The 60,948-nt window shown below is 42.9% G+C and overlaps 5 protein-coding genes across 15 annotated transcripts; 2 read left to right on the forward strand and 3 right to left on the reverse strand.

Moving 5' to 3' along the window:
• The first annotated feature begins 8,997 nt into the window (after nucleotides 1-8,997).
• Nucleotides 8,998-28,485, forward strand: erich3 (glutamate-rich 3). Of its 2 annotated transcripts, XM_048251577.1 has the most exons (15): nucleotides 8,998-9,207; nucleotides 10,140-10,233; nucleotides 10,884-11,009; nucleotides 11,317-11,388; nucleotides 11,575-11,703; nucleotides 18,358-18,513; nucleotides 18,671-18,874; nucleotides 19,574-19,751; nucleotides 20,278-20,464; nucleotides 20,705-20,934; nucleotides 21,090-21,272; nucleotides 21,601-22,023; nucleotides 23,215-23,349; nucleotides 23,640-27,400; nucleotides 27,560-28,485. In XM_048251577.1, the coding sequence occupies exons 1-14, from the start codon at nucleotides 9,188-9,190 to the stop codon at nucleotides 27,371-27,373; spliced, it is 5,871 nt and encodes a 1,956-aa protein (XP_048107534.1). In that variant the 5' UTR covers nucleotides 8,998-9,187; the 3' UTR covers nucleotides 27,374-27,400; nucleotides 27,560-28,485. The 2 variants fall into 2 exon arrangements, with proteins under 2 accessions (XP_048107534.1, XP_048107535.1); XM_048251578.1 differs by lacking the exon at nucleotides 11,317-11,388.
• A 650-nt stretch (nucleotides 28,486-29,135) lies between these two features.
• tnni3k (TNNI3 interacting kinase) lies at nucleotides 29,136-44,313 on the reverse strand. 2 transcript variants are annotated; one of them, XM_048251579.1, is made up of 25 exons: nucleotides 44,199-44,313; nucleotides 43,836-43,944; nucleotides 43,581-43,666; nucleotides 43,363-43,460; nucleotides 42,882-42,992; nucleotides 41,964-42,062; nucleotides 41,502-41,640; nucleotides 40,998-41,142; nucleotides 40,642-40,746; nucleotides 40,438-40,532; nucleotides 40,190-40,339; nucleotides 39,382-39,468; nucleotides 39,061-39,117; nucleotides 38,293-38,385; nucleotides 38,143-38,200; nucleotides 37,273-37,467; nucleotides 36,950-37,054; nucleotides 36,482-36,534; nucleotides 36,334-36,386; nucleotides 36,006-36,138; nucleotides 35,376-35,485; nucleotides 34,081-34,140; nucleotides 33,261-33,430; nucleotides 29,796-29,878; nucleotides 29,136-29,587 (listed from the first exon to the last, which is right to left on the reverse strand). In XM_048251579.1, the coding sequence occupies exons 1-25, from the start codon at nucleotides 44,236-44,238 to the stop codon at nucleotides 29,511-29,513; spliced, it is 2,511 nt and encodes an 836-aa protein (XP_048107536.1). In that variant the 5' UTR covers nucleotides 44,239-44,313; the 3' UTR covers nucleotides 29,136-29,510. The 2 variants fall into 2 exon arrangements, with proteins under 2 accessions (XP_048107536.1, XP_048107537.1); XM_048251580.1 differs by lacking the exons at nucleotides 35,376-35,485; nucleotides 36,006-36,138.
• An 810-nt stretch (nucleotides 44,314-45,123) lies between these two features.
• On the reverse strand, nucleotides 45,124-48,635 carry fpgt (fucose-1-phosphate guanylyltransferase). 5 transcript variants are annotated; one of them, XM_048251592.1, is made up of 5 exons: nucleotides 48,509-48,635; nucleotides 48,307-48,402; nucleotides 47,759-47,926; nucleotides 47,587-47,679; nucleotides 45,124-46,935 (listed from the first exon to the last, which is right to left on the reverse strand). In XM_048251592.1, the coding sequence occupies exons 2-5, from the start codon at nucleotides 48,377-48,379 to the stop codon at nucleotides 45,530-45,532; spliced, it is 1,740 nt and encodes a 579-aa protein (XP_048107549.1). In that variant the 5' UTR covers nucleotides 48,380-48,402; nucleotides 48,509-48,635; the 3' UTR covers nucleotides 45,124-45,529. The 5 variants fall into 5 exon arrangements, with proteins under 5 accessions (XP_048107549.1, XP_048107548.1, XP_048107546.1 ...); XM_048251591.1 differs by having other exon boundaries at nucleotides 45,125-46,935; nucleotides 48,307-48,407; XM_048251589.1 differs by having other exon boundaries at nucleotides 45,125-46,935; nucleotides 48,494-48,635.
• lrriq3 (leucine rich repeats and IQ motif containing 3) lies at nucleotides 48,595-52,098 on the forward strand. Of its 4 annotated transcripts, none has more exons than XM_048251581.1 (9): nucleotides 48,595-48,813; nucleotides 49,096-49,381; nucleotides 49,498-49,821; nucleotides 49,951-50,081; nucleotides 50,433-50,562; nucleotides 50,711-50,773; nucleotides 50,854-50,956; nucleotides 51,039-51,771; nucleotides 51,866-52,098. In XM_048251581.1, exons 2-9 carry the CDS (start codon nucleotides 49,115-49,117, stop codon nucleotides 52,083-52,085), a joined length of 1,971 nt encoding a protein of 656 aa, XP_048107538.1. In that variant the 5' UTR covers nucleotides 48,595-48,813; nucleotides 49,096-49,114; the 3' UTR covers nucleotides 52,086-52,098. The 4 variants fall into 4 exon arrangements, with proteins under 4 accessions (XP_048107538.1, XP_048107539.1, XP_048107540.1 ...); XM_048251582.1 differs by having other exon boundaries at nucleotides 48,636-48,749; XM_048251583.1 differs by having other exon boundaries at nucleotides 48,748-48,808.
• Nucleotides 52,099-52,518: 420 nt separating this feature from the next.
• acot11b (acyl-CoA thioesterase 11b) lies at nucleotides 52,519-60,704 on the reverse strand. Of its 2 annotated transcripts, none has more exons than XM_048251594.1 (16): nucleotides 60,477-60,704; nucleotides 58,369-58,583; nucleotides 57,538-57,607; nucleotides 57,379-57,439; nucleotides 57,152-57,253; nucleotides 56,727-56,856; nucleotides 55,568-55,724; nucleotides 55,317-55,436; nucleotides 55,051-55,189; nucleotides 54,795-54,850; nucleotides 54,582-54,648; nucleotides 54,399-54,482; nucleotides 54,177-54,310; nucleotides 53,964-54,095; nucleotides 53,672-53,798; nucleotides 52,519-53,572 (listed from the first exon to the last, which is right to left on the reverse strand). In XM_048251594.1, exons 2-16 carry the CDS (start codon nucleotides 58,556-58,558, stop codon nucleotides 53,423-53,425), a joined length of 1,719 nt encoding a protein of 572 aa, XP_048107551.1. In that variant the 5' UTR covers nucleotides 58,559-58,583; nucleotides 60,477-60,704; the 3' UTR covers nucleotides 52,519-53,422. The 2 variants fall into 2 exon arrangements, with proteins under 2 accessions (XP_048107551.1, XP_048107550.1); XM_048251593.1 differs by having other exon boundaries at nucleotides 56,727-56,862; nucleotides 60,477-60,703.
• Between the last annotated feature and the right edge of the window lie 244 nt (nucleotides 60,705-60,948).

The following is a 60,948-nucleotide window of genomic DNA, read 5'->3' on the forward strand; positions in this document are numbered from 1 at the left end:
AAGTTTCTGCTAAGACTGAAATGTCAAATATGAAAACAATAAACAGAAGACCGTAGAATTGAAGAGGTTATTGTCCAAATATAGTCTGTAAAGACAACAGATTTAAAACGGAAAAGTAACAGTTGAACTTAAATAAAAGATAGGGGGAAAGAAAAAAATAGTAGCCTATTCAGTCAAAACATGGCTTCAGTTTGTTAGATCTAATCTAAGTTTCGAACGGTTTGAAGCAAAGCCTCAGTTGCACACATAAAGCCTATAGAAGAAGTCAGAATAGGCAAAACATAGTGGTTCAAACATTGTAGCCTATTGAAATTAATACTATTCAAAATAAGCAATTCTAGTTAAAAGATGAAATCCTGTTGTAGTAGTTGTACAAAATATATTTTACAAAAATCCAAAGATGCGATTGTTTAAAGTGGTTTGCTAATTACAACAACAAAAAAAACTCTAGGCTATTATTGCCTTTTGGTTGGTAACAGTGAAGTTGCTTGGATAGTATTTTTACGTCTATGAAATTATCTTCGACATCCAAGGGACTTCGAAATCCAACACCTCAAGTCTCCTGTGCCATAGGCTACTTAAAAGGAGACCAGAAAACGCCCTGGGGCACAAGAGCTTTGATAGCAGCCCACGGCTACGGCCAAACGAAATTGTTCGGTCAATTCGAATTAGAGCTGCTTCTTAAATCAATACCTGACTTAATGATCTCTGGTCAAGGTTTAGCTACTCTTTTGTTCGTTTCAGAACTGACATCATTTAATAAAAGCATGCAATTTAGAGCTTATGACATCACTCTTTCTTCGTTTTTGCCCAATTTTATGCCATTTAAATGCCACTACAGCATGGGAAAATGGGGGCATCCATATTCATCATTATATCAATACTTTTAAAGCACCTAAACTACTCCTAACAGTGAATTTCCGGCTGTGTGTTTATACTTACCTGCAAAAGTAAACATATATTCAGTTTAGTGATTCTTTTAGTGGTCCTTTTTTCTATTAAAATCTAAGGCTGACATAATGTAGATAAACTTAATTGTGCTATCCTTTATATCTTTGTAGGAATGCATGGGAAGCAGATCTCTGTATGTTGTCTTCCTGTTTATCTTTCTATCTATCTATCTATCTATCTATCTATCATGCATTTACAACCATTTAGATTTTTCATAACTTGGTATTCAGAATAAACACGGAATAACATATTTGTGCTTTAAAGTTACTGCTGGAGTTTGGTTTCCCAGGAGAACACCGATGAAACTTCTGCTCTCCAGCTTTGGTCAGTGGAAGATGATCATCTGCATTTCCCATAAAGAATCACTGTTTGTGCAACCATCATTAAAAGAGTGCTTGAGGCCCTCTCTGTGAGGTACTTCCCACTCTTCAGACACAACCTCAGTTAAGAGTTAACATGATGGGTGACAGCGTTGGTAGCGTAATAGCTAAGGAGCTGGGTTGGCATGCAGTAGCCAAAAAGGTTGTTTAATTTGTGTCCTTGAGCAAGGCACTTAACCCCAAGTTGCTTTGGGGGGACTGGCCCTCCAATACATGGTAAATGGCACCTTGGATAGCAGGGTCAGCCAAATGAGAAGGTTAAAAAAGATTATAGATGCGGTCAGTGATTGTGCATGACGCTGCATTTGTTTATGTTTACATTTACATTTCTAAGCTGATGCTTTTTTCCAAAACATCATACATTCTATTTTAACCAAGGACCAAACAAACACATCAGATAGGTAGCCCTATAGGTGGGGGGCTACCTATCTGCCAACCCAGCTCCTTAACCATTACGCTACCAACGCTGTCACCCATCATGTTAACTGAGGTTGTGTCTGAAGAGTGGGAAGTACCTCACAGAGAGGGCCTCTTTTAATGATGGTTGCACAAACAGTGATTCTTTATGGGAAATGCAGATGATCATCTTCCACTGACCAAAGCTGGAGAGCAGAAGTTTGTCGGTGTTCATCGGTGTTCTCCTGAGAAACCAAACTCAGCAGTAACTTTAAAGCACAAATATGTTATTCCGTGTTTATTCAGCTGGGGGACATGCAATTCCAGGTGAAAATCTAGGGGATATCTGGCCTTAGACAAGATCTTTGTGATTGAAAAGGGGTTACACAAATGAGTTAAACATGATTTGTTAAAAGGGAAAAGATCATTTATAGTATTTATTTGGTTAGTTTGAATTATAATGGGACATAATTGCCTGTCATGTGGTAAATCTGATCCCATCTAACAAGGCTTCAGATTAAGAAGTTGTTTCATGATTTTCTCCACTAGCTGGTCAACATGGTGTGTTCTGCCATGGTATATCTCAGTCCTGGTATAGCTCACTTTTCACTGTATTGAGAATTTCTTACATTCTCGGTGAACAATGCAGCAATTTCTTTCTCTCTCTCTCTCTCTCTCTCTCTCTCTCACACACACACACACACACACACACACACACACACACACACACACACACACACACACAGAAAACACACACACACACACACACCACATAAATCACACATTTTCCTGCTCCTTCTTCCTCTTATGAATAGACATTAAAATGTAGGCTACAATATACTGCATTTAAACTGACATTACCATAAATTATTTATGTTGATTATTGTTTAACTCAAAAGAAATGTATGATTATCTAGTAGATAAAATGAAAATGTAGAAGCCTAAAAACGGTCGCAATACCTTTTCAGAATATTTAGCTAGCTGGTTTTCCTTGAGTAGAAAGGGGACAGAAAATGACAGACTTACAAAGATGTGCAGCTGTGTTAACCAATCAAGACAAATATGGACCTCCCTGCCTGCAAGTGCATTATTTTTCTACTTTGTATAGAGGAAATAGGATGGGCAACTACGGCACATGTATGGAAATTAAAGAAATCCTATCACTGGTTACAGCATCTTTAGGACAGTATATCTTCCTAGTCCCTAGTCATCCCTGTGTGAAAATTGCATCAAGCATCCTCTCACAAAGCTGTGATGTGATGTCACAGTTTTTGACTGTCTGGCATGGATAATTGTTCAGTTCTAAAAATGGCACTGGCTCATTCCTTTTGTTAATCATCTTTTTTGGTGACCACATCTCAGCATCTAACATCAAGACAGCACAGATGAACAACTGCACCACTGTTACTTTGTCACAATGCATCATCTGCTGACATGTTCTAACAGGTTCAGCACTGTATCTACCATATATCTTTGCTTGTCTTGCTCTACAATACTCTTTAGATGCAGAGATACATGGACCACTTCTTGCTGGTACTGGTAGCTAAATTCATACAGAGCAAGCTGGGCCAGATGAGGGTTGCAGTGGGGGTGTACCCCCATGTTAAACAAATCAAATTTTAGGGAGGAGAAATGACTGAAGTAGTCAGTAGTGGGTTTAAATCAGATTAGGGACACCAGCTGAGACAGAAATTGCTCCTAGTACTGCTGCTGGTTACTTAACCACAGTTATGCATATCGGACATGATCGGCTAAATTACTTTTAGGGAGCTGATTCAGATTCTCTGTTTTTGTAATCCCACAACTCACAGTGAGGACTGAGGATTAGACAATGATGTGACTAGAACAATGCAATGGATTCTGGACAAAGGACTTTACATGCTTGATCACAAGTTACATCTGTCACAATACAATGTTACCAAATGCAACTAATTTTAGGCACATCTCCCTGTAGTACATTCATCTTGGTATGGTAGCAGTTGTGTCAGCATATAGGATGCTGCTCCAATTACAATCTAAATTTGTTCCCTGAAGTCCATTCATCATTTTCATTGGATTACATTATCACATTATCATGAATCCAGTAAAATTATTCCATGGGTCCATCTTTATGAATTCTCTCACACACACTGAAAAAATATTGTCACTTCCCAAAGAATATTGGCTGCTATAGGCCATAAATATCCACTTATGAAAGTATTAAATTCTCTTCTAATATATCAGTGAAGGAAAGAATGAACGATCGAACAAATGAATAAATGAATAGATATGCGCCAAGTGCAGAGCAAAGGCAGTGGTTCAGTTGTAGTGTACTCTTGTAAATCCGACCCTTCCACCCAAATTTTGACCTCTGCTTCCCTTAGCCAAGAACTGCTCATTTGTTTTAATAAAATGGGGCATTATAATTGACTGGTTTACAATTGACATGTCAAGCAGGGATTTTATTCCTCCTCCCTTTTTTCCCTCTTTCTTTCAGCGTAACCTTTTCTGTCCGCAGTGAATAGTCTCTTGTCCCGGTTCCCTTTGAGCACGTCTGAAGGATGCCTGGTGGCGGTGGTTGGGGGCCGATGAGGGATTCAGGCCGAGTGTGTGTGGCGCAAAATGGCAGTGTGAGAAGCCTGTGATTGCCACGCGCCGGCAGGCAGGCCGGTAGGCTGGCAGGACAGGGCCATGGCGCGCATGCAGCCCCAATCAGAGAGCCATGGAAAAAGGGGCCCTAATCAGCGAGTAATGGCCCACTCGACAATCACACACGCACAAAACTGCACCATTTAACACTGATTGCAGTAGCTGTGCAACCCCCACCCCACACACACACCCCACCCCCACCACCCACCACTCCAACCCCCAGCCAGCCTCCCAAACCCCCCTCCCCTTCTCTACACACACACACACACACACACACACCTCCCCTCTGCCCTCTCCCAAACTCCAAGACTCCTCCAGATCTCCCTGCTGATCCCCCCCACCCCCACACACACACACACACGCACACACACACCACACACACACACACACACACACACACACACACACACACACACACACACACACACACACACACACACACACACACACACATCCCCACCACCCCCAGAACAACACCAAGACTTTCTCCTGAACGAAATTCATAATCACCAGATGTCTATTTGAAGGCTAATTGTTATTTTAAGATATGAAGCTTTTATTCAGGCAAAAATCGTGCTTGATTGCAATAGTTAATAAAGGCTTTGAAGGCATTTTACAGCCTGCATATAATTATTTGACCTTGTGCTTAGAAGTCTAGGAAACATTATTTCATTCTCAAAAAAGAATTGTGAGAGAAACAATAGAATCCTAACTTATACAAATGATACATGGCAACCCACAATGAAAACAAAGGGTGTTCCATCATTCACATGCATGCCATTATCATGCATTTACAAATCACTGCGTGTACAATTAAAATATTGGAAGTATCTAGTCTGTGTAAAGTAAGAGAACCTACCTCTACAGTTTGTTGTTCAGTTAATCGCCTAATTAATTAAAAGAGTTAGAGCAAAATTGGTGTCCTAGGGGAAAATTGGGCAATGCGCAACATTTCAATATTAAGCAAATGTGTCAACAAGTCCCACCAACTGCAAAGACAGCTATTAATGATGTGTGCACAACTGTGAAAACAAACATCCAATTATGAGCATGGTTTACCATCTCGCTGCCACAAACAAAACCGCAGTTTCCTCTGCGCTTACCTCCTCTCAAGATGTTGTTTTTCAAAGGGCCTTTAAACATGATGTCTGACGCTGTAGTCATCTTTATAATGTTTTATTATTGCCACAATTTCCATGGCAATTGATCAAACGCGTCTCATTGACAAACCAGGCTATTTAAGAATCCATGTCCACCACAGGTAGGTGTGCAATGATATAAGAGAAATGGCAGCTTAGTTTTTAATCATTCCTTATATGAATTTAATGATAGCTTTTATATATCGTTTAGTGTTTAGCAACTATAGAGGTCTAGTCCGCCACATACACTTTATCTCCCAGAGATGTGGTGTAATAAAGGATCTGTGATATCAAATCTGTAAAACAAAAACACTAATTTCAATAGCTAAATAAATTGTTCTGCAAAAGGGGTCTTAAGCCCAGAATGTGAAAAGTTTACCAGTTTTGAACATCAACAATTCCTGAATCAACAAAAAATAAATATTTAAAATAAAATATTATGTTTATGTCAACAAATAAATGGGATATTAAATATCTTAATCTTTCTAATCCTAAATTAGAATATATACTTCTCTACCGGGAGTACAGATGATGCATACCTTCAGATTTTATGATAAATTATGTCTGGTAATATATATGACTGTAATACATTAGCGACAAAACTCTTACATGAACAAATGAGACATATTACTTGTCTCATTACTTGTCTCACTCTGGTCTTTAGGCAGTAAAGTGGTCCAGTGATGGCATAACCTACAAACACACACTATAACATTCTGTCAATTACAGTCGTATCGTGGCTGCCCGAAAATCATATAGCCTGTAACTCCACTATTTGTAGATATTTTTTATATATCTATCAGGCATCACATACCTGCTTCACCTTTCGATGTCCTACAAAAAGCTATTTCTCTGCTTTGACTAAAGAGTACAGATATTGCCATAATTCACTTTCTAGTCATTTGGTATGTCCTTGCTGTGTAAAATGAAAAATATAAATATATAGTATATACCAGATCCATGTGAGGGCAGTGGTTGACCTAAATAGGAAGCTGGGTAAAGTCACACAGTCTCTGCTGTATCGTTTACAACATGCAAACTGCAAAATATTGTATCTGTGTTTTCATGCTGAACACCTTGAAGTGTTGTTTTTAGTAAGGCACCATATTTGCAATGTGTTGTTACTGTTCCAACCCTTTGCATTGTAAAAAGCGGAGCATGAATGGGTTAACTAGCTATATTTTAGTTTGGTATAGGCCAATAATGGATTTTTAAGGGGGGGGGGGGCATATTTATTATTTATTTTATTTTATGCATTTTAAGTATTTTATTGTGTGTTGTGTGTTTGTGTATACTTTGGTACTCTGTTGAAAGGTGATGGTGTGAGAGAGAGAGAGAGAGAATAAAAGAGATAGAGAGACAGAATGTGTGGTATTCATCATCGCTCCTTACAGGCATTGGTTGTTGTTGCATGCTGCAGATGTCCGAAAGGAGGACAAAGGACCAGGGAGGAGGGAACTAAACAGCAGGTGGACAGTGAGACTTTTCCATCCTTTATGAGTAGTCACTCTAAAACTTAGTGATTGTTGTAAAGTTAAACCACTAAACTGAGTTTAAGTATTCAATCCAATATCTGGCACTATATCTATAATCAGTCGGAAAGATTCAAATTAAATAATTTTCAGGGGGATTCCATGAAATTGTTTGATTGCTTGGTGCCTACTTCTGACAAGAACCTGTGGTAATAATGTGGGATGTGATGCAGGGAAGATATTAGAAAGAGAAAAAAACATTATAAAGACACCTCTAGAATATGTTAGATGAATATTGTCCTTGGTTATGTCCAGTAAAACACTTGTCATAATCTTACACCATCATAGTTATGGCACATATGGCAATAAGAAAGACCTCTTCTTATAAACACATGGTTTCTGTGGCCTGCTAGGTAACAGTATCCAAGATTTTACTTTTGTAAAAGAACTGTAAACATCGTCTGTGTGTGCTTCCCCTGCAAATGTGTGGGAGGGTGGGAGGGGATTGGATCACTTATGATATGCACACACAAATACTCACTGACAGCCCAAAACCACAAGTTCTAGATACAACTTTAAACCACCTGCTGTAACAGAGGTGTCATAAGCTGCACAAACAACAAAATACCAATCCAAGCCAAGATAATTTAATTTAATAAATGTGCGGTCAAATTAATGTTCAAACACCAAAAAGTTGCTTTTGAAAATGTAATTGTGGAAACAAGAAGGCTTCATGAGGACACACAATGGACAAAATGGGATAAGAATGTTGGGGGATATCTCGCCCCCTGCTGCATACTTTGCGGAAGTGTAGGACCTCCTGGGCCTACAGCTTGATTGTATCATTAAACTACCTCCGAGTTCCTGCAAAATTCCCACAATTGCTGCTGAAGGAAATCCAGCTCCTGTAGGGTCCTGCTCATCACTGAGAGCTATCAGTCCTAACATCTTCCAACAGACTGTAGTTAGGATCTCTCCTCACTCAGAATAAAAACGGCAAGAAACATTTTGATTAGGATGTAATTTCCTTTGAATTCCTTTAATGACAATATCCTTGTACATTTGTGCATGCATCTTAGTATGTTGTGATGCATCCCATCACAATTTCAGAATGATGCGCAAACCAGAACGGATTGAGGAGTATGTAGGCCTATGTTGTGCAATATTTCGAGAGATAAAATACTTGAAAGTCACAGACAACACACAAACATATAGAAATTATGACCTAGGCTACCGGGTTAAAATTTAGGCTACAAGGTAACGGAGTCTGTTTCCGTCTGACAACCTTCGGCTACCATCGGTCAGTACATCGGTCAGAGGTTCCTGTCTATGAATCTTCAGTGATATTTCTTGTTCGATGGCGCCCTCAAACGCTGAGATGCATTAGTGCATTTAACAATCCAATAACAACCTCCATTATGGCCAGTAGGGGGTGGTAACACACAGTTTAACGCACTTCTGGTGCGCCAAGCTCCATAAGCAGATTTGAGGAGGGTTCAATCATAGCGAAATTTGTTGGATGCTTACCAACTACAGTTTGATCTCGTTAAAAGAAACAGCCGATTTCATGCCATATCAATTAAGTTCGGCCAGGCTGTAAGCTTTTTCTTACTATGTGCAAATTGAGACTATTTAATAAAATATTTTAGTAGGCCTAACCTACTGGTTCACTTCATTTATGTAGCATAGGTCTATGTAGGTCTACATTTAAAAAGAAAAGAAAACAAAAAAACATTAGCTTAGCCTGTTACACATATCAACATTTTCATGGTTTATTAGACCATGTGTCTCAGGATATCCAGTTAAAAAAAGAAGAATGCGTTAAACTTGTATTTAATGTTTAGTAATTTGTACTCTTTAGATGTTAAGCAACTATTTGAACAGTTGTTTTAATGTGCATTACTGAAATACATTTTTGTACAGTCATAAGCATTAGGAGTTAATGCCTGCTCGCTTAACCAATCTCTGGCATGGCATCATCACGTGACGCTCCATAGCAACGCTGGCTGTCATCAACTGGTTCGGGCGCAATGAAAAGTGCAGGATGGAGACAGTTCTAACAAGGTGTGAACTATGGGTGTGAAGAAGCAACTGAAGAAGTGAAGAAGTAACTGCGCGCCGATTGGGCTAATAATGTGTCGGGAGCTCTATGTGAAGAAGTAGTGTCCCAGATTATTCAAAACATTCCAGCGAGTTCAAAGGGTAACTGCGGGTCTCAATCATGAGTTATCTCAGTCCAGGGTATGTATCTGCCTTATGCACTGTCTTTTTCGTTTTCTGGATGATTTTGAATGAAACAGGCCTACTGATGATGATATGTTGGGATAGTGTGCACAATGACAACTCGTGCGACTGACAGTGAGTGACGAATAATTTAACTTTATCAAGGGAACAAAATAGTATAGCCTACCCTTGTTGGCTTGTTTTGTAGCCTGTTACTTTGAGGATATTATAGATTAACTTAGGCTAATTGTGCATAGAAACTCCAGTTGTTTTCATAAGAATACCAATTGTAATGTACTTTGAATATAGGAGTAGGCTATGTACAATAGCGTTAAAAGCTTATACATATTTGGTTAGGAAAGAGTTACCTGGACACAAAGGAAGTCTTGCCTTTAACATTTAACGACATCATCCACTGTTAAATATTAGACTGTCATCTTCTCCCACTGTCAGATGTAGCCAATTGTCATTCTCTTAGACAGAGAGAAATGAACACAAAAGGGGTATGGGTTAAGTGTGCTATCCATTCTATTCCCAAAAGTAATGAGACACCTGTAATGGTATACTTGACCTGATAGTTGTAGAGATCCTGTTGTCTTCCTTACAAATGCTTGAGGAAATCAAACCTGTGTTGGAAAAAGCTAGCTATCAACAGCAAAGCATTTCCTAAGGTACAGTTGACACTAGTGTAATCACTCAATTACCTTGTGACAGTTGCCCCTGAAAACATCATGTGATTTATTTTCAGGGTATGGATGCTGATGCCTGTAACTTATATTAACCAAAAACTGTTTGGACGATTCCACAATATATCACATACATGTTGTGTATGTGTGACAATTATGCAAAACTTTTTTTAAAGAAAACTTAAATGAGTCAAATAAGGACTAACCTATTTATGGATTTTACTGTAAACAAACTGCAGTGTTGGTCATTTTGCTCCACTTTAGACTCCTCGAGGCCTACAACAGTCTCACAGACAGGCACCTGATTGGATATTTTAACAACACAAGAATACGAAGGCATCTCCGGAGAGCTGGACTGGTATGGAGGGTTGGCTTTTGTTATACCTTATTTTGGGTCTGAATACATAGACCACTCACTGTATACATAGTTCTAGTTTAACTGCTTTGCTATGGTAAATGATAGGCTGTCATCTTATAATACAAATGCATCATGCTCATTTTCACACATAGCAGTTTTGACTATATAGTCATGTGTGTCTGTAATTGATGCCATTATTGATAATGCCAAATTGGCATCTAATAATATCAGCAATGCAGATAAAAAAATGACCTTTCATCAACCCTTTTTTCACATGCAGTATGTTTGGCTATGTTTCATCAATTCTTTTTTATATATAACATACTGTATACTTAGAATAGCCTGGGCAAACCCAGTCGAACTTCAGCAAATTTGGATTAGCTCTGGAGGTCTGTCTGGAAAGGATCCCAATGGCGCATGTTTCCAAACTTTACGACTTCCAGGAGCGTGATCAGCGTGAAACTTAAATTAGTGCATTAAACTCTTACCAAATCATTGCAGATTCTTTCATCATCAGAAGTGCAGCAAACACATCTTTCTTGTAAACAAATGTTTTAATTGCATTTGTTTTCCAAAGAAAATACATGTCTTGAGTTTTTGGTGATTCGGAAACGTCAGTGGACTCCTTACATACAGTTTCATGTGCTTAGATCACCAGAAGTGGCCGGATCGTCCCTGAGAAGGAGTACCGACAGAAGGTCATCCACAGAGCCCACCAGAGACATGTGCGAGAATGCCTAGCCCAGGCCATATTCCACAAGGTGCTTGACATGGAGGTTAGTCATAGTTTTTATCCTGTCCAGAAAAGTCCAATATTCAGTTAGATTATAAGTAACAAAATGTAGAGTATAAAAAATATTGACATATGATATTCAGAGAGGTAGTGTATTTGAGGGGTAGGTATCTTTTGTTCTTCAAAAAGTTCCATATACCGGTAAATAAAAAAGGGTAATATAGAAAGTGCCTGAAATACACAACATTTGAGTCAGAAACATGAATCCATATAATATGTAAACATTGCATTAGCAATATCATTATCATGGTATTCATTGTGTATTTCTTTTCTTACCCAACTCAATTCAGCGAACACACCAGACAGAAATCAAAAAAAGGCTTGAGGAATTTGCTAGGAGAGAGCGCGTGTACAAAATCAAGGTATAGTGCATTTTGAAACTGCATTTCAAGCATAAACAAGCATAAACAAATAAATTAGATACATTTTTCTGGCGTCTGTAAACATCATATTAATTACTGCTGTATTGTCTGAATTGTCCATTTGCACAAATTAACAGTTATTTTTGGAACATTCCTCGGTCTCAATCTTTTCAATCCGTTTTCTAGGTGGAACGCTCCAAGAGACATGATGAAGATTTCATCCCCATGCTGTCTCCACGACCTCCGACCGGCCCGAGGGGGAACCACACACAGCAGTCTGGGCCAGACGGGGAGATGTCCGAGTCCTCCGAATCTGTGAGTAACTTATGTGTTCTTCCAGAAGAGTTGTGATGCAGGCCCACCTCCTCAATTCAATTATATTCAATTCAATTCAGTTTTATTTCTATAGTGGCAGAACAATTTAGATTGTCTGGAGGCATTTTACAGAGCCAGAGCCAGAGCTCGGACCCCCTAAGTCGACTAAGGCCAGCCAAAGAAGGCAGTCCCTTTTAACAGAAAAAAAAACCTTGATCAAAACCTAAGCTCTATGTATAATGTACTTTAACACCCTTTAACAATATTCTTCAACCTGTAGCCCTACTCCTAATGTTGGAGAAATTATAAAGGATTTGTTTTATTTTGCCACATTTCTTTTTTCCGACTAATAAATGCCATTGTTACAATTTCTATGTGACATTCTAGCTGTATTACAATATTGCTGTGATGAGCAAATATATTACACATTTGACTTATTATAACTGTAAGATGTTCACTTGTATTTTTCAATAATTTCCTTAACATGAGAACTGTCAGTAGGCAAGAAAGTTTAAGAACTCCTGTGCCAAACTGTGCTGCAATACAGCACACCAGCTACATGTTGTACCCATCATAAAGTCACTTGTTACACACACCTATTGTCTTGGGTACTCCAGTCTCCTGGAGCTGACAGACCTAGCGGTGCCGTTAGCTCATTTGGTTTGCACTGGCAGATAGTTGCCAGGCATATGTCCGTGTTTACTGGAGCAGCGCGTTAGGCTGTTTGCTCCCTCTTGGACCCATTATGCTTGAGTTACACATCAGCTCAAGTGGGACGATTATCAGCCGTTCAAATAATCTCTGTTTTAACACAGGTGTAGTCATAGTTGAACTGTTCAAATATACTGCTGACAGAAGGAGGCTTTGTATAGGCCTTTTATTTGTGCCATCTAGGCTCCTCTCCACTGCTCCAAGTCCTTTTTCGCAAACTGTGCAAACAAGCTCAGCGTGCCGTGACTTGCTCAGTGTGCCATTTGTGCTGTCGTGGCAATCATGGCATGGTAGATGGCAGATTTCAATATTGTTAATTGCTCATTTTTTCTTATGCGGTAGACCCTTTGGGAAATCTACTCAACATATTCACACAGCAATGATATGTAATCAAACCTAACCATACAGAAGATTTTTTCTTATGATATTGTCAGACACGTGTGGACTGAAAAGCAAGGCTTTATATACAGGGCATGATGAGTGGTGAATGCAGTGCAGTTGGTAGGTAACGAGGGTGAGGCAGAGCAGAGCAGAGCAGGAACAGGTGGAGGTCAGACTTCAATCAGTGTGTGTTACCAGGCAGAGAGAGAGCTCATGACAGAACCCCCTAAGGGACGGCCCCAGAAGTCCCCAAGAGTGACACCACGCCGGGAGGGCGGAGGGGAGCGGTGGAGGGGCTAGAATTCCTCCGAGCCGTCGGTCAGTGAACATCCTCATCCTCGGGAGGGAGCTGGAGGGTCGTGGACAGAAGACGGGACAGGTACCGAGACAGGGTCAGGGTCAGGCACAGGACAGGAAGCCGGGCGGGCAGGGACGGTTAGGGGACCCCTCTGGGGCGGCCCCTACGGATTGCAGGTTGATCAGGATGCAGACGGTGGAAGTCGGCGATGAGTGTCCGGTCCACAATCCGACTGGCTGGCACCCAGGTTCTCTCCTCAGGTCCATAGCCCTCCCAGTCGGCCCGAGATACTGGAGGCCCCTACCTCGCCCGTCTGGACGAAGCAGGCGCCGAGCGGTGTACACCAGCCCACCGCCAACGAGGGCGAGGAGGAGGAGGAGGAGGAAGCGCACGGGACCAGCGGGCTTTCATCGCCGGCTTGACTTAAAAACATGGAAAGTAGGGTGCACCCTCATGGAGGTTGGCAACTGGAGCCGGACTGCGGTTGGGCTGATGACCCTCTGGATAGGGAACGGGCCGAGAATCGAGGTGCCAGTTTCGCCGATTCCACCCGCAGTGGGAGATCCTTGGCTGACAGCCACACCTTCTGGCCAACACGGTAGGCGGGTGCCGGGCGATCTTCGGCGGTTAGCCCCAGTGGCATAGCTGACAGCTGACTTGAGTAGCGTGGCACGAGCTTGTGACCAGGTAATGACGGCAACGGGCGAGGCATAGGGCGAGGGCAGGCGGGCAGGACACATCTCCTTCCTGGCTGGGGAACAGGGGGCTGGTAGCCATACACACACTGGAAAGGTGACATACCAGTGGCAGAGCAGGTGAGGGAGTTGTGAGCATACTCTTTCCACATCAGTTGTTGTGCCCAAGCCTGGGGTTTGGCGAGAAACCATGCACCGCAGCCTTCTCCAGCTCCTGGTTTGCCCGCCGGATTGACCATTGGACTGGGGTGGAACCCAGAGGTGAGACTCACTGTGGCCCCTAGAAGACGGCAGAACTCCTTCCAGAATGTAGAGGTGAATGCGGGCCTGGGTCAGAGACAACATCCCTGGGCAGCCCGTGTAGACGGAAGACATGATCAAGAACAGCCTGGGCAGTCTCTCTGGCAGATGGCAGTTTAGGGAGGGGAATGAAGTGTGCCATCTTGCTGAACCGGTCAACCACAGTGAGAATGACCGTCATCCCACCTGATGGTGGGAGGCCAGTTACAAAGTCCAAGGAGACGTGGGACCAGGGTCGTGGTGGGCACAGGCAAGGGCTGGAGTAAACCAGCGGGGGCCGAAAGTGGAGGACTTGTTCTGATTGCAGGTGGGGCAGGCACGACCCGAATTCAGGACATCCCTTCTCAAAGAAGACCACCAGAAGCTGGGCAAGGAGATGGCAGGTGCAGGCGGAGCCCGGTGGCAGGCAAGGCGGGAGTTGTGTCCCCACTGTATGACCGGGGACCTCAAATTCTCTGGGGACGAAGAGGCGACCGCCTGGGCATGCACTGGGACTGGGATGGTCACGGAGGGCCTCTTGAATTCCCTCCCTCGATATCCCAGGTCAGGGCAGCTACGACTTCCAGGGATCGGGCAGGATTGATGCAGGTTCCTGGGAAGGGGCGCCATCCTTATGAAACTGACGGGAGAGAGCGTCCGGCTTGGTGTTCGAGAACCTGGGCGGTATGACAGGGTGAAGTTGAATCTGGTGAAAAACAAGGCCCAGCGGGACTGTCTGGGGTTAAGACGTTTGGCATTGCGGATGTATTCGAGGTTTTTGTGATCGGTCCAGACCAGGAACGGAACTGTGGACCCCTCCAGCCAGTGACGCCACTCCTCCAGGGCAAGCTTGACAGCCAACAGCTCACGGTTTCCAACATCATAATTGCGCTCTGCAGGTGAAAGCCGGCGAGAGAAAAATGCACAGGGGTGCAACTTGTTGTCCTCCTCTGCCCGTTGAGAGAGTATGGCCCCGACTCCCACGTCTGAGGCATCCACCTCGACAACGTAACTGCCGGGTCTGAATCCGGCATCTGGAGGATGGGGGCAGTGGTGAACCGGGCCTTGAGGGTATGAAAGGCTGTGTTGGCCTCTGGGGTCCAGAAAAAGGGGTGTTTGATGCTGGTCAGAGCTGTGAGGGGAGCGGCGACGGAGCTGTAGTTCCGGATGAATTTCCGGTAGAAATTGGCAAAACCGAGGAATTGCTGCAACTTCTTCCTATTCCCCGAACTGGCCAGGAGGTAACTGCCGGTGACCTTTGGGGGGTCCATCTGGATATTGCCTTCAGCGATGATGTATCCCAGGAATGACACAGTCTGAGCATGGAACTTCGCATTTCTCGGCTTTGACATAGAGAGAGTTCTCCAGGAGCCGCCAAGAACCAGCTGGACATGACGGGTGTGTTCGACAGAGTTCTGGAGAAAATTAAGATGTCGCCCAGGTACACGCGAAGGCAATTTATTCAGCATGTCCCGCAGCACATCATTCACCAGCGCCTGGAATACCGGGGGGCGTTGGTGAGGCCAAATGGCATTACCAGGTACTCATAATGGCCGGTGTGGGTGTTGAATGCAGTCTTCCACTGGTCACCCTCCCTTACCGCACTAGGTGGTAAGCATTTCTAAGGTCCAGTTTGGTGAAAATAGTGGATCCCTGGAGCAACTCAAAAGCAGAGGTGAGTAAAAGGCAGAGGGTACCGGTTCTTCACTGTGACATCATTCAGACCTCGATAATCAATGCAGGGGCGAAGAGAACCATATTTCTTTCCCACAAAGAAGAACCACCAGCAGGAGAGGGAAGACGGGCGGATGAGTCCAGCTGCCAGGGAGTCCCTGATGTAATCCTCCATAGTTTTTCTTTCAGGAGGGATAGTGAGTAGAGGTGACCTTTGGGTGGAGCAGTCCCAGGGAGGAGATCAATGGCACAGTCGTGACGGACGGTGTGGGGGCAGAGATGTGGCTTTGGTCTTGTTGAACACCTCTCGGAGGCCATGGTAACATTCAGGGACATTAGAAATGTCGGGGGGGCAGTGCTGGGGGTACTGAGCCGGGAGGCAGCGAGGCAGCACGCAAACAGGTCAGGTGGCAGGCATTTCCCCACTCTTTCACAGTTCCGAGGCCCAAGGAGGTGAGGATTGTGGAGACGGAGCCAAGGGTAGCCCAGGATTAGGGGTTGGCCTGGAGAGCTGAGCAGGTGGAAGCGGATGTCTCTCTGTGGTTTCCCTGACACCATCATTGAGATGGGGGCTGTGATGCTGGTAACTGTGCCATTACGTGACCGGCCCAGGGCCCGGGCTGGAACAGGAGTGGACAAGCGATGGCTTTCCAAGCCCAGCTGGACGAGCAAGTCCTGTTTCAATAATGTTTGCTTCTGCGCCAGAGTCCACCAGGGCTGCCAGGGTGTGAGTGGAATCAGACAGGTGAAGACAGACTTGGATGAGGGGTTTACGGCTGATGGAGGGCTGAATGTTCATTGAGCTCATCCGATTCCTCCTACATCTGGTGAGCTCCGGCTTTTTGCTGGACAGGTGGCGACTGATGACCATCACCACCACGGTACAGGCACAAGTTGGGTGTGATGCGTCGCTGGCGCTCTGCAGGGGTTAGGGGAGGCCTGACGATCTCCATCGGGTTCAGACTGGTCCGGCTGGCTAGATGGTGTGGCAGGTGCGACAGAAGGGCAGTTGGGACAGTCCGCGGTGCTGGTGGATGGACTCTGGTGCCCTCTCTCACGGACGGGCGGGCCTGGATCCTGGCGGTCGATGCGGACAGCCAGAGCAATGGCTTCATCAAGAGTGGGGGGTTGATCATGGGAAACCAGCTCGTCCTTTATGTAGTCCGCCAGGCTGTGGAGGAAGGCATCCACCAATGCGTCCATGTTCCAGGAGCTCCGACTTGCCACAGTTCGAAAGTCAATGGAGTAATCCGCAACAGTCCTTCTGCCTTGGCGAATACTCATCAGGGTCCGAGATGCCTCGGCTGTTGCGGATTCCAAATCGAATACCTTGAGCATCTCCTCTGCGAATAGGTTGAAGGTTGCACATGCTGGGGTCTGGCGCCTAACTCCGCCCGTTCCCCAGAGTCGAAGCTCGCCCGCCAGGTGAGTGATCACGAATCGACCCTCGCCCTTCAGTGGCAAAAGTCCTGGGTTGCAGGGTAAACTGGACACGGCAGCTCGTCAGGAACGCCTCATTACCTGGGTTGGGTCGCCGCTGAACCGCTCTGGATTGCCGATCCTGGGTTCTGGGGCTCCGGCAGCCACGGCAGCAGTGGACTGGGCAGGAGACTCGGGTGCTGGGCCGGTGAGCAGGCTGGCTGGGGCTGGGCCGGTGGGAGCAGGCAGAGGAGAAAGGTTGGTGAGAAGTTGAATGATCATTGCAAGTTGTTGCTGCTGGAACTGCTGACGCTGTTGGTAGCCCGGCTTGAAGTAGGGAGGCAATGTCAGCAGTGTTGCGGTTTACCCTCTCTCTGTCTCTTCCAGGCGCTGCATGGCGGTGGGTGGTTCTGGTTCGCCGGTTTCCATGCTGGTTCGACCGCGGCGCTGGGTCCATGTTTGGTCAGATCGTACTGTCAGACACCAAACAGGACGAGGACCACAAAAGCCGCCACGCTCAAAAAGTTTATTTAAGGGTTGGGGGTTAAGGGGTTTCAGGGTTCCGGGGTACAGGAGTTCCAAGAGTCTGCGCGTGTGTGTTCCCCAGCAGCCTAACAGCGATGGCAGGAGCTGGATGATCCGGGAAGTCCTGGGGAAAAAAAACACACACAACAGCAATTGAAACGAAGCAGCAGTACAGTCAAGGACTAGGGCGGTATTCGTGAGAAGAGGGACGGAAGGCAGGCCAAGATTACCGGGCTGGAGAACACAGAAGTAGTCGGCGGGTCCGGGATCACAGGCAAAGAGTCAGAGGCGTTTTTCCAAAACAGGCAGGTAACTGGTGCTGGTTGCAGACGATCTGACAAGTGTGGACTGAAAAGCAAGGCTTTATATACAGGGCATGATGAGTGGTGAATGCAGTGCAGTTGGTAGGTAACGAGGGTGAGGCAGAGCAGAGCAGAGCAGGAACAGGTGGAGGTCAGACTTCAATCAGTGTGTGTTACCAGGCAGAGAGAGAGCTCATGACAGATATAGTCATATCTTACATTAAAAGCAGTTTGTAATTATACCTATTTGTTAACCCTCACCATGATATTATTTGTGGGGTAATATTACTGATAGTGGAGAAACATATGGCTTATAATGCATACCTGAAATAAGATCCATTATGGAATAAATGCATGCGTTTCCCTGCAGCCTGGCTCCTCGCGTCCCAACACGGCCCCTGGGAAGATGCAGAGGCCAGTACGACTCAAGCCCATTGACAGGAACAGCACCACAACCTCCGTAAAGAAGACCCCTCCAAGCTCCAGGAACCAGGACTCCTCAAACGACACTGACCAGCCGCTCAGTGTAAAAAGACTGACATACAGTTTCAAACGTTAAATATAGTTCTCCTGGTGGCAATCTCAATAACTGGTTTGACAGTTGCTTTGTATATGTCTGAAAGTAAAAGTGTGTGTGTGTGTGTGTGTGTGCGCGTGCGCGTGTGCGTGCATATCTTAAACAGCTGGACAGGGACATGAGGCAGTGGACCACGCGAGAGCACCACAGCACTGTGTCCCCATACCGGCTCCCTGTAATCAACAACTATGTGACGCCAGTGCCACCCCTGACCAAGAGGAGAGACAGGGGCATGAAAGGCCCTCTCAACGGGACAAGGGGACGACGACTACGGCCCACAACAGCCCCAAGTGTCCCTGCCAACAAAGAGGTCTCGCTTTTCTCCTCTTCTTATGCAGAAACATTTATGCATTAACAATACTATCCTCCACTTTAAATTTATTCTAACTATCTAACTTTTTATAGATTTGTATATACTTCTTTTAACCTATTTATCTTCTGGTGTGCTTTCCTACTGCTATATATACCATAGTGGTACTGAGCAACTTGGAAGTTTGAATTTCCCTTTGGGATCTATTTACAGTATCTATCTATCTATCTATCTATCTATCCTCTCTAAAGGGGGGCAAAATAATTCAGTTCAATTCAATTAATTACTTTCTTATATCGTGCCAAAGCATTCAACTCAGTTTTTCCAAATAAAAACAGGTAACTTGATCATGTCGTTATGACCATAACCAGGAACCTGAAGAAATGTAAACCCAGAATGAATCCAGTCATTAAATGGATTTTTGATTTCCCTGTAAGAGGGTTAGTGTTCATTTATGCTAAATGAATGCAAGTATCCATAGGAGAGCTCCCAATAGTAAAGAAATGGGAGTGAAAGCTGAGCTCTGAGGGAAACGCAATTGATTGGGATGCAGTTTTCCACTGTTCTAAGAACCCAAATCACCAGTATACCCATGTGTTACAGACTCTTATTTTCATGTCTGAATGGTATATATGGTGCTAATAAAAAATTGATCACAAAAAAAGGAGAAGTTTATCAACTTTTGACTTTCCTCTTCAGAATTCTGCGTTACTGAGGACATCTATGCAGAGCAAGGTGACCGTCACCATGGTGTACTTTGGGAGAGGTGTCCACCTGTCACATGACCTGATGGACATTGGGGACGAGGTGAAGGCGTTCCAGCAGCACTGCGGAGGGGAGAACCTCTGTGTCTACAAGGGCAGACTGAGGGAGGGAGGTCTGTATCCCAACACAAAGCCATTAGTACCATAATAGTAGGTAAATTAAAATGATAATGTAATGTCATCGAGGGTAAAGCGCTACACATATAGGCGCTGACATGAGTCCGGTGACACCCTCTGTCACTCTCCATGCACATCAGCACAGAAATTTTAAACTGACAAGCACTCGATTAACAACAAATTCTATTGAGCGGTGCCAACAGAAATAGAACTTAATTGTACAGTAATTTACACGGCGGCGGCGAAGGGGTTTGTGGTTTGAGGGGTTGTATTGAAAACAATGGAGCTGTAATGTAATCGAACATCGAAAAGGTAGTGCACCTTTAGTCAGAGCACCTTTAGTCAGGGAATAAGGGCAAAACTTTCTGATACATACCAGAAACATATTTTTTTTTGCTCATGTTCTCTTAGGAGCTCTGTGAGTTTAGATACAAGTAGAAGATTATGTTTTCAACAATGATTCCAGTCAAAAGTCCAAATGAGAAACAGAGGGTGTACTCAAACACTTTTGCTCTCCCATAGAGACGTTCCAGTTCATCTCCAGACGGCACCGTGGGTTCCCCTTCAGTCTGACGTTCTACCTGAACGGCCTCCAGGTTGATCGCCTCAGCTCCTGCTGTGAGTTCAAGCACCGGAAGGGCTCGCGGCTGGGAGGGCGTCATGGCCACTTTGGGTTCTTCAGTGTAGACGGGGCCCAGCCCTGCTACAAGTAAGAGAACCTTTCCCTCAGTTTCCCCATTCATGCTCCAATTTTTGGAGCAATGGATGGATTTCAGCTATTAAAATTGTGAATGATAATTCTCATCACAGCCCAGATCCGTCAGAGAGTAATCTTCAGTACTAGGAGTCTCGTCAGTATTTTTTTTGTTTTCCACTGTTGAACTAGAAACGAGCTTTAATCATGGATCAAGTGTCACTGTGTGAGCAAACGTTGACGTGTCTCTACTAGGTGTATCATTGCCATGGGGCTGGACAAGAAACCAACTCCTCCACCAAAAAGAGTGAGTGATGACAGAAGCAGTCCGGCCATTGAACTCTGCCCTGGCAGTGCACAGGTGCCTGTTGAGGTGCAGGAAGGCAGGGTGGAGAAGAGAGAACTGGAGACAGAGCCGGAGTCCATCCAACCAGACTGCCTCAAGGCCGAGGAGGAGCCAATGCAAGATGACCAGCCTAAAGATGGTGAGAGGATGGTCACATTTGTCCATCTAGTAGCCATTGGTGATAGTTAGTTTTCATTTATTCCATTTCTGCAGACATTCTGTGCATTGATAATGTCACACCTTCTGAACCAGTGGAGCTACTGGAGTGATAGTCAGACACATGTTCTCTGTCAGATTATGAAGAGGACTTTGAGGCGGACGACGAGGGTCCCATCGAGAATGGAGGTGAGGAAGCCAACAGAAAACCAGCCTCTCCCACTAATGAGGGGAGAACAGAAGACGAAATCCTAGACGCTCCTGAGGGTGAGCCGGCAGAACACAACAAATACCCCGACAGCGAGGATGAAGATAAGAACGGTGAGTGAAGAGTGTGTCAACTTTCCAATGCACCAGTCACCTTCTAGGAACACTAATTTGCATTGAGTATACTGAACTTGTTCACTTTCCCTGGGCAGTCTTTCTACTAACCTGTGATTACCATCTGTTCAATTCAATCAATGTCCATACCTTCCTATACTTGTTTGTGTTCATCATCTGTGTCTTAGTAAATAAGTAATAAGTAAGTAAATACATAAATAGAAAAATATATGCCTACATCCATATGCCCATTTGAATATACTTTGAACAAAATGAGGTTCACTTGCTGTTGGGCATCTCATTTTAGCCCATGCTTCTTCTCCTTTAGATCAGAGAGAGTCCATTTCATCCAGAGGTGCCTCAAGCCACTCTGGCAGCGATGCCGAGGACAGTGAGGTTGAGGTGGAAACCAAGGAGGACAACGCTGCCGGGATCTCCAAGGCCCCAGAGGGTATGCCCCAAGCTGAGCCAGAGTCAGAGCCTGAGCCTCCCCTCGCCATGGAGACATCGGAAAAGGACCAGCAGGAGGATGCTGAGATGACGGAGGTGAGCTCTCCAGTCCCTCCAGAGGCTGCTGCTGAGGCTGCTGTCGAGGCACACATGGAGACCAAGGACAGCACAGGAGACAATCTGGAGAAAACCGAGCTGGAGGTATCAGACAGCACAGAGGCTGTGGCTATGGCTGTGGCTGAGGGGGAGGGTACGACTGATCCAGCAGGTGGGTCTGCAGCAGAGAGTGAGCCTGAAAGGGGTGAGTATCCACACGAGGCTACCCATGTTTGTGTCTGCTGAGTGCTTGTGTGTTCATGGTTTTTATCCTCGCTGGGAGCTGGAACATGGTTGTCTCCCATGCTTCACTCACTGTATCATTTGAATATTGATTAAAGTTTGACATACTAACTGAAATAGTTTTCTAGCTCATCTCAAAGTGAGATAACAGAAATATCATAATAATACAAAAGATAGAATAATAATATAGAAAATATAATAATAACATTCTTTTTGCTAAATAATTGAGATATTTAATAGTTTAGTCACACCCATGAGGCAATGGGACACTTGTTCTACCTTCCTGCTGTTGAGTTGTTTTCATTGGGTCCGATTGGATGTTATGTTTGTTTTGTTGCTGTGTGTAACCTGTGGTAAACCTCTTGCCTTTCTGTTGTCTGCTCAGTTGACATCCTCTTGACCTGCTCTGAAAGCCAATTTATTATTGATTATGTTGATGAGCTGTCTCTTTGGTTGTGTTTATCTATGCATTGTACACCAGTATTTTTTGGACTTGATGCCTTTCCACACCATTGTAGAGCTTCTACAATTAATTTGTTTTTGGTTTGTAAAGTTTTATAATGAATTTGAACTTTTAAACTGAAACGTTTAATGTACACTAGGCCAATGAATCAAGTCTCTGAAAATGCTGAGCTGACATTACTCATTTTCATTTATTAATATGTTTGTGTTTGTCATTCTCCTTCATTTTGATTATACATGATATGACATTTGCATGTTATGGTGGTATATTGTGGTCATTTGCATGTGTATTCCCTTCTGAAGAACTTCACATTCTCACTGTCTCTGTCCTGTCTCTCTGGTTGGTTATTCATATTTTATAAAAATGTATTCAAATTTAAGCATAATCTGCCATGTGAGATTTTGATCAAAAACATTTGAACAGAGCAGATAATCAACAATGTGCATGTTTGTTGGTCCTGTGCATGTTGTGCTTTTGATCACATTCTTTTTCAATTAAATAAAGTTGAATGATTTTATTATGCTGTGTGTGTTTTATTGTGCATTGTCCTTTAATTTCTTAGCAAAATCAAAATTATATTATATTAGATTGCAGCCATTAAACTTATTATTCAATATAAAGACAAAAAAATTAAAATGTTGAACTGCTTTACTGAGCCTTTGTTTTTCTCTGTGCTCGTTGCATCTCAAGCCAAATCTGTGCAGGAGAAACTGGCAGAGGCCATTTTGAACGAGAGCCACTCAAGTCCAGAACCAGAACTCAGTGACACCAGCACAGAGGAAGAGGAAGAGGCGTCTGTAGACCAAACACCACAGGACACATCAGGTATGTCCTCTCGCTAAGTCAGCAGATTACAGGTATACACTTTTATACACTTATACAGTCACTCACCACATACTTTCATACAAAGCGTCTTAAAGTTTAAGTTTGGTAAAGTTCCCTGAAGGTCAAACTCATGATCATAGTAGTGTTAGCATGTTGCTCTTCCAAAGAGATATAGGAATAACAAAGCTACAGGGATACATGTTTTTTATGCTTACCTGACAATATTGGAAATGCATATTTATTTAACTGTGAAGTGCCTTCATGTTACTGTCTGTTTACCTTTTTTTCAGTTGTTGAATCAGACACAAGTGTTGCCCTCAGCTTGCTACAGCCTGGGAAAGAACAGGACAAGGAATGTGAAGAGGGCTCTAAAGAAATTGCAATTGAGGAGACAGGTGCACAGGCCAGTGAAAAGAGGGAGCCTTCACCTGAAAATATAGAGAAGCAAGCCACAGATGAACAAAATGTGATAGCAGAACAGAAATGTGCTGTGAATGAGGAGAACGTGGAACCGGTGGATGACAGCAGTATAGCAGCATTAGAGGTGCCTGCTAATCCTGAGGGTGAGAAGAAAGAAGAGATGGAGTCTAGTGAGACCAAAGAAGCACCATGTGAGGTTGAAACTGAGGCAGAAACGAAGGAGCAGGATGTTGACGAGAGTGCTGAGGAACAGGCCGAGGAGTCCAGAACCATTGCCAACGAAACTGCAAGCGCAGACTTAGAGAACAATGAGGAAATTGCAGAGGAGATGAAAGACACCACGGACTCTGAAGCACCACTCGAACAGCAAGACCAAGAAGAAGAAGACGAAAAGATGGACTCCAGCGAAGGAGCTGCTGATACAGCTGAAGGAGAACCTGCAGTCTCAGAGACTGAGGCACAAAAAACAAGCGATGAGCCCTCGGAGAGTGTGATGCCAAAATCAGAGGTAGGACAGTCTGAGGAGCCATCTGTTTATGGCACAAAGAGGACAGAAACCCCAGATGAGCAGCATGGGGGTGCTGAGAGTGAAACAACAAAAGCAGATGATGCAATAGCACATGACGACAGCACCCATGTTGATAAAAGTACTCAACAGGAACCAGAGAGCAGCATCGTTGAAACATCAGAGAAACTTTCTGACACAGGGGACGTTGTGGAGGGAGAAAGTGGAGAAAACAGTGAGGAGAAGTTGGTAGATACAAAAGAGGTTGAAAGTAACGAGAGTACTGTTAAAAATGAGAGTGATCCCCAGAATATTGAAGAGAAAGAAGACGCTAAAGAGGAAAAAGCAGACAATTCAGATGAAGGACATAATGAGGTCAAGCAAGAGACTGCAGAAAATGAGAGTGTAGCCATGGATCAAGAGGGAGCGATTGTAGACGAACTGAGAGAGGAAAAGATCAAACCTGTAGAAACAGAGAATGTAGAAACTGCTCAACAGCAAGCTAATGTAGATGCTACTGAACAGCTTGAAGGGGATCAAGTTGAAGAGGTAGCAAACGAGGAAGATTCAGCAAATACATTACAGGATAAAAAGGCAGAAAATGAAGTAAAAGCTGAAGATGAAGATGCAAAGAGCTGCTTGTCAGATGTAGTGAAAGAGATTAGCGGAGAGGGCAAAAGCAACACTGAAGACAATGGTGTTGATGGAGATGAAAGGAATAGTGTGTCAGAGGGAGAAAAAGAGAAATCAGGAGAGGGTGATGGGAAAGAAAAGATGGATGCTGCAGAAGATGAAGGCAAAGAGGCCAAAACTGAGACTGCAGAACCTACTGCTGAACCAATAACTGAGAAAGAAACTGAAATGGATATGGAGGTAGAAACTAAAATGGATGATGGTGGGCATGATGGTGGCGATGAGGTGAAAGAAGAGGAAGTTGACGTGTCGGCTGATGGACAGGTGGACGACAGAGAGGTAGACGATGGACAAACAGGACATCAATCAGAGGGAAACGAAGAGGAGAGAAAGAAAGAAAGTATAAAAGATGGTGAGGAGCATCACGTAGGATTCACGGAGAGTGAAAATCCTGAAGACATGGAGGAAGGAGGCGCTGAAACTGTAGATGGTGCAGAAAACAGCAGTGCAGCCAAAGAAAGTCAAAGGTCAAAGGTCGATGATCAAGTTGGGAATGCACTGAAAGATAACAACACAAACACCAAGGTAGGGGAAGTAGAAAGGTCAGAGAAAGCTGTAGCAGATGATGTGGAAAAGAATGACAGTGAAACATGTGATGGAGAAAGAGGGAGCAGCGTAGGTAGAAAGGAAGACAACAGCAGGGAGAAAGCAGACGAGTGTGGTGGTGTTAGTGATGACACGAGAGCAGAGAAAAGAGAGCTGAGAAATCAAAATGAATCAGAGGCAGACAGGGATGTGAATGGAGAGGATAAGGATGCTGTCATGGAGTTTAAAATGGAGGAGACAGCAGTTAGTGGGGATGGAACGGAGTCACAGTATGGTGATAAGAATGCAGAGGTCAAGGGGGAGGTTATAGAGGGGAAGATAAAGAGGACTCCAGTGTTTGAGTTTGCGATACGTGGGGTTAAAAGTGAACTAGAAAATATTGAAATCAATGACGAAAATGGCGAGAAAATAACAGCTAGTGAATGCACAGGAGATATGGTAATGAAGTGTGAACCTGAAGGTCAAGAGCCTCACCAGATTATTGATAACGAGCAGAGAGACAGTTCTGATACAGAGGGAGAGGAGATGAAAGAGACAAAGATAGAGGAGATTGTAGGAGTTAGACAAAATGACGTGGAGGAAATGAATGGAGATGACACAAAGAGTGACAGGAAGCTGAGCTCGGACGAGTCTGTTGAGACGCAGGTGAAGGTGGAAGATGAAAAAGGCAAAGAGCTGTTTGATGCAGCTGATGGCGACGGATGTGGAAGTGTTCTGTCAAAGACTTCAAAAGATGGCCTGAACAGACAAGGCACAGCAAAGCAAGACGCACACATCGACCAACAAGTTGAAGAGACTAGCACAGAAATCAAGCCTTTTCTTCTAATCCAGGAGCCAGAAGGACTGAACACAGTGCACACAAACAGTACTGGGCCTGATGTGCCAGGTGGAGCCGGGAGTGATCTGGAGACCAAAGGGCACAAACGCATGCCAAAAGACTCCGAAGCAAAGGAGGACACAAGCACAAAGGAAGGTCAAGGAGGAGCACAAGAGCTGGACAGTGCTGAGAAAGAGCATGTGGTCAATGGAGAGCAGTCTGTGGCTGAAAGCTTAACGTCTCCTTTATCCTTAGAGCGACAGGAAGTGGGAGATCTTGTCTCTAAGTGGGTGAACCAACACCAAACCAGAGGATGTTTTCAGACATTTGTCGAGCCCTTAGATGACATAAAAGACACCTCCTCGTTGTCAAAGGGGAAAGTGGATGTGGATGGTCACTTGGAGAAGGGGGAGGGAAGCCAGTCCACGAATGTGCCAGAGTCTGATACTCTGGATCAAATGTCTGAAATGAAAGAGGATTACGTCTCACCGCCAATGAGCGCACACACTGTAGACAAACAGGAAACCACTGTCGAGGACTTTGTTATGGAAACTAAAGAGGAAAAAGCAGAATCTGATGTAAGAAGTAAGCATTCCAATGATGAGTCAACTCTTGCAACCAAAGACATGTTGGAAGAGAGGCAAGATAAAGAGATTAGAGATGTTAGGCTTACTGCTGAAACTGAATATGCTGAGAAAGACACAGCCAGCATAGCAACAAAAGACAGGGAAAACCAACCTTATGAACAAGGAGCTGTATCAGACAGAGTAATCGATCTGATAGCCACCACCAAAACCAAGGATGACTCTAAACCGGACTCTGAATCTTCATCTGAATCTGCATCTCACGCCAAAACAGATCATTCTGTCCACTCGGGACATGCTGAAGACACAACAGAGAAAAAGCAACAGCTGAGGTTTGAGGATGTCATCCCTCAGAGTCAGAGTCACAGACTGAGCACTTTCTCAGTTGAGGACTCTCGCTTATTTGGTCCAACCACTTATCCAAGACTAGCTACAGCTCACCCAGAGCAGAGCTACTGAACCTGAAACCAAATGAGGGCCATGGCGGTAAGATTAATTGCCTCTTGCATTTTAATATGAGACTAACATATTTCATTAATAGTGACAGTTAAATTATGGATCAGTAAGTAACACTCACTCTCTTTGCTGACTGAATAGTAATCAGACCCAAGTATTAATATAAAAATGTGCATTTTATGTTTATAGAGCTGCTGTTGATTATATGGGGGTAGAGTACAAATGAAGTGAAGACTCTGATGTGTCCTGTGAACATCTTCAATCAGTTCTGAAGCTTGCACAGTAACATGGTTGTTTACAGATGAACCACCCACTGATTTGGTGAGAAACCATTTTAGTGAGTCTAGGTGGTAGTATGTTTACTCTCGGACGGTGATGCACTGTTTACCTATCATTTACGGACAGCACTCGTGGATGTGCCGTGTGCGGAGGGGATCTAGTGTACACAGCCTTTCACCAGTCTACTGAAAGCAGATACCCCTGGACGCTCTCAGCACAAATAATTTAATTATTCATATGCTGTGGACCTCCCGCAGGTCAGCCCGGAGTGGAAGCGGGCGCACACACTTTAAAGGGCAAAGCAGAGCAGAGGACAGCAGAAACACACACACACACACACACAAACAGACTACCCTTACCCAAACATGTCCACACTCTTCCCAACCCCAGACACAAACGCACACACACTCATCCACTCACTCTCAAGCCAGTAGTACACAGACCACCAGACACACACACACACACACACACACACACACACTCACTCACTCACTCACCCCGTACATACACACAGAGGATTTCTCTCTGAGAAAATTACAATATCACACTTTCCTTTGATCATAGGAGCCAGAGTATGCATGAGATTTTGAGATGAGAACACACTGGCTTGATGTTGTGTACACGGTACATGCAGAATTTCAATGAAAACTGCATACACTTTGAATAGGTAATTTGGCACCCCTGTACAGAGAAGGGCTACCTGTTGAACTCTGAATCACAGTTTGCATAAACACTTTATAGTTTTTCAAAGGTTCACTAAAAATAAAGTGGATGATTAAAATGTGTCAGCACAAATATTTATAAGTAGTCATGTTTTACATAAGTTAAGGTGGTTAAGGTGATGTTTTCAATTCCTCCTTTTTTTTTCTTTACAAATATCATTGTTGAAATTACTAAAACATTCATGTCACACATTTTAAGTCATGAATCATTTAAGTCATTGTTTGTTTGATTATATATATATATATATATATATATATATATATAAAACACAATATATAATCTTAACAATGTCATTAATGCCATTATGTGACAGTATAATAGTGTACACTTTACTCATTATATTTTATGTTTTAGAAAACACTGAATCTCAACAAGGAGATAATCTTATATCAGGTGCATTTGTCAGCTCTAGTTATATTTGACTTTAAATATTGAATGAAGAATACTGCATGTATTCATTTTTAGTCCTTGTAAACCTTTGTTATACAGTGATGATAATAAACTGGAGTCTGTATAACAATTTTGCTACAGTAAACGTAATGGCAGGATTGTACGAATATGCTAAATTGTTTCACCAGAGGCCTAATTTTATCGAATGTGCCCCACTATCATGTCTGTAATAGCCAGTCCATTTGATTATAGTGGAAGCTAATTGTTGCAGAATACACTCCGCAAACACTTCAGTTGTGTGTCTGGTGTAACCCTGCTGTGAGTGTATATTGCACCCGACATTCCTTGAAGGCCAAAAACTTCAAATATGCTATTCACGTTAAACACTGTTAAGTTTTATTTTGTATCAGATGTACCCAGTGTTTAAACCCTCCTTATGCATTATGTTATGTAATTTCTCTGACTTCTGTATGCAATTTTGCATGTCAAAGCACAGGATTACACATAGCCTAATTTTGACACTTATAATTTGACAATCTCATCCATGACTTCCTAACAAAAATGACCAAAAAAGCAACATATTTACATAAAAATGTACAATATAACCACTTCAAAAGTAAGTGTGAAGAGCACAGTATTCATGACAACCTACAAAATGTTAACAGTGATGGTTAGTTATTGTATAATGATCAGACACTCAGGACTGACGTAGTGAGATTTAGAGAGTGAGAAAGCTGAGGTGGGGGTGTTAGTTGCTGTCTTCAAAGCTCCCATTGCTGCTACACGAATGAAACCTCATTGTGCTCATGGGATCTGACACATAACCTGTGAGGAAAGACAACAGGACAAAAGAAAAAAATATTTCAGCACATGAGACAATAGATGGGGGAATAGATGGTTTGTGTAACAATACATCCACTACTGTCTGCATCAAAATGAACTCTACGTAACCATATTATTATGACGTCCACAAATATGAATTGAAAGTATCGCTGAATTTTGTGTTTTGTGTATTTAAAACATCCCGACATACCATTTCTGTCCATTGGTGGGAACTGCTGTAAATTCCTCCTAAGATCATCCAAAGACAGACCCTGCGATGACCGTCGCTCTGAGCTGTACAGGTAGAAGGGGGGGGGGGAGTGACACAGAATCCATCAGCCATTGTGTACAAATTGCTGTGATTATTACCTCTTCAAGGGCATCCTAGAATGCTGATTTCTTAGAACCACATCATAAAAGATTAATGAGGGAGAACTGAAACCTGCTTATGTGCTCCTGTCAGTCAAGAACAATAGTGTCTGAGTCAGGGCCCTTGGGCTCAAGTAAGCTGCTAAGCAGTTTGTATTGTCATCAGCCAGTCCATTTATGTCATTATGTCATTTAAAGGTGCCGTCAGCGACTCTAAGCGATTTCTAACTAGTAAAAATGTTGTCACATTCTGCAAATATCTCCTCCTGATCCGCCAGTTCTCCACTCTGTGAGTACACTGTAACCAAAAACAACAACAATATAGTCTTCGTACACAACCCTGGCTGAACGGGAAACAAACAAAGTGGAGCAAGCCAGTCCCCCCAAACACAACAAAACTGTTCCAGCCAATCACCGAAAGGGAGGGATGGGAGTTTGGGAAAGTGGGAGGGATTGTTGAGTTCACTCTCTGGAGTTTTGTTGGTATTTGGTTCAAACAAAAATTGTATATGGCGGAGCAAGATATTTAATCAGGAGCCACTTCCGGGAACCCGGACCCCCTTTATGCAGCAACTGTTCCATTGAAGTCTATGGCCACAGCTCAGAATTTCACCACATTATGCTAAGGTCTTGGTTCTATAGAGTTAGGAATGTGAATTTTGGGCAGTTTTTCATGATCCTAAAACCCTTCTGACCATTTCAGGAACTTTTCTAGCATTTTTGAGCATTCCAGTCTGGAGAAAATCAACCTTATATCAGGTGTGCGCCTGTTATTTATTCTGCTGCTGTAGGTGCGTGAGGCTCCCCAAGACGAACAACTTTCGTGTGTAAAGTTCATTAGCCATGTCCAATAGTAAATGGCATGTGATCTCCCCACGGGCCAATGGATGTACAAGTTTTCTCCTGTGCCTACGATATTTAATCCAGTGTTTTGTCAAGTTGCAAATTGCTATTCGTTTTAACGATTTTTTATGATAGTATGAAGTACTTTTTGTATAGGCTACTATCTTAATTGCTTTATCCTCAACACTTGACCAATGGCTATTGCATCTGTCTATTGCAAGTGAGAATGTGGCAGGTGATCTACTGTATAGGCTTCATAAAATGAAATAAACAGATTGCTAATGGCCTACAAGCTGATCTGATGTGTGATCAGTGGAAAATGGGGAGGGAAGTGGCAGTGTTTTTTTGCGCAGAAGTCAGCCAAATATGAATGTAATTCTGCGGCATAAAGCAGATGTATTTGTTTATTGTACAGAAAAATAAAAATGACATGTCAAGCAGTCAATTGACTCCATTGCAGTCAAGAAGTAGGGCAAATTAATTTACGAAACCAAAATGTGGGTCATAGTTGTCTAAGCCTCTAATGAGTAGCCCGTTAAAAACGTCGCTAGATAGTATTAAATCGCCAACAACATTGTTTTCTGCAGAAGCCTACCCAAGGCTACAGATTAATTCTGAACAGTTATTTCTCTACTGGCTCAATTATCACACAAGACACTGTTTTGATTTGTGTAGTTGTGTTACCCCCAACACTGACAATAACTTAGACAGCAAATTAAGTTATTTTTTCGTTTTGTGGAGCGGCACCGTTAGGCTATCAAAAGCAGATTTCGATTTTCGTTACCACCGTGTAGTCAAGCCTTAAGCCATACCCAAGTAGCCTAAATCGAGGTAATGTTTAATTATGCATGATTTATTTTGTTATTGAATTCGTAGGCTGAGATTCCTCTCGGCAACAATTATGTTTAACGGTAGCCTCCTGCTTTTTCAGAAGGGGCAGCAGGCAGGCTACTGACAAAGCGATGTACAGTGGCAGAGCGACGCACAGTGGCTAAGTGGTACTAAAGTTTCACGCAGCTTCACGCCGCGTAATGCGCGACTGAAGTGGCCATTTGAAAGTAACGCCCACTGTACATGAACAATTTTCAATGATTCATCCAATTCATGTCAAAGTTGGTTATCTAACATCAAGATGTTGCTAATTTGGAATTGTGAAATGTTTTTTTGATATGTTATGCTGAAATAATGAATTTAAATGTTGCCACATAAACAGGAAATCGCCATGTGTTACTTGACATGACTCATACTAGAGATAATTAATTATGATGATAATATTCACATGCGCAAAAGGCATGTCTGGCATGCCACCACCTGGCAACAGAAAGAACAGCTATTTCAACGGTCTTAGCTTGTTTCAGGTTTCCCGTTTGGTGTAGATATTTATAAATTCATGAAATTTTGGACTATAATTTACAACTTACAACATATACTGCTCAAAAAAATTAAGGGAACACTTCAATCATACACTGGATCGGTACTCTGACACTGTCTGGTTCTGAGCCCAAGTAAAACTTTTGAGGCGAGTGTTTTATTTTGCAAGAACTGTCAGACATTCTGTAAATGTAGTTTGAGAATGGAGAAAAGGTTGGAAGGTTTCAAAAAATGTGTTTTTACAATTATGGAAAGCTGTAAGTGTTCCCTTAATTTTTTTGACCAGTGTATAATATATGTCATTGAGTCTTTTGATCAGCATATACTAATGCATATACTGCCACATCCAACAGGAAGTGAGTTAAGCTTCAAATGTAAACTTGTGAAATGTTGTACACACATCAGATATGTGCATTTGACACACACACCATATGTGAATGGATTGTAGGATTACGAAATGTCATGGGTCATGGAACCGTAGGTGCTCGGGCCCATTATCGCCACTTGTGGCTATATGTAAAACTTCTTTTTCATGAGCGAAAAAGTCAAGCCTCCACTAATCTCATGGTCACTGTGTTGTGCGTTGCCTGGCTGCCTCCGGTTCGACCTCAAGCACCACACACATGAAGAATTAAGGGCCGGCCACCAGGGAGGGCCCTGGTCAGAATGTCATGCATGTTTCATTGCATTTGCTTTCCTTTGTCTCTGTGACACAGTCGCCTGGCAACCACACTTTAAAGTGCTGCAGTGAAGTGTTTGGAGCGTCACTGGGCAAACAATTCAGCACAGACAGTGGGAGCCTACGGCTGGGTTTTACAGAGGACCTCAAATGTTTGTTTAGCCCCACGTAGAGGAGTTCTGGAAAACACTAAAAGTAAATACAATGAAAGCTACTACTGTATTAATAATTAGACCTCAGTTAGGGGCTACTGAGGCGCGGTGTAGGCACTTTAGGCCCACTTGGTCTCTTGGTCATACTCAATATACAGCGTTGCAACAACAGAAATCAGTGAACACATTTCACCCACTCAGTTTTCTTTAACATTTCTCTCAGTTTTCTTTTGATATGGTATGCAATACGGTGAGTGTGTACCTCTGAGTCCACACGGCATATGCGCGGGCGTTGAGGGCGTACTCCAGCTCGAAGCGCGAGCGCAGCGCTGCCACATGACTACGTCCGGGCCCACCACGCGCAGACAAGCAGTCAGAGGAGGCCGAAGGAGACAGAGAACCGCTGCTGTTACTGGACGCCGGGGACATCAGCTTTATGCGGCACATAACAAAGAAACACTGATATTAATACAGCATTTATTCAACGTGTCTGATAAACATTTGCATGGTGGCCTCAACTAAAGGCAACTATATTAAAGATATAAAAGAAAGTTTCTAGCTATCTAATGCTTCAATTAGGAATAGACAAATGTTCCATTGCATGCATAAGAAACAAACATCCACTTGTTTAATACTATACTGACAGACTAGCTGACATAAATATCAGCAATACATGTACTGAAAAATGAAAAAGTGAATCCTGGCAAGAAAGAAAGATATCCTGACAAGAAGACCGTCTTCGTTGAAAGAAAAATGCACAAATGATAAATTACATTTGGCCACTAACATTACATTTGGGTAACTAAATACCCTATTAATTGGCGGGCAACTTTTTTAGCTAAATGCCCTATTTTGTCAGGAAGACTGGGGAAATAAACTTGGTTATACGGATAAAGTTATTTTTCTATATGCATGAAGAAACTGGACAACTAGTAATGATTTAATGAGTCACCACCAACACCATTAACATGAACCACTCATTATTTTCACAATGACTGGCTTTGGTGAAGAACAAAGATTCTAGAGGGTTCCGCTCTGTTTCTAAGATCTTTGATCAAGAGGTTTATAATGCCAGAGCCCACCTCCACATTGCACAGACATTCTTCAAGCTTTGCCACCACCTCAGAAAACTCAGGCCGTTCCTAGGAGAAATAAATAACGCATTACGTTCACCAGTGCTTCTCATGAGATACAATGACCAAAGTCAAAGATCTAAACCAAAATACACATTACCATATTCATCATTAACATATCCTTGGCTTAGTTCATATGTTCAAGTTAGACATGGTGATCTCATGACCTATTCACCACAGGGAGAGAAGTGGCTTCAAAGCAATCTCTCATCCTCAACAGAATAAAGAGAAAACATAAAAAAGATATTCAACATTCATATTGTAATGTCTAATCCCGTATATCATATTAATTATTTAGAAAAGTGTATTGGGAGTGTTTGGGAAAAGGGCATTTCTCTGAAAGCAGCATCCTTGCCTAAAAAACTCAGTATTCAGAGCAAGGCCTGATTTACAGTACTGGCATACTGTACAAAGGTCAAGTGCCTCCTAAGAAGTAATATATCTGTGGGAGGTGATAGTGCTGACTCTGCTGAGTGTGTGGTAATGGCTTGGTAGCTTGTTTGTGGTTTGCTCCAAACTTCAGCAGGGATGCCCAAGGGTACGGCTGAGAGGATGAGGAGAATTCACAGGGGACCTGAGCTGACAGAAGTCTTTTTGTTGAGAGAGAGGGAAAGAGAAAGAGAGAGAGAGAGAGAGAGAAGGAGAGAGAGAGAGAGGGAAGAGAGAGAGAGAGAGAGAGAGAGACGCTGTCGGCTCGCAACCAGGTCCTGGCAAACAGCCGCAACTGGCACAGGGGGAGTGTTAGGGAGGGAGCGAAGGGAGAGTGAGGACTGCCACGACCTGCCCCGGAATGGAGAGAATGCTTCGTAATGAGGGCCAGCGAACACGCACTAACTAACAGCCTCATTACTGAGACTCACTACGGGACTGTGGGAACCGACGGGCTTCATTGAGAGCCGGTGTGGAGTCATGCAATGGGGAGCACCTGGGGACCAGCTCAGTCCCCACACAGTGCTAAAAGCAGCTCTGAGCTCAACACCTCCCTGCTGTCGAAAGCGCATTTTCGCTTTGAGGCAGATGGTAACGCTAAGAGCCAGGGATATAGAGAACATTAAGAGAAGCTGTGCAAACTACTTGCATGCTTGTTCAAATCCCTAACATTGAAAATATGTGACATTTGTGTTATTGCCGCCCTTAGAATTGACTGCGTAACCCGTGTAGCTTGTTCTACAGGGGCCTATGGGAAGGGATGCTGTGTGGGTAATGAAGGTGGTGTTTGAGTGGCGTGTGGACAGACCACCCACCTCTGGACACACTGTCCAGGCTCTCATTAGCAGGGCGGAGATGGGCTTGGGGATGGAGTAGCCAATGGGAGGCCTGATGTGGTGGTAGGCCATGTCAGCCGCTGCGGCCGCTGGACAAGGGGAGAGAATAAGCACTCTTCAGCTCCCGACAACATACGATCCCATCAGTAACATATGACTGAGACCTCAAAAATAATTTTAGACAAACGCAGACAATTGTATTTAAAGTAAGGTTAAGTATTGTGTAATGCTTTACTTGGCAAACAGGTTAGTTATTTTTTGTCCACAAAGTCTGTCATAACACCTAAACCATGGATTTACTACCAAGTACATGTGCTCTGTCATCACCTCAATTCAAGTTTGGGACCAGCTACTCCCTGCAGGTCCATCTCAAATAAATTCCTTAATGATGTTAAAATACTGTACTTATGAGGAGATGGGTCTGAATCACTAATTTATGATATAATTTCCTATTATACTTATACTGACTACCATGGACTAAGTAATGGGATGAGTTATGTATACCACAGGCAAGCTGGCAGGTAGTAATGAATCCTGTCATTGTGTAGTGATTTATAGGTGCATTCTAGGTCAGGCTAAACTCTAGACCAGCTCTGAGTGGAGCGGTACCGGGCTTCAGGTGGGCGAAGGGAATCTCCCCGGTGAGCAGCTCCCACAGACACAGGGCGTAGCTGAACATGTCGGCCTTGACGGTGTAGCGTGTGCACTGGGTGAACACCTCGGGGGCCATCCAACGCAGGTTCTGCAATCACCACGGCAACATCACTCAACACACTCACCACTCCAAGGACTCGGCTGCCTGAGCTTCATATGGAGCTCTGACAGGCAGAGCTGCAGCATTAGCATAGCTAAGAATGCCAGCCAAGCAGACACTTTGTGTGTTGTGTGATGGTTAAGATTTAACAGAACGGATTTAAAAATTAAATGCAGGACAAACCCCAGGCTGTTTGGTCATATTGTCCTCATCCACAGACATCAGAAATCTGGACTCTGAGAGTGGAAACAAGATAGATTCAACTCCAAAAATCAAGAGTGTAGCAATTCTTGGAAATTAAAGCTACATCTTGACATGTCTTATGTCTCACCTCCAAAATCAGCAACCACAGCATGGCCATCCTCATAGAGCAGTATGTTGTGGCTAGGGAATATTCAGATTGGGAAAAAACCCAATGACATAAGATGCAAGAGAAGCATTATTTGTAACATAAATATACTACTCTAATAGCAGAGGTGGACATCCCGGCTTCAGAAAGTAAGTACAAAACCAGCTGATTCTAATAAGCAGAACCCCTCAGTCCTGTAGCTGACCTAATCTGCGGAAATATCTGAGCTAAGTGCTCAAGTAGAATCAATACACAAGCCGGGATGTTCACCTCTGCCTAATAGTCATAATGGTGTTTTTCCTTTACAAAACCAGGGATAATCTAGTGGAAATAGGCAAGCTGGTAGTGTTGGTGATGCTGCTGTTGATGATTATGATGATGGTGATGAAGATCATGACAATAGTGATGATGATGATGCTGATAATAATGTTGAAGAGGATAATAACTCACCTGTTGAGGTCTCTGTGGATGATGGGCTGTGTGAGGTTGTGCAAGTACTCCATGCCCTTGGCCACGTCGATGGCTATGATGAGCTTGGACTGCAGATCAATGATCCTGTCCATTTAAACATTGTTACTGACTCACTTCAGTCACATTGATCGCTCAGTCCATTCCAGCACACTTTTCAACAGATCAATGCAAATCAAGACAGCAAAGTGTCTGAGTTTAACAGGCGTTGAGTCTGTGGAAGCTTCCTTTAAAGACATGTCGGTCTATAGAATTATAAAAGGTATGAAACGATTTCCCCTCCACACTGCAGGGGCTCCACTCACCTCTTCTGTTCGTGTAGCAGGGAGAAGAGCGAACCTCCAGACACGTACTGGGTGACAATGGCAAATTGGCTGGGGTCGTCGAGACAAGCTCCCACAAACTGAATGACACAAGGGTGGTTGAGGCGGCAGAGAATGGACACCTCTCGGCAGAACATGTCCGTGTCTGATTTAGAGCAATAGGTATTGGCTCTGTACCTGAATATTAAAAACCAAATAAAAAAACAACAAAGTAATGGTAGTTTGTTTGTTTTTGTGAATTACTTTGTATTGGTTCAAGACCATTAAACTTTTTGGATGTATATTCTCCCAAGAATATGCCCTGGGGCAGTCGTAGCCTACTGGTTAGGGCTTCGGGCTAGGAACTGAAGGGTTGCCGGTTCAATCCCTGACCAGTGGGAACGGCTGAAGTGCCCTTAGCAAGGCACCTAACCCCTCACTGCTCCCCGAGCACCACTGTAGCACGGCAGCTCACTGTTCCGTTAGTGTGTGCTTCACCCCACTGTGTGTTCACTAATTTACGGATGGGATAAATGCAGAGACCAAATTCCTTGTATATGCAAGTATACTTGGCCTGGAAACCATATGCCATTCCTAACTTATGTTATTTAATTGTGTATTTCAGCTAATAAAATTGCAGTACTGTTGTTTTTATCGAGCAAAGATAAATCAAATAGCGATACCCAATTACATTTCCACTGAAATTATTTGGAAAACAAAATTAAAATAAATGATTTATGAAAATTCATTAAAATGGAGGATATAGCGTTTTGGAATCAAACTCTTCATATATATATATATGTTGTTTTTTTTTAAGAAAAGGAGGGGAGGGGGGTGCACTGGTGTTGATAAACACTGAATTTATCTTCTTACCGTTTTATTGCCACAACTTTGTTGCGGCATTTGCCTCTGTACACCTTTCCGAATGAACCTGTGAATGCATACCCAGTTAGTACGGTCAGAAATTACACCACACTTCTCCACACAATCAGTATTCTTTACCACATCTTTCACTGTGTTTACCTGAACCAATAATTTCATGGAACTCCAGTTCTGACAGCTGGAGGTGGAAGTTGGAAGGGAGACTGGCTCTGAGCAAGAGCACGTCGGCTTTTTCTGGAGAGAGACAATCAACAAGTCAGTGGTGCATGAGACAGAAGTCTACAGTATACCACTACTATAACTAGTATAGTATAGTATATTATATATACTTTTTTGATCCCGTGAGGGAAATTTGGAAAATCTGCATTTAACCCAATCGGTGAATTAGTGAAACACAAACAGCACACAGTAAACACACAGTGAGGTGAAGAATACACTAATCACGGCGCAGTGAGCTGCCTGCTTCAACGGCCGCGCTCGGGGAGCAGTGATGGGTTAGGTGCCTTGCTCAAGGGCACTTCAGCCGCGGCCCACTGGTCAGGGCTCGAACCGGCAACCCTCCGGTTACAAGTCCAGAGTGCTAACCAGTGGGCCACGGCTGCCCCAACAACTGCAGAAGCAGTGTCTAAGCCTAAGGATTTCTAACATTTTTAATCATGAATCATATCAGTAATAGCAGTATTATCAGGTGTCACTTTGGTTGAATGATTAGAAGAAGCAGCCCTGTAGTCATCACCCTGGGGAGTGTTTAGTTGTGCGTGCACTTGTGTGAGTTCAAAGTGAGCACAATGGCAACAAGAACACAATGAGTCAGCTCTTGACAATGTGCCGAGATGCAATCTTGCTCTTTCCCTCTGTGTGTGTGTGTGTGTGTGTGTGTGTGTGTGTGTGCATGTGCGGTGGCTGAACCTTTAGTCATGCTTTTGATCTTCCCCAGGGGAGAGGGAATAGACACATAAGATCCATCTATGAAAAATAAAAAGGACGTGTAAGTTTCACATCTTCACAAACGGACAGCTGGCTTAACTCATTTAAACTGTCATTTAAAAACATTATAATCAAACAGTCATCATCCACAAATCCCTTTCTATTTTATTTTTCCATTTTGTAGAGTCTCAAATTTACTCAGTGCTACTGTAACTAAAGAAGAATGTAGTGCTGAGGATCGGCATCAGCCTGTGACTAAGAGGCCCTGCATGGTGAGAGCTTCTGAGCTGAAGCGCGCCTCACCCCCTGCTGGCTGGGAGTACTCATTGCAGGGTGAATCATCCTGGGGCCTTTTGTAGTGTTTCAGCAGGGTGACAATGGCATCATGACCTGCATTGAAAGAAAAATGGCAGGTAACCACAAACTACAATAACACACATGGTTCTCTGTTACTAGTGCTGATGTCTCTTGCTCCATGACAGTTTGTCTTGTCTGTTTACAATTTGAAATGGATTTTTGAAAAATGACTCACTAACATAGCCTAGAAATCTAGAAATCTATGTAATTTGCAGCCAGGGTAGTCGAGCAACTCTCCGTTGGCTTGCGAGCTGGAAAAATCAAACTTCGATCAGGCCAATCACATTGAGTCGGTGGGACGGGCTTAACATAATGACGACTGACTTGCGACGGTTCTGCATGAATTCCCTGCTACTTGAAAACAAAGAAGATGGATGCTGCTGCTGGCGAACAGCACGACTCGAGTTAAGCTTTTTTTAAGTTGGCAAAAGTTTGATCCACTAGCCAACTAGCTCCGCTGGTGGGAAAACGCATGGGACTCATGAGTTGTAGCACTATCCTATTGCGTACAGAGGGAATTTGAAAGACAACCGTTTATCCCGCCCCTCAGATTGAGCACTGTCAATGGTGAGTTCCCAGACCCTACATCTTGATGTGGGTCTGGCTTGTCAGGCTATCACTAACACTCATTAAGTTCCAATCAGACCAAGTAAACACAACATAACTGCATCCATCCATCCATGCATCCATCCATTCATTCATTCATTCATTCATTCATTCATCCACCTATCCATTCATTCTCACCGCGTCTCACCTTTCTCATAAGCCCACATGAGACACGTCTGCTCGTCCTTCTCCCCACTGGACCGGCTGGGGTCCGAGGCCACCAGGTTCATGTCCGCCCCGCTATCCAGCAGAAACTGCACCAGCCGGATGTGTCCATGGTAACAGGCACTGTGCAGACCTGCGGCAGGGGTAATAGCAGAAACATGAGTGTCATCTGTGGGACAGAAGCTGCTCTGAAGCTTCAGTAAGGTGAGATGTTTTTGGCAGCGTCGCTACCTGTGTGACCGTCGCGGCCCTGGTGGTTGATGCTCATGGCATTTTGGCTCATCAGGAACTTCACCATCTCAATGTTTCTGCCATAGGTGCAGGCACTGAGAGAGCAGACACACACAGTTGTATTACCGGTATATCTTACAGCGCAACCAGTGATATAATCTGAAACATAGGCACCAGATGTAGTCGTGTGGATGGATGAGATACCTGTGAAAAGCAGTTTCACTGAAGATGTTCTCCTTCGACAGGCTCTCTGTTCCTGACAGCTGAATAATCTCCTTCACCACTTCAAACTTACCATTGTAGCAAGCCCTATGAGAACAACCAGAAGTTAAAAAATACACAAAAATGGAGACAGTAATAATAGCTGATCCTGACAGGTCCTAAATAACTTATTATATATTTTCACAGCTTCAATGATTACCAATAAGGGTGTTTTGTGGAGCAATTTCAGTGTGCAGGTGGAAATTTACCCATAATTCTACAGTGATTCCACATGTTATATATGTAGTAACGACTAGAGACTGAGGTGTCAGCTTCTATCTCAGCTGGTCCGTACTCACAAGTGGATAGGAGTGTCCCCATAGATGTTGACTGAGTGTGGATGTGCGTGGAAGTTGCCCTGAAGCAGGAACCGCACCACCTCCTGGTGTCCAAAGCGAGCACAGAAGTGCAGAGGAACGTGGTCCTCATTATCCTGAGCATTCACTGTGTGGAGAAAAACTGGACTTGACTTTGGACTGGACTGGACTTTGAAAAAAACAAAACACTCCAATCACCTCATTAAAATCATCAGTTAATGGAATGTCATATGTGGTGAGGCTACAAGTGGGAATGTGTGTTTAAAAGTGGAGCTTGAGGAGTATATTCCTACACTTACATGGACATATTTATGACTTCATCCCGTGCATATTTCTCATGTACAGTGGAGGAAAAATATTTGTTGAGTTAATACTAATGTCCGGTGAAAATTTCATGTGAATAGCCTCATTGGAAATACGTATATTATACTGAACTATGTTGATGCATTCAATACTTATTTCCCCCACTGTATCACTCTATCTTACCATCAGTCTTGCCCCCGTCCTCCATCAGCAGCTTGACGATATTCAGGAAGCCCTTGGCTGCTGCCAGGTGAAGAGGCCGATCTCCAACCTCCCCACTGGCATTTACATCAGCTCCAAACTTCAGCAACAACTTAGACACCTATGGCAGACGAGTACAGTATATCATGCTGTGACAGTTACAGTGCCCTCCGGAATTATTGGCACCCCTGGTAAAGTTCAGTAAAAACAGGTATAAAAAATAATCTTTTATAATCTCACAATGAAAACAATGGGGAAAATCCATCCTTGAAGGGAAGCAAATTTATCTGAGATGAATATTTTTAACAAAAACACGTTGCCCACAATAATTGGCACCGGGAGAGCCAATTTAACCAACATCCAGATGGAGATTGGACAGCATGCCTGTCAAACAAGCTTTTTGGAGAGCAGTGATCACCTCAGACACAGGGTGATGATTATTACCTGCTCGTGTCCGTGGTATGCTGCTATGTGTAGGGGTGTGAAGAACACAGCATCCTGGACATTCACGTATGCTCCATGCTGAAGAAGAATATCCACTGCCTGAAGAGATAAAATAGGCTTCAGATGGGGTTTCAAAAGAATGGTTCACAATTTAAATTTCTCAACCACAAAGCTACTGTATAAAACCTGAACTTTAAGGAAAATATCCTTGGCCTCCAAGCACTGTCCATCTTGTGGAATAAGAGCTATGATCTACTTTAGGAGACACTACTCAATAAGATAACTAACTCTTTTTGTGTTCCACCAAAAACAAAAATCAGAACAGCTGTCACAAGGATAGCTGAATCATCACTTCATAATTATATTCAGCAGTTGAGCACCTGTGCAACACTCTAAAGCAGTGGTTCTCAACCAGGGGGTTGGGACCCCCACAGGTGTTACAAGATACTTTCTGAAGAGTGTCAGATTGTGTAAATAAACAAATAACATTTGTTTCATTTCCATTCCCATTTCTAACACACACACAAACAAACAAGTCTATAGCAGTCTATGCATAGGCCTTAGCAAAGGATCAGTAAATTGGCAATAGTAATACTGCTGCCTTTGAGCGTGAATTATTTTGTCATGATAATATGTAGTCCTCCATGTCTGTCTTGTCCCTTTAACTGTGTGCATTGTTGTTTGTGGTCAGTAAGTGCTGCTATGAACATGATGTTATCCAGTGCATTCATAACACCTGCAATGGTTGATAAAGTAGAAGCCTCATCCACCGCTCATGGTGACTTTCAAACTCAAGACTCCAATCTCAATCTAATCTAAAAGGTGGTGGGGTTTTGTGCAAACACTAACTTGGTTATTCTGGGGTGGGTGTCACGACTCAAAAAAATGGTTGAGAACTGCTCTAAAGCAGATACCAACCTCATGGTGCCCTGCTATTGTGGCAATGTGCAGGGCTGTGAGGGCTCCATAGCCAACTTGCTGGATGTCTGCACCTCCATGGAGGAGGGCAGTCACAAGTTCCGCATTGTCCTTCAATTACAAACCAAAAACACAATCACATTTTCCCTCTTGATACTGCACACATATCAGAGTCCCAACATGTGTATGTATGTGCCATCGAGCCATGTCTCACGCATGCCACCATGTGGACAAACCAAGTTGTTACAAGTTAAAATGTTACAGAATCACAACAATAAACCACATTCACCCTCATGCATTTAGACTACCATGTGCTGTGAAAAGTACATGTATCGTAAAAGGGCCTAATGTTTCTAATGATTATTATACCCTATTATGAATTAACACTCTGATCACTAATTAGCTCCAAATAATATCCAAAAGTATCCGTCTCAGAACACATTACAGGGGACAGTAGAAAAGTGCACTGTCTAGTCCTTGCCTTGAATGCAGCAAAGTGCAGTGCGGTGAATCCATTTCTGGTCAGTCTGGAAGCCCGGAGGCCCTTCAGCATCAGGGCCCTGATGTGCGTTTTGTTGCCTATTCAGGTAAAGCACACTGCTGCTGCTTTAGTGTGTAAGCCTGATAAAGTTCCTAAGCAATTGGGAATATCTGCGGACATTTTCCTCAGTCTCTCTCTCTCTCTCTCTCATCACATACCTCCACACATGCAGCTGAGGTGTAAGAGGGACAGCCCGCTCTCTGTGCGGTAGTTTAAGTTCACTTTATGGAAGGCCTCGTCAGAGCTGCAAAATCAAATTAAAAAGAGTCCCTTAGATGGAACTGAATAAACAGCTATGACCTATTTAATAAACCAGGTCAGATGCACACAGCTGGAGTAAGGAAATCAGTGGCTTGCCTTGGTGTGCCACAGTCACACCAGGGTTCAGTAAATAGCTCTTTGGGGATTCTTACCTGAAGACATGCTTGAGCTCCATCAACTCACTCTCTTTGATGCGCAGATCATCTTCCAGCCTTTCGATTATCACCGAGTAGGACTCACTGACTTTCTTCTTCCATTCATCTTAATAAAACACACCATCAGTGTCCCGCATCACAAAGTTTGCATTAATATTGAAATATTTAAAATATCTCATACAACAAGATAAAGGGAATGTAAAGGAATAGCCTCCCCTTAAAATATCACAGTAGCGTCTCTATTTTGTACATCACACTAGTTATTTCTGTCTTTGTGTCTATGGTCATTTCTTTCATACAGTGCCCTCCAGAATTTACATGGGTCAAACTAGATTATGATAAACCATATCTCATGGTTACCTGTACACGTTTGAGAGGGCCTTGATTTATAATTCCCCATTGGATGCTGGCCTTTTCGTTAGATTTCTTTGTTGTGCTCGTGGAGAAGTCGGCCGACACCATACAGTACTTTCTGTGTATGACACAATAGGCGAGGAGCTGATAAAGGCAGGATCATGGCCCCTACTAAAAATAACCTCGCCTCCAAGAGGAATGCCTGACAACAGTGACAGCTGATTCCCCCTCTGGGAGCAAGCCTCTAATACAGACGGCGCGCACACACAGAGGCCTAACTGTGGCTTCACTTAAACAACAGGTGCCCATTGTCCAGTAAACCTGTGCAACCGTCACTTAAAGCAAAGAGGTGTTTTTATGACACTGAAGCCTCTCAAGTCTTGATATTTTATTTCACTTTCTCCTCTGCTGCAGAGGACTTGCATTCCACTGGCATTTTTAGGCAGCTAGTGGTTTAACATGCATGCAGAGAAATTATATGAAGGCATTTCCTGTGGTGGGTTTTAAGGACTAAAAAATAAAATTCTTCTTGATTGACATTTCACATTCTCGCAACGTATTTATCATATAGGCTACGTTGTGCTCATGGAGCAAAAGTGAAAAGAAGTAGCTTAAATGCATTCTAAAAGATTATATAAAGCTACTTCAAGGGGGTTATCTGAGGAAAATGTAATCTCTACTTGGTATGGCTGAAGGATACTGAGGCTTTTCCAGATGCAGCACTGTACTTCACAGGGATTCCAGAGCAACCTTATCTAAGTCTTCTGGCCAACACTAAATCTCACATAGAGCTGTTGTATGAAAACCATCCTGAGGTCTCCAAAGAAAGTATAAATGAAACAATGAGCAGTTCTAAAAAAATATGTTGAAATGAAATTGAAAGATTTTTAATTACCGATAAATAAATACCATTATTATTATTATTATTATTATTATAAATTATTTAGACGTTAATTTACTCCCCGTCAGCAATCAAACACAAACACCACGATCATTTGTTAAGACACAAACCAAATTAAATATATGACCCTATTATTATTTAACTAAATGTTTAACCATTTCATATCCAGTATGTTTTCACACCAGCCCAAAACAAAACCTAGGGTCACAAAAACTAATAAAAAGTATGAACTACCTTTCATTTCAGTCACTTTGGATAAAGGCATTTGCTAAATAAATTACATTCAAAATGAAAAAATGCAACAGTTCTATGTCCTCTCTATACAATCTCTATACAAAAATATTGGCTGTGGTCCATAAATCCGTTTCCCTTAATTTCCGAAATGTTGTTATGTATATGTTGTTACATAACATCATTAAACATAAATGGTTGGATGTTACTTCTCCTTCAAAATGTCCTCATAGAGGCCCCTTCTGAACCTCAGCATCTCCTCCAAGTTTTTGTTCTGCAGGGCCTCCTGCAGTGAGACAAGCCTGAGGTCCTTGAGTGCAGTGATCACGGAGCTTCCCTGCGGAGCCTCAACCATCTGCAGGCTCGTGGAGACTGAACTCCTCAGGTCAGGACACACCGGGAAGATGCAGGCATTCCACAAGCTGCACGCGGATTTGTCTCCAGAGAAACACAGGCTCTCCGGAGGCAGGCCCCAGCACGCGGCGCACTCCACCAAGCTTTTACCGAAATACTTCAGGGCTGTTGCTTGCGCAGGACTGGACACACTGTGCTTGAGGTTGTCCTTTATGCTAAAAGCGACTGTCACAAAGCCAATGCTCTTGTTTAGGTTGACGGACAGAGAGTGCATAAAGGTCTGGCATGGAACTGACTGTCCAGCATCAAGCAAGCACCCACTGACGATCGACCTTTCACCCACTGTAACATCTGCGCTGAGCTTGGAGTACTCCACTACTGATCCTGCGGACACTACCGCACTGGGGTGCAAAACACTGTGCATAACACACGCCACGGAGGACCCCAGGTCTTTTTTGCAGTCACAGACGCTGAAGGCGACAGGCAAAAGGCCTAGTTCCTCTCTGAGAGTAGGATCCTCAGTCAGGTGGAAGAGGTACTCCTCGGTGGTACCAATGTGATAGAATTTTGAGTTGTTGAGCAGGATGACATTAAGAGGGGTGCCTTTCAGTCGGTGGAATATCTTCTGCCGGATGTCCACCAGACTGCTTTCCTTTTTGGTTACGTTGGCGATGTTGGTAGTGTACTCCACGGTGGCTCCAGGCCCCAGAGCCTGAAGAAAGTCCCCGTACGCATCAACCTCACAAGTTAATGGCTCAACTTCTTTGAGCATGTTCAGCAGACTCTCTGAAGTAGAGTAGTCCATGTAGTATGTGCTGTCTGTGTATACAAATTCTGCATCACATATAGACTCACAGCTGTCCTGTCTCTTGCAAACTGCACCTGTTTTATACATTTTATCTACACTTGGCTTGTGCAAAAACTGCTGACAGGATGTATATTCCATCTCAGAGACGCCACAGTTTTCCCCTGAATCCAACACGAACACCCCATGGGTCGTACCAATGGTGAGTGAAGATGGGTGGGCCAAAGCTGTGAAACCTGACCTGTTGAACTTGATGCTCTCCCCTTCTGCGATGCTGTACAGTTCAATGTCATCTGCACACGTTACTAACACACCTGGCTTCATGTGGACAGGGAAGTCAACGTATAGAGCCAGCTTGATCTCTAACATCTGATACAGAGGTTCTCCACATGGCAGGGCAGTGAAAATCTTTCCCAATGCACTAGCGTTTGGCAAACGCTGGCTGAATCCACCTGTGGGAACATAGAACCATCATTTAAAACTTGCACGTAGGGCTGCACAATTATTGCAATTGCAATGGCAATATGAACCAACGCAATTACCTATTCGCAAAAGCTACAAATAATTGTGCACAGTTAATTTTGTCACATTTATGATATTTATATTCACATCATCCTCCTTGATTGTGCTACTTCTGGTTGGTGAGTGTGCGTAGTGCGAGGGGCACAGAAACTCTGACTGGTGAGCTCCACAGTCGGTCGGGGGTTCTCACCAATCAGGGGTGGCACAAATTAAAGAGACATTTGGAATATTGACATTCATTGAAATCATATCGCAAATCGCAATCGCAATATCTGTCAGAAAAATCGCAATTAGATATTTTCCCCAAATAATGCAGCCCTACTTGCACCTCTTATCCAAAACTTCCTGTATGATCTATAGTCTTTTCCAGTATGTAGTTTGTCTAAAACAAAATCAAGATGGCTCCAAACATTACAGTATTGTGAGAGAATGCCGCAACTTCACCAACTAACAAGGTGCTTGGATGAAATATCAAGGAATACAGAATCCAGCAAGACAAGTCAAAACTGAATTCACAGTTAAAAGTTTGAAGAAATTTTGGCACAACAGCCTTCACAAAGATAACCCAAACTGACACAAACCTGCATGAATCAGGATCACTCTGAATGAAGATAACGCCTTGCCATATATTTTCTCAAGGTGTTGTAGTGCATAAAGAGTTGAGCCTCCATTTCCTATAATCACAAGGCAAAAGAAGATTTATAATTGTCAAAACACAGCAGGAGGAATTGAAAGCTAAACTTGGCCACCCACCTATTTTACAGCCAGGTGGATCTGCAAACACGTGATATGGAACGCCAAGTGGTAGCTCTTTTCTGCAGAGTTTCTCTTTGATCTGAAGCTCGTAAGCAACTCTCTGATGTTCGTCTACAGCTGTGAGAACGACAAGGTCCCAGAATTCTCCAGACTTCACCTCTTTACCTGCACATAGTTGATAAAAGTAAATGGACCTAAGTGTCAAGTTTAATTTAACTCATCAGTCTATGATGAATAGATACACTGTGCATACTGTCCATCGTGATATAGTTATTGTTATCCCACCCAAATTCATACAAATAGCTTTAACATGATGATCGAGAGGGTTTGCAATGAATGGCCCTCACACTACCATGAATGGCCAACATACAACAAACTATTATGAATGGCCAACATAGGCTACCAAACCTAGAGTTATCTGACAAACAAGATATGGTGGATCAGGACACACCATACCCACAAAAGTAATAACATTGAATACTTGTAGAAATGTGTATGCAACGTCAATTCATTCACAATGTTTCACCACCAGTGTGTTAGCCTACCTCTTCTTTCGTGAAACTTTTTCAGCTTTTTCCTGGTCGACCTTTGCAGTATTTTATTTCCGTGTTCAGCCATGCTTAATGAGATCTCTTTGGGCTCTATACTAGACATAGGGATACAACCAGATACATTACAAATGCATTATATGCATGGTCATTTCTAAATTTACTGATAGTGAAAGAGGTTTACCCATAGGCAGTTTACCCAGTTGAAGCTGCCACAAGATTACTTCCGTGTTTGAATCGCGTCACGTTGTCACGTGACTCGTAAACTACTGGTCCACCAGAACACACAACAGTTAATAATTAAAATGTGACGGACGGATACAGAAATATAGAAATACAGTAGCGTTGTACAGAAGTGTTGTACAAAGTGGACTCCCGATATCATGCAGCAAACTTTTTCCTTCTTGCTGTCACCCAGTAGTCATGACAACGGTGTAGAGGCGAGTATGTGTTATGAGTACGTGAGATTAGAGAAACCATGGATTAGCTGACGTTACAGGTCAGGTAAAGTTAATATGTTAATAACTTCTGATATACCTCTCGGTATTGCTAAATATTTTGCCACAATTAATTATTATACATTTTATTGATGTATTGTAGTATATTAGTTACGTAATAGTTAGTCGTTAATAGTTAATAATAGTTGTTACATATATTCTGTAACTTGTTTATCGATATGTAGGCTACTGCTACTACGTTAACGTTAATGCGATGCCTTAGCCTACTTAACGTGAGGGACCCTTGCAAGTTTGACGTTATTTGTGAATGTTCACTCTGATCTTTTAGAGACACAAAATGTGGCAAAATGGATGTCCTTGATGCTCAACAGTTTCTCGTAAGCTGCACTGCATCACTAATTGAGCAGCATGGAGTGGTTGAGCAGGAGGGCACGAAAGGTATCGTACAGGAAATTGTGATGGTCAGACTGAGCAACTATATGCTTAAAAATGTGGTCCATTTCGAGTGTTGTCAGTCGTTGAGGATTTGCATCCTTGCCAACAACTTCATTACCAACATAGCTGGTTTGTCAGAGTGTGTTCATCTAGTGAAATTAGATCTGAGTGGAAATCAGGTAAGTAGCCTAGATGACGATCCAGACACACAATGTCTTTATTATTATTATTATTATTATTATTATTTTGATATTTTGATGATTTTCAGGAACTCACTTGTCCATGCTAATTTCAGATAACACAATTACCAGATGTAGGCTTTTGGAAGAGGTTTGTGGAACTACAGCTACTAATTCTGCATGACAACAATATGTCAACCAGACAGCATGTTATGGGGTTATCTGGCTGTTCAAACTTGGCTGCCCTGACCCTGCATAACACACCCTTGAGTTTAAGGGAAAACTACAGGCACTGTATGGTCAACAGCTTGTGGTCACTGAAGGCTTTAGACAAGTACATCATTTCTGATGAGGAGATCATTGAAGGCTGTACCATCCTTCATAAATTCAAACAAATGACCCCTCATTTAGCAATCGATCTTCACCCTTCCTCAAAAATGGTAGGTGCTGGAATTACACAGTTCACAATAATGAAGTTAATACCATTTGCAGTAAAGTGTATTTGTGTGTACTATGTGTGCACTATACAGTTTCATTGCTTGCACTGAATGCCCTGTCTGTAACCGCAGGAGCCCTTCAAGAGTGAAATGAAGTTAGTCATGAAGACAATCTCAAAGATTAATCAGATCCAAGCACATTATTCCCCAACTTTAATCATCCAAAAATGGTTCAGAGGTCATCTTACCAGGAAAAGTCTTGGGTAAAGAACTTTAATGTTTCAATATTACTCTCATATTTACAAATGTGGCAGATGCCTTTATCCATACACTTTTACCTTAAGTCCAGTAGAACCTCAACACAACCGTGAAGTAGGGTACGAATAGTATTGAGGTGCCGTTTTATAATTTTGACAAGTGCCGCTTTGGCACCCTTAAAGCGATGTTACGCGGTTTCTAAGCTAAAACATTTTTTGCCACATACATCACCATCCACTAGCTGCCTCTGCCCTGAATACAATGTAAAAGAAAACACAGTCTCTGTACATTAGGCTGGTGAGAAATGTTTTATATGACATGTTAATGCATATTTATACTGTATATCACATTGTCAGCATCACAAGTTCAACATGGCATTGGAAAAAGATAAGAAAACAGCTTTCACCCATCGTTTCTGAGGCCACAATTACTGATGACCCTCTTTATTCTGACAAAAAGCCAACCATGGTTGGCAAACATACGGATGTGAGTTCGTTCAATACAAGTTATGACGGTTATGTAAGGATAACTTTAAATTAAGTTAATTTGATTATGTAATTTAAACATTAAGTTAAAGGTACCAGACAATCTGAATAAAGGTTGGCATTGTTGATTTAATTTATTTGCCACTCAGGATCAGTATGAAGGGGATGTGAAAATGAAGCTTTTAATGAACTTGCTCACTGGTACTGCAGAGGTAAGATGAGCAAAGTAGGCATTTTATAATATTGTTACTTAATCATTCTGAAAGACACTAGACATTTTACCTTGTTGCAGGTTGTACGTGAAGAACAGGCTCTTTCATCTACTATTAAGCTGAAAGCCTGTACCCCTCCACCCCCCCAGAACAGTAAAGTTTTAAGCACATCCAAAGAGAAAGGTAATGTGTCTTTCCTGTTGTTATCAAATATGGCTGGCAGTTTGAATCAAAATCTCATTTCCTATGTCACATACCTGGACAGATGTCACAGATCTATCGGAGGAGCTGCAAAGCCTGGCGCTCGAGATGACAGGAATCCACCTGTATGGCTACAAGGCTGTCCTCCACCAGATGGACCCTGTCACCATCATGCACCTCTCGCGCCAGCAGGACGGCAAGGACGTCCGGAGGGACCTCGGCCTACTCCACAGCCTAAAACCGAGCCCCAAGAAGCCGCCGCACCCTCACCCCCCCATGGTCACTGCAGAGCAGCGGCTGACGGACCGCTGCCATGCCGGCATCAACCTGGAGGTCTTCAACATAGTCGAGCGAGCCAACCGGGCGCGTGCGCGCGACGAGGTGCACAGGAAGAGGGCCGAGCACGTCACGCAGGCCCAGGCGAGGAGGGAGGAGGTGCGGGAGTACAGGGACATGGTCATGGAGGACCGGCGGAAGGAGGTGCTGCAGCAGAGGGAACAGGAGCAGGTGGAGCTGCAGGACGCGCTGCTGCGGCTGAAGGCCAACCAGAACCGAGAGGCGCAGGAGGCCAGGGAGAGGCACGCACTGTGGCTGGAGACGAGGAAGCTCAAGCAGCTGGAGCAGGCCAAGACGGGCGATTTCTGCTGCCGCCACCTCTCCCTGTGCAAGGTCATCGTCAAACAGCAGGACCGACAGAGGCGTAAAGTTATAATGGAAGAGAGACAAAGCCTTGTGACGTCCACCCGGGCACATGTAGCCAAGCAAAAGCAGCTGATCCAGAAGTACTTGGAGCGCAGGTAAAAAACAACACCTTATGGTCCTTTTCATGCGAAACTGATGCTTTCACATGCTGTTTTTAACATCGCTTGTTATTGTTGCATGTTGTTCTAGGAAACAGTCCATTAAGGAGAGTACCATGATTTCTCGAATGACACTCGACTCCTACAAGCTGAAAGTGCACAATAACTTGCTCCGGGCAGCCAAGGTCCGGGTGGCGAGGAAGAAATCCAGTCATGCAAAGACAGCAGCCAGGAAAACACTGGTGCTTGAGAGAACCACTTTAAGAAACACATATATCGTAAACACCACAGTTAAAAAAGACAACAGATAAACCATCAGAGAAATGTGGCTCTTTCCTTATAGTCTTTAAAAAATACTTCTCCAAATATCATATCGCTGTTTTGAACATCAATCCACATCATGTGGATTGGGGCAGCCGTGGCCTACTGGTTAGCACTCCACACTTGTAACCGGAGGGTTGCCAGCTCGAACCCCGACCAGTAGGCACGGCTGAAGTAGCTCACTGCGCCGGAATTAGTGTGTGCTTCACCTCACTGTGTGTTCACTGTGTGCTGAGTGTGTTTCACTAATTCACAGATTGGGATAAATGCAGAGACCAAATTTCCCTCACAGGATCAAAAGAGTATATATACTTATACTTACTTATATGTTATCATTCATGTACAGACACATCAAACACTTGAAGTACATATGTATATAATATATAATCTTTCATATTCAAAATGATGCCCGTATTGTCTTGGTAAACTTGCTGCATTTTATCTGATGCCAACCAAAACTTTGAAACTGAAAGGAACTGAAAAACATGTAATTTTTGCCCCAAAACACAAACTTGCTTCTTCCCCCGCAACATTAATGTAATTATTAAGGTGGTAGCATAGAGAATACTTGAGTCAGACTTGCAGTGTTCCCATGCAGCGTTTGATTGCATTGGGACTGTGTGTGTGCTGTGCATCTTGCTGGGCTTACAATTGCACAAAAATAATTTTACTAAATATTAAGACACTTGCTCAGGGCTTTGGAATTGTATTGTCTGTTTTTCTGTGAATCATATCCTTAGGATGACTATGTTGCTGTTGAGGACAGAAACATTTTACTTTTACTGGCACCACAAACAACATAACTGCAGTTCAGAGGAAGGGATCCAAGTGTGTGATCATAAACACGTGTCTGAGTTAATGGTGTTGAATTAGATGTTGGAAACCTACATCTAATTGACAATATTGAAATTCCCTATGGTATAACAACTACTCATGCTTTTAATACCTTAAGGGCTGTAAAGTGCTGTTTAGGTGCTGTGATTTCCTACACAATATTACTGCATGAAACCTATAACAAAGCATGACATTGCTTCAAGCTGACCTTAGTTTACAATAAACCAACTGACATCTTCAAAAAAATATTTTTGACCATAAAAACATTACATTTTCAGGAAAATGTCAGGACATAAGCCACTGCAGAAAAGGAATTGTACTAAATAATATAATAATATATCATAAATCATTTATCATAGCATGGGAATCGATACTGGCTACAGTAGGTAAGTGAAATGAGGAGTCTGATTTAGTCAGGGCAAGAGTTAGGAGTGTCAGAGATATCAGCTTCTGCTGCTGAAGAAGAGACTCATCATCCTGGATCCTTCAGACTTCAGAGGGAATGGGACCCCAGGCTGTCTCTGTTCCTCTCAAGAAACTCGCTGCAAGAGGAAAAGGTGTTGTAGAACATTGAGGAGAGTCCAGCGATATCAGTGGAGATGTAAGGCAAGACACCCGGCGTGGCCTGGTTGTAGTAGGAGATCTGAGAACCATACAGATAGAATACATGTCAAAATGGTGCCGATCTCTCATGAGCACTGCTGTATCTTTTTATCCAGTAGGAAGTTGTTGTTTTTCACACCTTAGTAAGGTTGTCTGACTCTTCCGAAATACTGAAACCAGCACAGAGGACCTCTCCTCGGTTTAAGTCCTCTGTTGGTGGATGAGTGGGCAGCGTCACAGAGCGCAGAGCGATCAAGTAAGGCTCACTGAGGAGGGATAAGCAGAGGGAGAGAGTGAGTGGCCGTTGAGGCTGTAAGGCAATTGAGGTGGACTGTCAGAGAGTGAGAGTACTCTCTGGGGGGTTCTGTGAAGCCTTGATTAGGTTGCTAAAGCTACTGAGAAAAAGTGGTGCTTTTCTTAGAATTCCCCACCTCAGGTCACATGGACGCCTCCGTGAGGCCAGCATAATGAAGTCTTGGTCTTTTCCCCCCTTCCTGACAGAGGGAGTGACCACTCGGTAGATGGTGTCATCCTCATCAGCTTGGTTTATTACTTCGCATTCCCTAATAATAACATTATTATAAAAATGCCATAGAAAATACATATACTAATATCGATATGTACATATTTGTAATAACACTTACTTATAATGCCTATCCCATTCCTTCCTGCGCGTCAGATCGGACAAAAGCACAAACACTTGTTCTGCTGGGACGTTTACATGTGTCTCCACTTTAAAACACAACTTCTGGTTCTCCTCTAATGTATACAAGCTCACCTAGGGATAATATGGTAAATTTTCCATTACCATTTATTAATTTACTAATTATCCATAATAGCAAGAAACATTTGCAACTAGTTCCAACCTTATATTTTTCTGAGTTCAATGCCCAGTTGCCCCGTGCAGACAACAGTTTTAAGGCAGACACATTGTTGTAACTGAGGTACATCTGTTGAAGAAAACAATGTTAGGTAAAAGGTCAACCATTTTGACATGTCAAGTGCATTACATTGCACATCACTGTTTATTATCTTATTTGCAGGGCTACCTGATTACTGGGGTCCCAAGGAACAGATAATGGCACTTCAGTATGCTTGCAGGAAATTATGTACTTTCTAAAACAAACAAACACAGTGTAGATGAACCAAAATGTCGGTAGAGTAACAATGTAGAGATGGAAATTGTCTAGACTCTATATTCAATATCTACAGACAATCTTAATGCTGCTTAAAAAAAAAAAAATATTGTTACCACCACACACCTGTCCAGTCTAATTTTCTTCCTGGCAATGGCTTCCTGGTACCGGCGCTTCCCATCCTGTGGACGCAGTAAGACTCAGGAATCAGTGTTTGTGAGAAAAACAAAAACAAGACCATTTTTCAGCTGCTGAGCTGAAAAACAATCCAGTATTAGGGGGATATTTGGGGATAAGCACCACTGACATTTTTGAGGAATGCAGCTAATTCTCCACATAGTTTGGAATGTATCAGCCCGGTGGCTGATTAACGTGGTCTTACCACTGGTACAGGTCGAATGCGGGGCAATGTGCGCGGTTTCTTGTCACTGTCCAGCACCTCAAATGTCATGAAGGCACTGTTGATATGGCGAAGTGGCTCGCCTCCTTGGTATGCTTCTGCACACACTCCCACTTCCATGCTGTGGTTTTACAAAGACAGTACTGTCAGACTTGATGTAACATTGACATTGCTATTACAGTAGAGGGTTTAATTAAATATATTAATGATGGTAATAACTGGTACACTTGTATTTTGAAGAGAACTACCTTTTCTTGAAGGCGTTGTTAACAATTGCCTTTAAAACCAAGCGGTCACCTATGTGAGAGGGGCCTCGAAAGTGGAACATGTCAATCGTGCTCAGAGTCGGGTGGGCATTACACAGTCGGCTGAAAGATGGAAAAAGATGGTCAGAATAGTCAAAGTCAAAGAAAAGTCAGAGTCACTTTCCATCTCTGGCAGTCTAATAAGCAAAATTACACAATAAGCCTATTATGGCATATTGTTCCCTGTGATTCACCTGGCTGCAATGGTGGCCACATTCTCCATCCAGGCCATTATCTGTCCCCCGAACGTGCTGACTTGGTGGTTGGCATGGGGTGGCAGGACCAGCTCCACACTCTCCACCCTGGTGCGTTCAGCTGGCACTGCGTCCTGATGCTCCTCACATTCAGGAACTGAGGGGCAAGCATACACCCCCCAAAAAACAAATAACTGCATATAATATGGAGTAATTGCTTCAGACAGCTTATCCTGTATTTCCTAACCTTAAAGGCTTAGGTCACTCTTTTCGGCTTGTAATGTATGGTGCAAGACACTTAATCATGGGGTGAAAACCTTTGGAAACGTTTAAGTCCTCAGTTCTGTAAGGCAAGCAAAGGGAGGTGTGATGGGTGCAATCAGCTGAGCCAGTGCAGAGGCACTGCAGTAAAAGCATGGCAGGAGATTTACTGAGTCAACTTCTCTTTCAACTTCTCTTTAGTCATGCATTTACATTTTGCATTAAGTCATCTGGCAGATACGTTTAAGGAATGTACGAATGAGGCACAATGTAACCACAGAGCAAATGAATGCAACAAAATGCCATGGAAGTTAATTTGAATTCTAACACGAACACCAGACAGTATAAGAGTTAATTTCAGATGCAAAACAAACTTAATGTCAAACCTAAAGCTAAAGAGTTCAAGCGTAACTCTCGCCAAAATGCAACCTAGGGTCTTTTTGTGAATGTACCCGAGTCAAACTTACATTTAAAGCATAATTAAGTGCCACTTTTAAGGTTGATCTTTCTTAATGTCATTTTCAGGTCAAATGGCCTTTTGAATTGGAGTGCTAGGGACACTACTATTTTGATGCGATCATATTATGATGATGGCTATTTTTAAAACACTAAGAAGGCTCGACACAACATGAAACTTTACTCAAAGTATCACCAGGTTCACTACACATGAACTCAAGCATTGAGAACATTGTTTGTGTACACAGAGTTTACTAAAAAGAAAGGTTTTGAACAAGTAAACTCTGTGTACACAAACAATGTTCTCAAAGCTTGAGTAATTATGCTTTAAAAACAAAAGTTTGACTCGGTTACATTCACAAAAAGACCCTAGGCTGCATTTTGGCGAGAGTTACGCTTTAAGAGACCTTCTCTTCGGGTGAGGTGAGTTATGGTTCTGTACCTGTCTGAGACGTGCTGCTACTGAGCAGGTCGTTGATGATCTCTGCATGAATGAGCCGCATCCTCCTCCTCTCCGCTGCTAGGCTGTACTCCATCTGCTCAGCTTGTGTGAGCGGGATCACCTGTTTCAGCTGGACCTGCACACAGTCACACAGGTGACAGAGTGTGAGAGCCCATGGACTGACTGCCACAACATGAGTCATTGTCTTTAAAATAGTATTCCGACAACTATGAATGAACTTCTGTTGGTCAGGAGTTGACATTTTGAAAGACTTAAAAAAGTTGTTTATACAAATTGTTTTTAAACTGCGTCTGCCTTTCTACTGTCACTTTTTAGCTGTTAGTATTATGTATAAATCATCCCTTGATGATGTTTGAACAACAGGTTACGACACATTTACATCTAGAACTGAACAACACCCTCACCTTCCCCGCTTCTGTTCGCCGTGCAACAAATGTGGCAAATGCATGGCACACCTTGCACTGCTGATCGCTAAAAAGGTCCTCGCAGCTAACCACAATACCGACCTGAGGAGAATTAAAATTACTGACATCAACACTTCACAATAAGCACAAAATTCACCTTTGTATAAATCCACTGAAATATGAAATTAATTAATTATAAATTATGTAATATACATGTAAAAAACTACCTCCATGCTAGATGTGAATGCCCTGTTCACTTTGGCTTTGATGTGGACAACTTGCCCAACACTAGAGAGAGATATAAAACAGTAATAATTAATAATAATCTCATTTATGCTTATTCATTTAAGAAGTGTAGAATGTGCTTAGATTGTGGTGAATTTTACCTAATGGTGTGTTCAAAGTGTATATCATCAACAGAGGCAGTTACACAGGAACATCCGGCATGCCTTTCAGCTGTGGCAAAGGAAATTAATTACAGTAATTTCACAATATACCACAAAAATCTGCTGTATAACAAATAAACTACAGATACTTATGACTGTCTAAACGTTGAGATACACAAGAAATTGTTTACAGGACAATTAAACAATTCAACATTACAGGCTAACTTGTTGTGATTCGTCATTCGGTACATTTCAAGCAACAGGCCATGATTGACATATCTATGATAAGATAAAGCCTTCAAAATCAGTGTAAAATAGCCTTTAGTGGCCATTCAGTAGCTAGCTCCTTCAGTCTTTGATGGCGGTTTGTGTAAACAAGAGGAGTGGTGGGTCATCTGTGTTTTCCTAACCAACATGTTTACACAGAGCAGGTGGAACAGGTTTATAACTCCAGGTCTGTAAGACATTTACAGTCAACTTGGAGAGCTGCAGAGGGCATTCTGTGTTGTGTTCCTCTCAAAACAGAACGTCGGAGTCCAAACACATCCAGTGAGAAAACGGTATAGTCCTCCTCTCCTGACATCCGCTGAGGCTCTCCTTAGCCTTTGTTGTCTCTGTCTCTGTGTCTTCTGTGTTAGTGTGTTATTGGTGTCTTTGGACTGTATTTATGTCCCATGTTGTCCATTCAATGTTTTTCTAAATTAAATCGTTGCTGCTGTCTTGACCAGGACTTCCCTGGCAGAAGAGGCATTGTGTCTCAATGGGAACTTCCTGGCTAAATAAAGATTAAATAAAATTTTAAAAAAATCTTCAATCCCTTGGGGAGCTTACCTGAGAGGCAGGCAGTGGAGTCCATCCACTTGAGCAGCTGGCCTACACTGAGCTCCCCGCAGTGGTTGGCATGGCAGGGCAGCACGATCTGGCTCATCTTCACCTCCGTGGGGTTCCTGTACACGTCGCCGTTCTCCAGGATGAACAGGGGCTCCTCAAGGAGCTCCGACTCCCAGTCCTCGGAGGCCATGGCTGTGTTAAGGAGGCTGAAATTTCTGCCCAAGTTTATACAGTAAACAGTGAATTAGCTGACACTAACCAGCAGTAACAGAGTTGGACACAGCAAACACAAGGGGCACGAAAGGAGAAGGTTGTGTTCACAGTTGGCAGTGTTGTGTTTTGTATTACCACATCAAAGGATTTGAACAAGTCTTCATGTCCATAGTAATAACAGTTTCATGCACCCACATGTTTGAAAGATTAATTAGGCCTACTTCAAGTAGGATTTTGAAGATTATAGACTTTTTCACTTTCAGAAGAATTAGTACTTGAAAGAGACCATTTTGCAATACACGTGTAATTGTGGGAATAACTGAGCAGAACAGCTGGCATCACATACTGTGTGCCTTTTGCAAAGTACACAAATAACATGCGCAAATTCAACAAAACAAAAAGGCTTTATAAAACGTACCACACAACTTAGAAAACATATACTGTAGGCCTACAGTAGGCTGTCCAGGATAATGACATAATGACATTTAGGACATTTTGGAGCTAGCGTGCAATATCCTGAACGTTGTGGGTTCAACTCCCGGCCTCCACCATTGTGCCCTTGAGCAAGGCACTTAACCCCAAATTGCTCTGGGGACAATGTAATCCCTTGTAATATAGTCACTTTGGACAAGTGTCTGCTAAATTAATAATTGTATAAATGAAGGAGTCAAACAATAAGCTCCAGTGATGTCTTCCCCTTCTATCTGCCATCAGCCATGTATGACAACTTCATATCTAAATAACAGTCTATATTTTTAATCATGTTGATTTCAGACACATAATTCCTTTACCACAAATAAAATGAAATAAAAAACATGTTTTAAATATTTCAGATTGTTTTCCTGCCTCAGTGCTGTATTCAGTATTAAGAACCACTACAAGTTATAACAAGTATAGGCTAATGCCAGTCAATAATGAAGCATAATTGTAATCTATTTAACATTGAGTGCTTGTCTCAAAAACACAGTAGGCTATGTCTAGCACACTGATTACAGTATATGCCACAAATTCAGAAAAAAAAGTCAATGCCCAATGTCTCCCACTATAATTCACTATGAATTATTAGTAGCCTACTAACATTGTTGACCATTTTAATTTCAAACTGACACTGGCAAATCAATTCACTTCATTCGTATCACTCTCTGAAATCAGAAGACCAACTTCTCTGAAAAACAAAGACTAACTTAAATCCAGAGTTGGGCATGTGCCACAAAGCTGACAATGGCTGGATTGTGTTTAAGCTTATAGCGAGGGCTTAACATGCAACTTGCAAGACTGCCACTTATCCACGTCTCCTCAGACTTTTCAACCCAGAGGCTCTACGTTAGTCAAAGTCACGCACAATTATATGGCAGAAAATTCCCCAACTTGCGCTCTTGATCAAAACGATCCAATTTTACAGCACAGTCCTGCATGGAAAACGGCCTACGTTTGTTACAGCGCATATTCTAAAAACTATTTTCACGGCGTAGCACTAAATACCAAACGTTCTTCTAGGACTAGGCTACCAGCTCACATGGCATGGTCACCTGTCTGTCGTGCCTTCTTTAAATCCACGACATTCCCCGACCTCCAACCGAACATCACTTTGTCTGTATAGCCATTGCATTACTATTCTTAGACAGCAAAGACGAGTTAGTCCGCAATAGGAAAGTTATTCACATAAAATGAATATGCGTCTTAATTCAGTTACTAAATAGTTTGAATCACTTTAATAACGCATAGACACAGGCTATACAACAACTGGCATAGGCTATACAGTAAAAACAGCCTTATCACTCTTTGGCTTTGGATGTGTTCTACATTCATTGCTTGATTCAGTTATTTCAGTAATAACGTTTAACGTGATTTGAACTGAGGTACAAACATAGTTCAAATCAATAAAAAGTACTTACTAAAAGTGTCCAGAGTGATTTCTCGTCATATTTGTATGTGGCTTCTTCTGATTCCCAAGACTTTGGATGAAAACATTTACCGGGACACTCCACTGTCTGCCAACTACAACCGCATGCATGCCGTGGCCTGTGAGCGAACGACCATAACAGACCTCCCTAAAAAGATTGCGTTACAGTTCCGCCCATCAGTTTTTTAAAGGTAGAACGGAGTAGTTGCAAAAGGCCTACACATCATCCACTTGCTAATCTACGTGTAATTTTAAAATAGCCTAGGCCTACGGTAGGAGCTGGTATTTTGTTGCGAAATATCGCCATATTTACTCCTTTTGAGTTTTTGTTGAACGCGTCACAAAGACTGTCTATCAAAGACAGAAAGAACGAAAAGAAAGAAAGCGAGAGGATACAAGGCTACAAGGAAGTTTATTGTCACATGCATATAGTTACTGGAAGTAAGAAATGCAGTGAAATTATG

The sequence above is a fragment of the Alosa alosa genome, chromosome 9 (assembly GCF_017589495.1).
Source record: "Alosa alosa isolate M-15738 ecotype Scorff River chromosome 9, AALO_Geno_1.1, whole genome shotgun sequence".
NCBI lineage: Eukaryota > Metazoa > Chordata > Actinopteri > Clupeiformes > Clupeidae > Alosa > Alosa alosa.

Bases quoted from the DNA above. Each gene is read 5' to 3' on its own strand.
- lrriq3 (XM_048251581.1), top strand. From the start codon at position 49,115: ATGGATGTCCTTGATGCTCAACAGTTTCTCGTAAGCTGCACTGCATCA. The intron at 50,563-50,710 runs GTGAGTTCGTTC...TTTGCCACTCAG, and splicing joins TGGTTGGCAAACATACGGAT to GATCAGTATGAAGGGGATGT. The intron at 50,957-51,038 runs GTAATGTGTCTT...ATACCTGGACAG, and splicing joins AAGCACATCCAAAGAGAAAG to ATGTCACAGATCTATCGGAG.
- fpgt (XM_048251588.1), bottom strand. From the start codon at position 48,415: ATGTCTAGTATAGAGCCCAAAGAGATCTCATTAAGCATGGCTGAACAC. The intron at 47,680-47,758 runs GTGGGTGGCCAA...TTGTGATTATAG, and splicing joins TCCACCTGGCTGTAAAATAG to GAAATGGAGGCTCAACTCTT. The intron at 46,936-47,586 runs GTTTGTGTCAGT...ATGTTCCCACAG, and splicing joins AGTGATCCTGATTCATGCAG to GTGGATTCAGCCAGCGTTTG.
- tnni3k (XM_048251579.1), bottom strand. From the start codon at position 44,238: ATGGGGAATTATAAATCAAGGCCCTCTCAAACGTGTACAG. The intron at 39,469-40,189 runs GTGAGACGCGGT...CTTTCAATGCAG, and splicing joins CATGTGGGCTTATGAGAAAG to GTCATGATGCCATTGTCACC. The intron at 35,486-36,005 runs GTACCGCTCCAC...CCCCTTGTCCAG, and splicing joins CTTCGCCCACCTGAAGCCCG to CGGCCGCAGCGGCTGACATG.
- acot11b (XM_048251593.1), bottom strand. From the start codon at position 58,558: ATGGCCTCCGAGGACTGGGAGTCGGAGCTCCTTGAGGAGCCCCTGTTC. The intron at 55,437-55,567 runs GTGAATCACAGG...TCCATCTTTCAG, and splicing joins GTGGCCACCATTGCAGCCAG to CCGACTGTGTAATGCCCACC. The intron at 54,851-55,050 runs GTAAGACCACGT...CTGCGTCCACAG, and splicing joins GCATTCGACCTGTACCAGTG to GATGGGAAGCGCCGGTACCA.
- erich3 (XM_048251577.1), top strand. From the start codon at position 9,188: ATGAGTTATCTCAGTCCAGG. The intron at 11,704-18,357 runs GTGAGTAACTTA...GTTTCCCTGCAG, and splicing joins TGTCCGAGTCCTCCGAATCT to CCTGGCTCCTCGCGTCCCAA. The intron at 18,514-18,670 runs GTAAAAAGACTG...TATCTTAAACAG, and splicing joins ACACTGACCAGCCGCTCAGT to CTGGACAGGGACATGAGGCA.